This window comes from Lethenteron reissneri, chromosome 3 (genome assembly GCF_015708825.2).
Source record: "Lethenteron reissneri isolate LAM-NWPU_2019-01 chromosome 3, ASM1570882v1, whole genome shotgun sequence".
NCBI lineage: Eukaryota > Metazoa > Chordata > Hyperoartia > Petromyzontiformes > Petromyzontidae > Lethenteron > Lethenteron reissneri.
In genome coordinates, this window is record NC_083781.1 from 3919578 (window position 1) to 3991117 (window position 71540).

General features: G+C 53.1%; 3 protein-coding genes across 9 annotated transcripts in view; 1 reads left to right on the top strand and 2 right to left on the bottom strand.

Moving 5' to 3' along the window:
• Nucleotides 1-11127, top strand: part of LOC133347791 (uncharacterized protein DKFZp434B061-like) — an 11603-nt gene extending 476 nt beyond the window's left edge. The window contains exons 2-4 of the mRNA XM_061560407.1: nucleotides 1957-3559; nucleotides 8427-8552; nucleotides 11006-11127. Coding sequence (XP_061416391.1) covers nucleotides 1957-3559; nucleotides 8427-8552; nucleotides 11006-11127 — 1851 coding nt within the window. The remainder of the gene's footprint in view (nucleotides 1-1956; nucleotides 3560-8426; nucleotides 8553-11005) is intronic.
• A 9388-nt stretch (nucleotides 11128-20515) lies between these two features.
• Nucleotides 20516-55579, bottom strand: LOC133345226 (CCR4-NOT transcription complex subunit 3-like). Of its 7 annotated transcripts, none has more exons than XM_061555825.1 (20): nucleotides 55556-55579; nucleotides 54561-54635; nucleotides 53251-53318; nucleotides 52869-52961; nucleotides 49223-49312; nucleotides 47435-47563; nucleotides 45115-45141; nucleotides 43846-43914; nucleotides 42797-43016; nucleotides 41580-41701; nucleotides 40650-40715; nucleotides 39168-39355; nucleotides 38140-38705; nucleotides 36989-37091; nucleotides 35593-35791; nucleotides 29050-29143; nucleotides 26606-26786; nucleotides 25949-26081; nucleotides 25662-25787; nucleotides 20516-21126 (listed from the first exon to the last, which is right to left on the bottom strand). In XM_061555825.1, exons 2-20 carry the CDS (start codon nucleotides 54583-54585, stop codon nucleotides 21028-21030), a joined length of 2598 nt encoding a protein of 865 aa, XP_061411809.1. In that variant the 5' UTR covers nucleotides 54586-54635; nucleotides 55556-55579; the 3' UTR covers nucleotides 20516-21027. The 7 variants fall into 7 exon arrangements, with proteins under 7 accessions (XP_061411809.1, XP_061411817.1, XP_061411799.1 ...); XM_061555833.1 differs by having other exon boundaries at nucleotides 55488-55566; XM_061555815.1 differs by lacking the exon at nucleotides 55556-55579 and adding an exon at nucleotides 55128-55325.
• Nucleotides 55580-66024: 10445 nt separating this feature from the next.
• LOC133345257 (palmitoleoyl-protein carboxylesterase NOTUM-like) overlaps nucleotides 66025-71540 on the bottom strand; it is a 16972-nt gene continuing 11456 nt past the window's right edge. Inside the window, exons 10-11 of the mRNA XM_061555864.1 lie at nucleotides 70033-70080; nucleotides 66025-68947 (exon numbers count right to left, since the gene is read on the bottom strand). Of these exons, the coding sequence (XP_061411848.1) occupies nucleotides 68488-68947; nucleotides 70033-70080 (508 nt within the window). The 3' untranslated portion in view covers nucleotides 66025-68487. The remainder of the gene's footprint in view (nucleotides 68948-70032; nucleotides 70081-71540) is intronic.

Below are 71540 nucleotides of genomic sequence, written 5' to 3' on the forward strand. Positions count from 1 at the left end.
TGGAAGGAGCCGATGGCGATGAGTGACGTCGCGCGCTGGGCCCGTCCCCCGGCGGCTGTGGAAGAAGAGGGTCGGTGGTGGATCACGCTCATCGACTATGCACCTCCTCGTGGCTTTGTTATCGTCGATTGTAATCGAGATTTTTGTACTGTTTTATATTTTTTATACCGAGTAAACTCCAGGTTTTGAACGTGATTTTTGTATCGATTATACACGTGCAGGTCTGTGGGCCTATCGTTCCGTGTTGCCGGCGTTGTTGAGCGATGCGGTGTGAGTTGCTTTCTGTTGCTCGCGCCGCTTGAGAGAAGCCAGGGGCCTGACTCGAGGCCACATTTTAGTCCGGAGTCGAACCTTCACCCTAGACCCGACTCAAACCCTGGACCCGACTCAAACCCTAGACCCGACTCAAACCCTGGACCCGACTCAAACCCTGGACCCGACACAAACCCTGGACCCGACTCAAACCCTGGACCCGACTCAAACCCTGGACCCGACTCAAACCCTGGACCCGACTCAAACCCTAGACACGACTCAAACCCTGGACCCGACTCAAACCCTGGACCCGACTCACACCCCGGACCCGACTCAAACCCCGGACCCGACTCAAACCCTGGACCCGACTCAAACCCTAGACCCGACTCAAACCCTGGACCCGACTCAAACCCCGGACCCGACTCAAACCCTAGACCCGACTCAAACCCCGGACCCGACTCAAACCCTGGACCCGACTCAAACCCCAGACCCGACTCAAACCCTGGACCCGACTCAAACCCCGGACCCGACTCAAACCCTAGACCCGACTCAAACCCCGGACCCGACTCAAACCCTGGACCCGACTCAAACCCTGGACCCGACTCAAACCCCAGACCCGACTCAAACCCCGGACCCGACTCAAACCCTAGACCCGACTCAAACCCCGGACCCGACTCAAACCCCGGACCCGACTCAAACCCTGGACCCGACTCAAACCCCGGACCCGACTCAAACCCCGGACCCGACTCAAACCCCAGACCCGACTCAAACCCTAGACCCGACTCAAACCCCGGACCCGACTCAAACCCTGGACCCGACTCAAACCCTAGACCCGACTCAAACCCCGGACCCGACTCAAACCCCAGACCCGACTCAAACCCTAGACCCGACTCAAACCCCGGACCCGACTCAAACCCCGGACCCGACTCAAACCCTAGACCCGACTCAAACCCCGGACCCGACTCAAACCCTGGACCCGACTCAAACCCCAGACCCGACTCAAACCCCGGACCCGACTCAAACCCCGGACCCGACTCAAACCCTAGACCCGACTCAAACCCCGGACCCGACTCAAACCCTGGACCCGACTCAAACCCTGGACCCGACTCAAACCCCAGACCCGACTCAAACCCCGGACCCGACTCAAACCCTAGACCCGACTCAAACCCCGGACCCGACTCAAACCCTGGACCCGACTCAAACCCCGGACCCGACTCAAACCCTAGACCCGACTCAAACCCTGGACCCGACTCAAACCCTGGACCCGACTCAAACCCCGGACCCGACTCAAACCCCGGACCCGACTCAAACCCTAGACCCGACTCAAACCCTAGACCCGACTCAAACCCTGGACCCGACTCAAACCCTGGACCCGACTCACACCCTGGACTCGACTCAAACCCGAACGTTTGGCCCAAAACCAAACCCTTAGCCCTGGCACGGACTGCATCCCTAACCCGAGTCCCGACACTGGAGCCCCAGACCAGACTCAAAACCCGAGTGGGACTCCCCCATAGGTCGACTCAACCTTCATTATACGAGCACCCGGTGCAGTTTGTAAGCATCGGCACCGGGGAGACAAAGGCCGGCTGGCCGGGCGTGTTGCTGGCCACCCAGCACCTCGTGCGCCCCTTGCCGTCTCGCCAACAGCACTTGCCCCAACAGCCTGCTGAAGGCTATCCGGGGGATATTTGTCTTTGGAAGGAGGTGGCTCTGAGCTCGGCCTGGGAGCGATGCCCGGGCCACGGGGCCTCTGCTGTCAGCGGGCAGTGCCCTCACGGTGCCCACCAGCGGGCAGCGCCCTCACGGTGCCCACCAGCGGGCAGTGCCCTCACGGTGCCCACCAGCGGGCAGTGCCCTCACGGTGCCCACCAGCGGGCAGCGCCCTCACGGTGCCCACCAGCGGGCAGCGCCCTCACGGTGCCACCAGCGGGCAGCGCCCTCACGGTGCCCACCAGCGGGCAGCGCCCTCACGGTGCCCACCAGCGGGCAGTGCCCTCACGGTGCCCACCAGTGGGCAGCGCCCTCACGGTGCCCACCAGCGGGCAGCGCCCTCACGGTGCCCACCAGCGGGCAGCGCCCTCACGGTGCCCACCAGCGGGCAGTGCCCTCACGGTGCCACCAGCGGGCAGTGCCCTCACGGTGCCCACCAGCGGGCAGCGCCCTCACGGTGCCCACCAGCGGGCAGTGCCCTCACGGTGCCACCAGCGGGCAGTGCCCTCACGGTGCCCACCAGCGGGCAGCGCCCTCACGGTGCCCACCAGCGGGCAGTGCCCTCACGGTGCCCACCAGCGGGCAGTGCCCTCACGGTGCCCACCAGCGGGCAGTGCCCTCACGGTGCCACCAGCGGGCAGTGCCCTCACGGTGCCCACCAGCGGGCAGTGCCCTCACGGTGCCCACCAGCGGGCAGCGCCCTCACGGTGCCCACCAGCGGGCAGTGCCCTCACGGTGCCCACCAGCGGGCAGCGCCCTCACGGTGCCCACCAGCGGGCAGCGCCCTCACGGTGCCACCAGCGGGCAGCGCCCTCACGGTGCCCACCAGCGGGCAGCGCCCTCACGGTGCCACCAGCGGGCAGCGCCCTCACGGTGCCACCAGCGGGCAGCGCCCTCACGGTGCCCACCAGCGGGCAGTGCCCTCACGGTGCCCACCAGCGGGCAGCGCCCTCACGGTGCCACCAGCGGGCAGTGCCCTCACGGTGCCCACCAGCGGGCAGTGCCCTCACGGTGCCCACCAGCGGGCAGCGCCCTCACGGTGCCCACCAGCGGGCAGCGCCCTCACGGTGCCCACCAGCGGGCAGCGCCCTCACGGTGCCCACCAGCGGGCAGTGCCCTCACGGTGCCACCAGCGGGCAGTGCCCTCACGGTGCCACCAGCGGGCAGCGCCCTCACGGTGCCCACCAGCGGGCAGCGCCCTCACGGTGCCCACCAGCGGGCAGCGCCCTCACGGTGCCCACCAGCGGGCAGCGCCCTCACGGTGCCCACCAGCGGGCAGTGCCCTCACGGTGCCACCAGCGGGCAGTGCCCTCACGGTGCCCACCAGCGGGCAGCGCCCTCACGGTGCCCACCAGCGGGCAGTGCCCTCACGGTGCCACCAGCGGGCAGTGCCCTCACGGTGCCCACCAGCGGGCAGCGCCCTCACGGTGCCCACCAGCGGGCAGTGCCCTCACGGTGCCAGCAGCGGGCAGCGCCCTCACGGTGCCCACCAGCGGGCAGCGCCCTCACGGTGCCACCAGCGGGCAGCGCGTGCCACGTCTCCACTTTCATTCCTCGCCACCGCCGGCGTTGGCACAAGCCCAGCCGGGGGAGTGTGGGGGTGGAATCTTGGGTGGTGAAGGGGGGGGGGGCTTAAACCCCCCCCCCCCCCAGCCTTAGGACCTGAGGCTGGGAGCGACTCTCGCCTGTGATGAGAGAGTGAGAGAGTGAGTGGGTGAGCGAGTGGGTGAGTGAGTGGGTGAGTGAGTGGGTGGGTGGGTGGGTGAGTGGGTGGGCGAGTGGGTGAGTGGGCGGGCGAGTGGGTGAGCGAGTGGGTGAACGGGCGAGCGAGTGGGTGAGCGGGCGGGCGAGTGGGTGAGTGAGCGGGTGAGCGGGCAGGTGAGTGAGCGGGTGAGCGGGCGGTTGAGTGGGTGAGTGAGTGAGCGGGCAGGTGAGTGAGCAAGTGAGTGGGTGGGTGAGTGAGCGGGTGAGCGGGCGGGTGAGTGAGCGGGTGGGTGAGTGAGTGGATGAGTGAGTGAGCGAGAAGATGAATGAGTGGATGAGTGAGTGGATGAGTGGGTGAGCGAGTGGGTGAGCGAGTGGATGAGTGGGTGGGTGAGTGGGTGAGTGAGTGAGTGGGCGAGCGAGTGGATGAGTGGGTGAGTGAGTGGATGAGTGGGTGAGTGAGTGGATGAGTGAGCGTGTGGGTGAGTGGGTGAGTGAGTGGGTGAGTGAGTGAACACCGCAGTGCGTGGTGGCGCGCGCCCTGTGATCCACACGGCGCGTTGCAGGCGAGGGTTGGTGGCTCGCAAAGAGATTTGCGAAACTCCCAAATCACCCAGTGGCCTGCGAGATGGCAGCACAGCAAGGAGGTTTGGTGAACCCATCTGTGCGGACCTCCACGTGTGTAGTCATCGATCTGCAGTGTGGCGGTGGTGGTGGTGGTGGTGGTGATGGTGGTGGTGGTGATGGTGGTGGTGGTGATGGTGGTGGTGGTGATGGTGGTGGCGGTGGTGATGGTGGTGGTGGTTGAGCGCAGTGCGGACGAGATGAGCAGACCTCGACCCAAAGCTTCAGGTCAACTCTCCCAAGCGCGAGCGGCGGGACCACTCGAGACTCCCTACGAACGGTCCCCACGCTCCTCACGAGAGTTTGTGTGTCCTGTGTGTGTGTCACTGTGTGTGTGTACTGTGTGCGTGTGTACTGTGTGTGTGTACTGTGTGTGTCCTGTGTGTGTGTACTGTGTGTGTGTCCTGTGTGTACTGTGTGTGTGTCCTGTGTGTGTGTGTGTACTGTGTGTGTACTGTGTGCGTCCTGTGTGTGTGTACTGTGTGTGTGTACTGTTTGTGTGTTCTGTGTGTGTGTGTGTACTGTGTGTGTGTCCTGTGTGTGTGTACTGTGTGTGTGTACTGTGTGTGTGTCCTGTGTGTGTACTGTGTGTGTGTCCTGTGTGTGTGTGTACTGTGTGTGTCCTCTGTGTGTACTGTGTGTGTACTGTGTGTGTGTCCTGTGTGTGTACTGTGTGTGTGTACTGTGTGTGTCCTGTGTGTGTCCTGTGTGTGTGTCTCCTGTGTGTGTGTCCTGTGTGTACTGTGTGTGTGTGTCCTGTGTGTGTCCTGTGTGTGTGTACTGTGTGTGTGTGTCCTGTGTGTGTGTCCTGTGTGTGTCACTGTGTGTGTGTGTACTGTGTGTGTCCTGTGTGTGTGTCCTGTGTGTGTCTTGTGTGTGTGTGTCCTGTGTGTGTGTACTGTGTGTGTGTCCTGTGTGTGTGTGTCCTGTGTGTGTCCTGTGTGTGTGTGTCCTGTATGTATGCGTCCTGTGTGTGTGTCCTGTGTGTGTCCTGTATGTGTGTGTCCTGTATGTGTGTGTCCTGTATGTGTGTGTCCTGTGTGTGTCCTGTGTGTGTGTCCTGTGTGTGTGTACTGTGTGTCCTGTGTGTGTCCTGTGTGTGTGTCCTGTGTGTGGAGCGACAGTGCAGGGAGACAAGGCGGTCGGGCGTGGAAGTCGACCCATAACACGTTATCCAGTGACCTCTTGCCAGGGGCGAGCCTTCGCCACTTCACGTGACGGCCTCAAGGTGCACCTAGCCTGGCACAAGCGCCGTGGTGACGTTCCGCAACTTCGTGGCGAACGGCAGTTCTTGTTGTTTGTTGTTACGGGTCTCCGTGTACAGTTTATTAGCCTACGAGTCTCTACATTCATCCGCGACTGGGCTGAGATCACCAATCAGCTCGCTCCACTCGGAACGCGGCTAAATGTGAGACCCGGATTCGAACCCAGACTGTCTGCGGTGCTGGCTCAGCGGTGACCTCTGACCTGCCCAGAGCCGCCTCCTCCTCCCTCCTCCTCCTCCCTCTCTATTAAAAACCCCGCGACTGAGAAGCGAGGCGAGACCGCGGGGGCAGAACGCGTGACTCCCTCCCCCGCGCACTCGATATTGCACCCCCCCTCAATCCCCAGCCCCCCCCACTCCCCAGTCCCCCCCCACTACCCCTACTCCCCAGCCCCCCCCCCCAATCCCCCGCCTCCCCCGCTAATTGCACTGCAGGGGGTAGAGTCGCAGTGCCCAGGCGCAATTATAAGAAGAAGAAGCAGAAACTTTATAACGCGTCTAACGTTACGCACCGCTGTCTCACACTGCCCCGCCAAGTAATGTAATCGCCCGTGAGATTCTGGCTGTCTGGATGTATATGTCGAATAGGCAGGGGCTGGAACCTGGGCTGGATGGATGGCAACTGGGCTTGGATGGCTTGCATCACATGGGCTGGATGGATTGCATCACATGAGCTGGATGTCTGGCATAAAATGGGCTGGATGGATGGCATCACATGGCTGGCAAAATTGGCTGGATAATACATGACGGAAGCACATGACTGGCTAACACGTGGTTTAGCTTGCTAACATGTGACGCTTAGTCTGGCTTGCACATGAAATATAGGCTGGTTGACACGTGGACTGGCTGGCACGTGGACTGGCTGGCACATGGGCTGGATGACACATGGGTTCTGTGACTGGGACATGACACAGGGGTTGACTGCTACACGGGCTGGCCAGCTGGCAGAGTCAGCTTTGCTCCGGCTGTAGCACTGCGCCACACAGCTCCGTACAGTCAGGACAGTAAAAAGCACGTGGTTCTTGCGTGCATCCCAATCATCCAGACACTCGTCCCTCCTCCCCCGTGCGGGCGCATCACGACTCAGGATCCAAGCCTGGCACAGGGACATGGTGGTGGTGGTGGGGGGGAGAACGGGAGGGAGGGAGGGTGGCAGTGTCACATACTCCGTCAAGGAATGCATCATCTTTGCTTACAGAGTGCAGGCAACGTCGGTGGCCATTCTAGGAACATATGACCACGCGCCACATCACCGATGTACCGCCCCGTCCAGCCCTCTGCCCAGTGCCGGATTAAGCTAGTGCGGGGCCTGTAGCATATGTTATGAAGGGGCCCTAAATTTAAAACAAAATACGTAAATATTAAAACACCAATTTTTTAAACTTACATAGTAAAGTAATTGTATTTTTTCATTTGCTATACAGCCATATAACAAGACAAATCGCTCGCCTTAAACACCCAGTCGTTCATTAAAGTTGAAGGCAGTATAGTCCTATAGTAATAGAGCAAGTGCAGAATCACTGAACCGGAATTGATATCTTGAAAGCATTTAGCGCGGGGCCCTTGAAAGTGCGGGGCCCGTAGCTACTACATGTATAGCTACTTGTGCTACTAGGATCACCCGGCACTGCCTCAGCCTATCCACTGCTAGACGGATGCAGACCTCTCCCCGCGCAGTGTCAGTCCTCAGGGGGTTGTTTGTCCGTACGTGGCCACGCTCGTCTGTGCGGGGTTGGCGAAGGCGGTGTGGGGAACGGGCGTATGGGGGGGGGGGGGTTACCGGTTCGGACAATGACTCGCCGCTCTTGCTGGGCTCTGAGCGGGAATGGAACTCGGGCGGCAGGATTTAGGATCGTACAAAGTGCAGCTCGCTCCACGCTCGCTTGCAGCGTGACAACAGCAACAGCAGCAGCAATTCCCAATGTTCCTACTCTCACCTAGCGAATCCTCAGCGAGACTTTCTTCTTTCCAGGAAGGTCCTGCCACAATACGTTTGGCCACAATTGATGGCAATTTGGCTCCTTAACTGGAAATAGAGCGAGCCCCCCCCACCTCCCCTAACCCGCGGTAGCTGCCTCTGAATGGGGGGGGGGCGGTTGCTTAATAGGGGGGCATGCGTGCCCCCACTGTGTGTGCTGTATATGGTTGCCTACGCCACCGCGTGCGAATGCCACCCTCTGTCCCCCGCCTCTTGGAGGGAGCTCGTTTCTAATTCTAGATTCGCTGGCAGAGCTGTGGGTACGGCTACCCACATTTTGCCCCACATTGACGCACTACGTCAGCGATAATGCATTCACTGCGTGACCATCAGCCGGCAGACAGACAGCTCGTTAGTGCAACTATACACGACACGTGCATAGTCGCTGTGCCAGTCGAATCATCGAGCCAGTCTGCCGGTCAGGCATTTCGTGTCTATGCCAGTCTGCCGGTCAGTCAGTGTGCCAGGCAATTAGACAGTGTGCCAGGAAATTAGTCAGTGTTCCAGCCAGCCAGTCAGTGTATCAGCCAGTCAGCTAGCCAGTGTACGGGTGAGCTAGCTTATTAGTTCACTGATCAATTTACTAACCAGCACGTCAGTGTACAAGCCAACCAGTTAAGTCAGTGTGCCAGCCAGAGAGTCAGCTGTATTGGTCAGTTACATTCAGTCATTTGCTCAGCTTACGAGCTATGATGCCAGCATACAAGTCACCCGTTGCACCAGCCAGTCGCCGAGTTCGTGACCACGCCACTCAACCAGTTTGCCAGTGGACAAGTCAGTCCGGTGGCCACCAGCCAGCCAGTGGGTGAGTCAGCCATCGGGGCTGAGCTTCACACGAGCCAGTCCGGGAGTCGAACCCGGACCCCCTAAACCGGTCCGGGTTGCGCGCAGCCTCTGTACAAGGAGAGGGCACCGAGGCTATGCCGATCCCATCACTGCTGCCTACACGGCGTGTCTCGCCCGCCGACGTCGACCGTGACCTCCCAGAGGTGACTCGCGGTGCAGGGCGGACAGAAGGTCCGCGAGCCCAGGCCACAGTCCCGTCTCTCGGTTGCGTCAAACAAACAAACAAAAAATTAACCCGAAAAAACAAAGTTGTTCACTATAAATCCTTTATATGCGTGGCATCTGTTTTATTTTATTATTCATTTTCTGTTTTTCTTGAGTACGAGTTTCATTTTTATCACATTGGTATTTTAAATTAAATATGAAAAAAAAAAATCCGAAAAAGTGGAACATTTTGGAAAAAAATTTTCAGGAAAAGAAATTGTCACGCACAACGAGTCTGTGTGCAAAATGTCAGCTCGATTGGATCACGGGAAGTGGGTTAAAAAACGACCGAAAGATTTGCACGGTCGTAAGCGCGCAAGCAAGCAAGTGAACTTAATATAAAGGATTTTAAAAACCCCGCTGCTCACCGAGCTCGCGATGGCATTTCCACATTCCTATGGTTGGGAGCGACTCCACCCGCAGCGGCAGCAGCCGTTGCCTTCCCCCGCCGAGTGCAGGTCTCGATTTTATCGACCGCCGGAGGGACGGTGATGATTGGCCACAAACCGCGATTGTGACGACGGCGAGCCGCTCTATTCCGCCTGCCCGAGCCACGCGGTTGCAATCTTCGTCGAAGGGGGAGGCGTGCGTGGGGTAGTCACCCAGAATGCCTCACACACAGTGACACACACAGGACACACACACAGGACACACACACACAGTACACACACACAGTGACACACACAGGACACACACACACAGGACACACACACAGGACACACACACACACAGGACACACACACACAGTACACACACACAGTGACACACACAGTGACACACACACAGGACACACACACAGTACACGCACACAGTGACACACACAGGACACACACACACACAGGACACACACAGGACACACACACAGGACACACACACAGTGACACACACAGGACACACACACACAGAGGACACACACAGGACACACACACACACAGTGACACACACACAGGACACACACACACACAGAGGACACACACAGGACACACACACACACAGGACACACACACAGGACACACACACACAGTACACACACACAGGACACACACACAGGACACACACAGGACACACACACAGGACACACACACAGTGACACACACAGACACACACACAGGACACACACACAGGACACACACACAGGACACACACAGGACACACACACACACAGTGACACACACACAGGACACACACACACAGTGACACACACACAGGACACACACACAGGACACACACACAGGACACACACACAGGACACACACAGGACACACACACACACAGTGACACACACACAGGACACACACACACAGAGCTGGAGTGCTCTTGCCAACAACGTTTGGCCAACCCGAGCAGCGCGGCCGTGGGTCGACTGGCTGTCGCCTGATGAAGCTCGTTGTAATTACTGGCGAAACGTCGTACACTCAGATTGTGAATGCTGTGGCTTGGCTCGCCAACACACCGGTGTTGCTGTACTAGTATACTACACTATACACTACACTATACACTACACACTACACTACACAGTACACTATACAGTACACTATACACTACACTATACAGTACACTATACAATACACGACTATACACTACACTATACACTACACTATACACTACACTATACAATACACGACTATACACTACACTATACACTACACTATACACTACACTACTATACACTACACTATACAATACACGACTATACACTACACTATACAATACACGACTATACACTACACTATACACTACATTACTATACATTACTATACTATACACTAGTGCTGTACCAGTGACGAATTGGCCACGTTCTGCTTACGTGACAACCCTTACTAGTTGGCTGTGTCAGGTGGTGGCGGGTTTTAACGACACATTTCTATATTTACGCGATCTAACCCCCAGAAAAACCTCGATTATGGATGTATCATCATTATTGTTGTTATTGATTGCGCCAAGCCAGGTCGCGCAGCTTCGAGCGGCCGTCTTGCACCGCGGCCATGGCTCGGGCTGCAGTCGCCCTGTCAGCCCACCCCGCCCCCTCCACCACCTGTACACAAAGACAAAGACGCCCCCCCCCCTTTAGCCTTGACAGACTGTTGGGGCAAGTGCCGTTAGCGAGCAGCAGCGGCGATGAAGGCCGGCACCGCACACGACCGGGTGGGTGGTCAGCAACCACGCCCGGCCGCATTTATTGTCACCCGAGTGGCGATGTTTACACACCCAGACAGGTACTCGTTTTAAGGCTGAGTCGACCCAGGGGAGGCCCAGAGACCGGTTCAGATGATCGTCACCGGTGCTGGTGGCCGTGAGCGGGATTAAAACCCGGGTCTCTTGTCGTGTTCGTCGCGCAGGGCGCTAACCGCTGCGCCACCGCTCCTCCACGCACGCACACAACGAGGCCCTTCGCCGGCACGGAGCTCCGTGTGGAGCAGGGGGCCGGGGACCGGCGCTGGAGATCGAACTCAGGTCGGTGGGCTCGCGGCAGATGGAGTCCGCCCGGAACAAGCTTCTGGAGCAGGCCAGGTATTCTGATGGTATTCTGATGGTATTCTGATGGTATTTTGATATTCTATTGGTATTCTGATGGTATTCTGGTCGTATTTTTATGGTATTCTGATGGTATTTTTATGGTATTTAGATATTCTATTGGTATTTTGATGGTATTCTGATGGTATATTGATGATATTTTGATATTTTATTGGTATTTTTATGGTATTCTGATCGTATTTTTATGGTATTCTGATGGTATTTAATGGTATTCTATTGGTATTGTGATGGCCTTTTGATGGTATTCTTATGGTATTCTATTGGTATTCTGGTATTTTGATGGTATTCTGATGGTATTTTGATGGTATTCTAATGGTATTCTGATGGTATTCTAATGGTATTTTGTCTAAATAAAGACACATTGTGCGCATTCCCGCTCGCTGTATCGAAGTCTCTGGGGGGCACGGGGGAATGGGGCTGGGGGGGAGGGGGGCGGGGCGCATTAATGCGCCGCTGTTTTGAGACCAAGAATGTGGTACGCGGCGTAGCGGCGGTGCGGGTGAAGCGACCCCATGGAGACACTCAGAGCACTCTCCCCCTCGGTGGAGCACTCACTCACCCCCTCGGTGGAGCACTCACTCACCCCCTCGGTGGAGCACTCACTCACCCCCTCGGTGGAGCACTCACCCCCTCGGTGGAGCACTCTCCCCCTCGGTGGAGCACTCGCTCACCCCCTCCACGGAGCACTCACCCCTCCATGGAGCACTCACCCCCTCGGTGGAGCACTCGCTCCTCCATGGAGCACTCACCCCCTCGGTGGAGCACTCGCTCCTCCATGGAGCACTCACCCCCTCGGTGGAGCACTCGCTCCTCCATGGAGCACTCACCCCCTCGGTGGAGCACTCACTCCTCCATGGAGCACTCACCCCCTCCATGGAGCACTCACCCCTCCATGGAGCACTCACCCTCTCCATGGAGCACTCACCCCCTCCATGGAGCACTCACCCCTCCATGGAGCACTCACCCTCTCCATGGTGCACTCACCCCTCCATGGAGCACTCACCTCTTTGGGAGGCGGTAGAGGGGGGGGGGGTGCGGAATACAGGAGTCCCATGGGGGCTCTCTCTGCAATTCAGTGAATCTTCGCCCGCGCTCCACATCCCCTTGATTCTCCTCGCACAGCAGATCAGGACCCCTCTGCCCGAGTCATGTTCCCCTTCTTGTGAAGAAGAGGGGGGGGGGGCGGTTGGGGGTCCCAGATCCCTCCTACCCCCCCCCCCCTTCTTACCCACGTGGCGACTCGGGGCCACTATTTTTACCGGCATAGGCCCTCGCATAAACAGCGAAACCCGAGCCTGGGCCCTCGAGCGACGCGGGAGGTCTTGCGACCAAACCAGGCACGTGGCACCACACCCGGGACCCCCGCCCCCCAACACGAGTTCGAGTCCAGCGCCGGGCGTCTCACAAATCTGGCAAGAGACTCGGAGCGCGCGCACAAAGACAAAGATGCCCCGGATAGCCTTAACGGACTGCTGTAAGCGAGCACCCACGAAGGCCGGCACGGCACACACGAGGGCGTGGATGGCCAGCACCACGTCCGGCCGCCTTCGTTTCCCGAGTGGCGATGTCATTTACACATCGCAGCAGGAGTTGACTTAGGACCGCTTACGATCATCGCCACTGGTGTTGTTGACCGCGAGCTGGAATTGAACTCGGGTCGCATCAACAGTTGTGCTGAAGGCTACACGGGGGGGGGGGGGGGGTTGGTCTTTAATGTGTAGCCTGGAGGAGTTTGATTCTCTGTTTCAGAGGAAGGCGGCAATGACTCGGCGGACATGCCACGTTCCTCATTGACCAAGACAGTTTCCTTCCACGTCGGTCTGCGATGTTACAACGACAAAGACCCCCCAGGTAGCCTCGCACAGGTTCTTGGGGCAAGTGCGGTTCGCGAGCACCGATGAAGGCGGGCCACTTTGTCTCCCCAGCGATACGCCGCGCCAGGCATTACTCTTGAGGCTGGCGGTGTTCGATACGTGAAGGAGATATGTGGGCAGATGGGATGTGTACTGAACAGGGTTCTGTGGTTCCCCAAGCGCGCGTCTCGGAATCGGATGGCAAGGAGATGACTCGGGGCCCTGTCCGGATGTTAGTTGGGAGTTCTGGGATCGCGATTTCAGTTTCAGTTTTATTTTTCTGGTATAGCCCTGTGAGCCATTCGGCTCTTGAATCGGGTGCAACCGCAACAAACAAAACTACTAAAACATAAAACAAAAACATGAACAAGAAAACATCTTAAAGTGACTATGTGACTATGTGCAAACAGAAAATCCAGGAAAAGAGAGTAAAATATTCCACAAAAAGCACCGTACACCAACGCTGTGTGCAAAAATCCCAGTGGGATGCAAGTCAAACAACAACAACAACCACAAGACAATTCCATCCTAAAAAAGAAAAATTGAAGTCCCACAAACAACAACAACAGTTTGGTTGTTGCAATTACTGGTCGCACGCGCAACCGATCGCCGCGTTGCGGCAAGAGGCTTAATGACTTCATCCGCGCGCGCGACGGCCAAAAAAAAAACCCCGTGCCTCCAACTCACTCACTGCGGCCGCACGGCGGCTAAATTCTGCGCGTGTATCCGGGCACTGCGGTGGCGCTCCGGGAGAAATGCCAGGCAGCCCAGGAATGGGATGGCATGGCCACTATTCTCAGCATACCCCGGGGGGGCGGGGGGAGGCGGGGGGGGTTGCTCGCGGATCAGCATCGCCAAATCAGAGAGACAAAGGCGGGCGGGGGGATAGCGTCAGTCCTCCGCAATGCATCGCTGTTCCATTTGAGCCAAGATTGAGAAACGATAATCGACTTGATACAGCAAATCTGGCTGTGACGGTCCCACCTGATGACGGAGACTTGTGTTGCCTCCGAAACGTCGTGATTTTTATTTTATTTTTATAAAATTTTGTTTCATTTTTTACCTACGTGACTTTACCGAAAAAACTAAGAGTATGAATCCTTGCAGTCACGAAAGCTTCAAATCTAGAATATAATCGATTTCCTGGTGCTGCTATTGATTACTGGCGGTGACATTTTGAAAAATAATGCCCGCTCCCAGATCCTTCCGCCTGAAGGTGGGAAACCCCCCCCCCGCAACCGCCCACCCCCTTGCAAGCTACGCCCCGCCCCTTACCTCCCGTCCAGCGGCACGCGTTGTTGGTACAGAGTTTCAGACTTTCCTTTTCCCCCCCCCCCCCGCCCACAACTATTTCCGTTTTATTGTCAGATTAAGTGGAGCAATGGAACCGAGAATCGGTAAAGTGATCAATCACTGGAGTCCTCAGATGTCCCAGCTGCGGCTCACATTTAAATAATGCGTTCATAGTAATCGACCAATTATCGATGATCGATCTCACGGTTTGGCTGCCGGCTATCGGCACTCACCGCTGACGTGAGCCGTGGACGGGAATCGAACTCGGCTCACGCAAGCACGATGCGCTAACCGCTGCGCCACCGCTCCAACCCTACTTTATATAATTTAAATATAAACCCATTGCATTTAACGGGTTTGGGTGATGTCCGCAGCCACGAGTGGCCGCTATATTCATGGCAAAGATTCAACCACTGGACTCTTTAGTCGCCAGCGGTGGGTGGTGCGAATAGTTGTGCTGTACATCCAAGAACCACACCGTACAGTGAGAAGGTAAGGCGGGGGAGGGCGTGGGAGGGGGGGATGAGGCGGGGGGGGGTTGTTTCGGGGGTCGCGGGGGGCAATAGGGAACGGCCCTGGAAACCGTCCCAGGCTCCGTCTGGACTTCTCGGCGCGGCAGGCGGCGTGTGTGCTGCCAAGTCGCGTCAATCAGGGCCCCGTCCTAGCCCCCCCCCCCGCGCCCTCTAGACCCCCACCCCACTGCCCACCCCCCACTCCCTCCCTCTCTCCCATGATGCGCTTAGTCATGGGCGTGGGGCAATTCTCGCTGGGGTCTGACCACGTGGAGATGCGGGGTTGGTGGGGGGACTAAGCCAGATGTGGTAACTGCACCTGCAGTGAGTCCTGACCGCAGGTGAGTGAGCTTCGCTGATGAATTCCAGTTTTTCCTCTCACCCGAGCCATGGACGAAGGGGGTCGTCCCGTGTGTCACCCCCTCCGCTCGCTCGCTCGCTCGTAAGGGGATAGGCACGCGTGCACGGGTAACCCTCCCACCACCACTCCGGAATGAGGGAAGATGAGGTCACGCGTGTGACATGTATGGCCCGTGGTCAATCCGCTGCTGGATGAGGGACTCCCCGTGCCGTGCGGGTCGTGAGGGTTATTTGGCCATACTTCACCACGATAGGTCAGTGCGGGTTGGTGAAGGCGGCGGGAGCATACACTTGTGGGAGCATAGAATTCTAGATTTGAAGCTTTCGTGACTGCATTGATTCATATTCTTAGGTTTTTTCGGTAAAGCCACGTAGGTAAAAACATTAAAAAGTAAAATAAAATAAAAAAATAAAAATAATGTTTTTACCTACGTGACTTTACCGAAAAAACCTAAGAATATGGAGCATAGAATGTACAATACTACAATGGATTCTGCTGCACTGCAGCAGCCGAAAACAACCGAGTGTCCAAGGTTAGTGGTGGCCCATCCAGGCGCTATCCAGGCGCTTAATGAGACCGGGTGCATTTAGGGTTTCCACCTCTGAGATGTAAAAAAAACCGGGACATATCGTGGGAAGAAGAATACTGTAATCACATAAAATCTGGTTCTTTCGGTAAAGTCACGTAGGTAGAAAAAGAATAGATCACGAAGTTTCGATCGCAACATAAGCAATCGTCATCAGGTGGGACAACCACAGCAAGAAAAAACTGCTGAAGTAGTTGTTTCTGCTGAAGTCGTTTTTTATTGCTGTGGTTGTCCCACCTGATGACGATTTCTTGTGTTGCGATCGAAACGTCGTGATTTATTATTTTTCTACCTACGTGACTTTACCGAAATAACCAAAGAGTTTGGATTCCTGCAGTCACGAAAGCTTCAAATCAAGATTGTAATCACATAATATGACAATGGTGGAAGGACGACATGTGAATACATTATATCAAAAATCGTGTCCCGCATTAACTGGGACAGGTTGCAACCCGATCCACATATCGGGTGTTGTTTTTTTTAAGGGATTAATTTCTCGCTCGATATTTTCCAGAACGCTACCAGAAGCCGGCTTGCAGTAGGATTCTCAGCGTAAGGCACTACCACTAAAGTACAAGGTATAAGCCTATCCAAAATAATTGGCCGTCCATAAATGACGTCACGCACGTAGGGGGGGGTTGAGAAATGTGACGTCACGTAAACATGCGCAACTTTAAATAAATATAGAATTGTTATAACAACACTAATTCCTATAACAACATTCCTACAACATCAGAGTGCAGCGCCACATTAAATACGCACTACAATGACAATAGTTTAAAGCGATTTGAAGCATGTTTTATTTTTAAAATGGAAATATAGTTTTGGGGGGGGGGGCAGAGCTTTGTGACGTCATATTTGAGGGGGGTCTGACTTTTTGTGACGCCGTGTGACGAGGAGGGGGAGGGGGTAAAAACTCGTCCAAAATCGCGTGACGTCATTTATGGGCGGCCCCTAATTACATATTTTCACACCGGGCAGCTGAAACAATTGTGGTCAAGTCGTTCAAATTCCTCCGCCTCCCCCCCCTCGCCCTCTGTCCACTCGCCACTATAAATGAGTGGATCACGTGTGGAGGGGGTAGAGTGTGGGTAACACCACCGCCTCTCCCACAAAGGTCTGGCGAACGTGAGTAGAGGGGAGGCACAAATAACTACCATCTCGCGGTGCATGCTGGTCACTTCTGGAGGGTCATTGCCCAGAAAGCCAAATCTACTAACCACTCCTAAATCGACCGTGCCTACCCAAGAAACCCGTGGACAAAAAAAGCAGTCGGCAAGACTCTACAGTTTCGATTTTAAGCTTTCGTGACTGCAGGGATTCATCTTCTTGGTTCTTCCCCCTCCAACCCAGCTTAAATATACGCTCCAAGCCTGGGGTGCTTCATTCAGACGCTGTCTCCCCGACAGACCTGTTCTTCACCTGAGGACGGCTGCTTGCGTTGTGGCCGAAACGTCGTGAGAATTATTTTATTATGTTTTATTTTTATTATTTTATTATTTCCCTTCTACGTGACTTTACTGAAAGAACCAAGAAGAAGACTCTACCAGGTTGGACAGGAGACACGACTACGAAGAAGCTCTAGTAGAGACGAGGCCCTATCCGCCAGCGGGGACAGGAACGAGCAATTTGCTTGGGCACCTGTTACGTCGCTCTATTCCTTTCATCGTTTCAACAGGCCGATAACAATCGGACGCGTGGACTCGGTGTTGTTTTAATTGCGGGCTTCGTTAGAATTACATTGACCGCGGGTTTCGTTGGCGTTCACAGTCAAGGATGTAAATGCCAAACCAAACAAACATCCGTGGAGCGACCGATTTGGACTGTGCGCTGAGATTAACCACTGGGTTTGGAGGATTAACCACTGGGTTTGGGGGATCCAGCCCACGTGCTACCTGGGGTCTCGGGGTTCCCGAGACCCCTCCGGAGAGCCCCGTGAGAGTGCTGGTTGGAGGAAGCAAGGGGTAGGGTTATGGGGTCTCGGCGGGCACCTTGGAATGCCCGAGTCTCCGTGGAAAGCGAGAGCGGAGCTCGGGGTGCCCTTGAGGCGCGCTCGGCACGCAGAGGTCGAGAATGCGTGCCCGGCAAGACCCCCAGAGCCGTGGGACCCCGTTCGGATCCCCCTTCCCTACCTCGACACCCCCCTTCCCACCCCGCCACCACCGGTAGACGGTGGCCCGCCGGCTCCGTGACCCCAAAAGTAGCGGCGCTTTCACTTGGCGGGGGCGGAAAGTTGAGCGGCGGCGGCGGCGCCTTTTACAGAGTGCACCCAACAAGTGTCCGCCCCAGCGTCGCCGCTCGCTGTCCCGAGAGACAAAGTGTACCCAAAAACCATCAACCAGTGTCGCCGAATCCTGTACTGGCTCTGTGTGCGAGTCAATCGGTCTGTGCGATTTTATAGGTCTGAATGAGTTCATGGCTAGTAATAGATTTGTACCCTTTCAACTGGTACAAAAACTGGCACCTTTATACAAGGGATCATGTTTGCAATAACCACAACAGCCTTTTGGCGTCATCTGATCCAACACCAATGGAGACTAGGCTCTAAGAAAAGCCGTCTCGGGTGTGGACCAATCAACTTCAAGGACAAGTGCATATGCATATCATTATCAGAGTTGTTGCTTTTTTTTGCATTTTGACTGCTTGTGTTGTGGTTATTGCAAACTTGATCCCTTGTATAAGGGTGTCAGTTTTTGTACCAGTTGAACGGGTAAAAACCTATTACTATATTTTGCTACTGGTAAAGGAGGTATCATAGTGAGTCCATGGCTCTCTGTGATTCTACAACTCTATAGGTCTCCATGCGAGTCCACGGGTCTCTATGTGACTCTAAAGGCCTGTATGCGAGTCTTTGGGTCTCTGTGATTCTATAAGTCTGTGTACCGAGGCCACGGGTCTCTATGCGAGTGTCACCAACGAAAGGAGGCTACCGAGGGCCTTGTGAACGGCGTAGATCATGGCCCCGTCGAAAGTCGTGGAAGATCCGGGACAACGCGGGGAGCTACCGTCCACTACCCCTGCTGTGTGTGAGCGGCTGTCGCCTGCCTCGGCGAGACGTGAGCCATAATCCTGTGCAGTATTGCTACTTCTACTGTGCGAGTCTCTGGGTCTCCCTACGAGAAAGGGTTACTATAAATTTTTAAATAAAAATGTTGGTAAGCCACTGAGCTATATAGATGTTTTTCAGAAGCTACCTGGCCATAAATGATAGCTTAGCGAAGTTGGCTTGTGTGGAAATTTATAGCAGCCAAATACTCTAAACGTACGATTCTAAACGTGGAGGGAAAAGCCGGAGGACCTGGAGAAAATATCCACACGGCCACGGGGAAGAGAGGCACGCACACTCCAAATATACAGGGCATCAGGGTTGGGATTGAACGCACGACCTCCTGTATACCAGGCGAGGTAGTTAACATCTCTCGCCACCGTTGGCACCCCCATCCTGGACTCATTGTCAAGCACCACGACGTGAGGGCGACTGTGTCACCCCCTAGTGGACACAGCCCCCATGTGCGGCTGTTTTGTTAAGCAGATGCCCGAGCACGGTAGGGGAGCCAAAGGCCCAAAACGTCAAGCGGGCAGCAACAAAACAGCACCGTCAAAGTTGCAATGGATAAGGGTGCGTAACGGGTGTCTTGAATTGAGCAAGGTTATTATCATTGAGAGCTTTGGAAACGAGACGATGGGAAAGAATGAGTGCAGCAGTAAGAAACGAGCAGAAAGGAAAGTGTCGTATAGTGTGGCGGGTGATCGCGTGGCGAGTGGGTGGGATGAGCGTTGTATTGACCTGCAGCCTGGTGGTGGGTTGACCAACGAGACGAAACAGTCAGTCTGGTAGTACTCGACCTGGGTGCAGGAATCAAGCAGTGAAGTTCACGGAAACAATATCCATGGAGGTAGCGAGATAGTAAGAGTGACAAGGAGGCGACTGACCGCCGGACAGCGAGTGCGTGGAGAGAATCAGCGAGCGTTGGGCTGGATCAGATCACCCCGACATCTGCTTCCCTCTGAATTCTACTCCGGTGTAGCAGCAAGCTCGCAGCTTCACCCACCACAGCCACAGGTTGGCACCAGCAGTACTGGCACAGAGAACGCCCGCTGGCACACTTTCCTTTCCTTCAGATTGGCCGGCCTGCGTGCCGGCCGCAGGGCCTGGCTGCTGCTGGGGTGTGGGCCCTGCACCACCAAGTATCCCTTGTGCCCAGCCAAGGCCACTCTCTCTCACTAAGCGGTGAACCTGTCATGGTGGACCGCGCCCCCCCCACCCCACCACAACAGCTCCACGGCCCCCGCCATCCCAGAGCAGCTGGAGCTCGGCCTGGGAGGTACAGCAACAGGGTTGCGCGCCTCCCTTCGGGAAAACCCCCTGAGACGTTGAGCGCAAAATCGAGAAGAGCAGAAAAAAAACTACAAAAATGGAGGCACCGAAGCGCCGTGCGTGCACGTGTAGCCACGTGACCGACGCTAGGCTGCGCAGATTTCTATTCAGGTGTGAATTCCAGCTACCACGGGATGTTAGTTTACACTCCCACCATTCGCATCGGCGTGAGTAGGGGGCACGTGGCATCGGTGTGACGTGGGGGCCCACCCACCACCGCGTCTCACTCCACCCCAGCCTCTCGAGCAGCGGGGTGTAGCGATTACCGAGCGCGCAGGCGGTGCAACTGCACCGGGGGATTCGTGAGCCCGAGGGGGCCCGGGGTGGGGGGGGTGGGGGGCTACGACCCCACGCGAGCACCACCACCACCGCAGGGCCCCGGGCTGCGAAGAAACGACGACGTGACGCGTCGCGTTGCAAAAGGAACAAACAGTTTATTATTTCTTACAAGATCTAAATACTTGCATTCGTGTTCTCAGCAATGTACACATCACAGGAGTCACGCCTCCCATACATTATTATGTGCACAATTTTTTCTCTTTTTTAAAAAGCAAAAGAGTACATAATATACAAAACAAAGCTCGGTATCCTCGGCACGGAATCCCTGTGCTCTGCGCGTGTGGGGGGAATCCACAGCCAGAGGAATCCGATGCTGGCTTTGTCGAGTGCCGGCTCCCGTGTGTGTGTGTGTGCGCGTGAGTGCGTGTGTGTGCGTGTACGTAGGCGGGCGAGCGAGTGTTTGTGGTCCCCCTGCAAGTCCACCCGAGGGGGGGGGGGGAGGGGGGAGAGGGGGGCGAGGGGGAACCGGGTGAGAAAAGAAGTCGCCCTCCTTCTTCACCGTCCACCGCCCACCACCACCACCAACCCCCCCCACCCACGCCTTCTTTCTCCATCGCTGCCTCCTCCTCCTCTTCCTCCTCCTCCTCATTGCAGGTCCCTGTCCTCCAGGTACCGGTACTCGAATGTAAACCCTTCCTTCTTGCGCTGGCCCCACTTCTCGTAGTCAAAGTAGATATATGTTCCCTGGACGGCGACAGACAGGGGCGGGGGGTGGTGGTGGAGAGAGAGAGAGAGGGGTGAGAGAGGGGAGGTTTTACCGCCGCCGCAGCCCTCCCCCCCGAGCGGCGTCGGGGGAGCTTCTCATGCAAATCGAGGAACGAAAGCGAAACAAGGGGGGATGCGCGACACGGCAACAAACTCAACCACGACACACGACGACAATGTCCCCCGTTCGAGAAATGCAACGTGGGTTTTTAAGAGTGACCCTGATCTGGAAAGGGGGGCGGGGGGGGGCCGGCGAACCCCGTTTCACGGAGTGACCGGTACCCCGATGCGATTGTTCGCGAGAGACGCCTATTCACGGACGGCTGAATGACAACTGTTGTCAAGTCATCGTCATCGCCGTCGTGTTGCTATAAATAAATTGAGCGAACGATGTTTGTTTTCATCATCGTCGTCGTCGTCGCTCGACTGCTGCCGGCAATCAAAGATGTGTGTCCCGTCATTCTGCTCTTAACTCGAGGGCCAAAAGCAATGCCCCTGTGCACACGGCCACAGCAGCGGGACGTCAACCAAAGGGGATTTGCGCCCGAGTTTGTTATCGTCATAACGTCGCATCACGATAAATCCACCGCCGGATTAAGGCCTTCCCAAGCCGCCGCTATCTCCCACGATCCTGCAATGTAACGATCCACCCAGCGGGCCCGCACACGAGCCGATTTCATCGCTCCGTCTCCAAGGTGGACGCGCCCCTGGAGCGCCCGCTCCCTCGATTGGTCAGCCTCGACTACCGCCGCCCGTCGTCCCATCTGGCCGTGACGTGTCTCTGCCCCAGCCCGCTCACTTTCACGAGCGGTCAATGGCAACGTCACTAACTCGCACGCGTTGTCTAATCCACGCGTTCCTCTTTCTGTTTCTCTCATTAGCAATCCAATACAAATGAAACGTAGCAGACTGGCAACCCTACACTGATTACGGAGGCAGGAACGACTCCGAAAGGGCTCAAACTCAAAACGTTTCTCGAGGGGAGCTGCAACGCCTCCTGCACCCGGTTTGTCAGCCACACGAGTTTTAAAAATAAAGGTGAAGTTGGAAGTGGGGATTCATTTGTAAATAATCCTTCTTGCAGGTTCCAAAGAACACAGGATGAGATGTTACTATCCTTTGTGCAAGCACTTCCAAGAGTTCATGAACAGTGAGCCTGGTGAAATTTGGGGAGCGCATCGTCAGTAGTGACCCTTTGGTTCCTAGGGTGTTTTGGCCTTTCATACTATACACCCTCCCCAAAGGCGGCCAGCGACAGGGTGATCAATCCTACGCTTGCGTCCCATTCCCAATTAGTCATAGGAGTTGCCTTGTTGTTGGTAGCCAACATCCCATGGGACTATGCATGGCAGGGGCGTCCTCCTCCCTGAGTCAAGCATTGTTGACTGCATACCTCCTGGCCCTCTCACTTTGGGGCCCAGCTGGGGTCTTTCCTCTTCATCCAGAGCCACTGACTGCTGCCTTCTGCCGCCTCCGATACAGCTTTGATTGCCGAACGCTGGCTCTGGCCCTTAATTCCCAGGTCTCTAAGCAGTCTGGTTGTAGATGTTGTCACAAAACCTCTGCAGCCCACCTCCACTGGTCGGACTTCTGTGTTCCAGCCATGATGCCGTGCTTCGGCAGCTAGATCGGCATAGCGCAGATGTTTTCGCTCATAAGCCTCATCTACTGAGTCCTCCCAGGGTACTGTGAGCTCAATGATGAAGACCTTCTTGAGCGAACGGGACCAGAGCACCACGTCAGGTCTTAGGGTGGTGGTTGCGATCTCCGGAGGAAACACAAGTTGCCGGCCAATGTCAGCTAGCATTTTCCAGTCGCGGGCCAAGCGCAGCTGGTCTCGCTCTATTGGTGTAGAGCCGCTCTTCGGTGGTTTAGCCCCTTCGCGGACAAAGGTCGTCCGTAAGGGGTGTGATGCTGCTGGGGGTGGTAGGGAGTTGGTGGCAGATCGCTTGTCCTCCAGGGCGGACGCAAGGTTTTTAAGGACTTGGTTGTGACGCCAAGTGTAGCGTCCTTGGGTGAGGCTTGTTTACACCCTGTGAGAATGTGCCTGAGGTTGGCTGGCATGGAACAGAGGGCACAGTCCGGATCTTCACCATACCATTGGTGAAGATTAACTGGTGTTGGAAGGATGTCATATGTTGCTCTGATGGAGAAGCTCAACCGCCTCGCTTCCGTGGCCCACAGATCCTTCCAGCTGATCTTCCTCTTCTCCACACTGTCCCATCGAGTCCACTGTCCTTGTTTGGCAAGAGAGACTGCCTTGGCCCACCTTGCAGCCTCCTCCTGATGGCGTACTTCCTGCACTACCATCTTCCGCCGCTCTGGTGCAGTGGCCTTACTCCAAGCAGCACGGCTAGTTAGCCCAAGGCCTCCTCTCCCTTGCTGAACATGACCCACAATGTCAGCATGTCTGAGGGCTGCTGTTGCCTCCTGGACTGCTTTTCCTGGCCTCCATTTGCGCCCAGTTGCCAAGGTCGGCGCGTTGTTGCTCACCACTGGGTCTCGAGATTCATTCAGTGTCATCTGGAGCCTGGTTTTTGCACACTTGAATTCCTCGGTTAGACTGGTGAGGGGCAGCTTGAGGACACCATCTCCATAGAGGCCTATGTTCATCCGCTTAGTTATTTAACTTCACGTTTATCCCATGCTTTCAATTATTTACATCCCCAGGTCTCCTTTGCTATAGACTTGCTTTCCCCAATGGGCTGTCACGCTTTTAAAATAATATACCGTGTGTGTGTGTAATATACGTTTGTGTGTGTGTATGTATGCAATGTATCTGTACATGTAAGTCTTATGTATGAAACCTGCGTGTGTGCATGTATTTATATGTGGATGAATATATATGTTCCAAACTGTATAAATTACAATGATATTACAAGAAACGGCAATTAAAATTAATTATATTAACAAACGGTCATTTGGTGTTTTGGCACCAAAGTTGTGGGACAGCTGACCCGGAAAGTTTAATTTAATGGACCCACACACCATCTTAACTTATGACTAAATTACAGACGATATTTTCAGGCACTGCAAGGACAATTGAAATGGACTGGACGAACAAATGAAAGCGGTCTCGAGTCGGGTCGTTCATCGATAAAATACCGATCGTCGCTTTCGGACTCCATCGTCGATTCCACATTTGCGGAATCGACGATCGAACCCGGTGCAAGTTTAGTAACGAACCTACCGATTGGCACGCGTGAACGTTCAAACCGCACGGCTGTCATCAGTCACCGCGCGGTACGTTCCAACAGACACACAGACACACACGCACAAATACAGGCTGCACTTTTACGTTCATTGTTAAGACATTTCCATCATCATCATCGCCGCCGTCCTCATCAGCCATGATCAATCCGCTGCTGGATGAATGCCTCCGCCCCCCCCCCCCCCCCCCCCAAGTCGTCACCACCTCTCACCAGCATGCAATGTAACGCTCCGGCTAGCGCCTGCACACAAGCCCATCTCATCGCTCCATTTCCTCAGCGCACGTCCTCTTGGGAACATTCCCTCCCTTTGGCTGCCACTGCGTCGTGAGTCTCGACCAATGCCGGAAATCCATCCATTCCAGCGGTGACACCCCCTGCCCATGCCCGCCTCACTTCCATTTACTGATGGAGTAACGTCATTAGCCCAAGTGTGTTCTCTAATCTGCATATTCCTCTTTCAATCTCCGTGCAATTCCCAGCACGAATCTCTGCACGTGATTTTTTTTGCACAGCTGTCAGCTGTTTTGGCGTTTTCTTTGTTAATCCCCACGATTTTGATCGAGATTCCACGTGCAGGAGGTGCCCAAGGTGATGCAAACAAATATAATTTAAAACAACTCTGGGTCACGAGATCAACAGCTATTGGACTGGGCCGATTCTCGTTCCTTCTGCACCGCAATGTCTACACCGTCCTCGTTCTGGAGCGTCCGATTGGTTCCACCATCGTTGGCTTGCCGAGCGATCGGCATTGCAGCTGCGGTACGAATGGTGGCGATTAGGGATGAGGAGTTTTGGACTTAAACGCTGCAGGTTTTACATTTTTAAAGACAATTTCTGACCTTTTCTAAGATTTTCAGAATTGCGTTCATTCGGCACAAACTTCAATGAGTGTCGACGTGCCGGCCAGAACGACGTCACCCGATGCCGCGTGACACCGCGGGAGTGACCCCGCGGGAGTGACGCCGTGACAGTGACGCCGCAGGAGTGACGCCGTGTTACCAACGTCACTCCCGGAGGATTCCGCATCGACCCAAAGCAAACGAAAACTTCGGATCGTCTTGCGCTGCGCATCTGGGCCTGGTTATCGGATTTACCAGCAAGGTTTTATCTGGAAATCGAGAGCATGTTCTGTCTGTAGCAACTGTGTCGACCATGTTCAGGCGCGCGCATCGGTGCGTGCATCAGTGAGTACCCGTGCGTATCGAAGCTTCAGTACATTTTGGCACATGGTTGTTCGTGCGCTTATCGTCGCGTGGTTTGACGCACGTGGTGGCGGTGCTGCGTGGCGGCGGGCGGGCTCACCTGCTCGTACTCGTCCGTGATGGTCTTGGGCTCCTCGTGCCGCTGGAACCACATCATGTACTTGGTGTGGAACCTCCACGACTGCTTCTTCAGGGCCTTGGCCGCAAGGTACTGCGCCTTGGTGCCCTGCTCGCAACACGGGGGGAGTCCGAGGGTGGCGGGGTGGGGGGGCACGAGTCAGTCAGCAGGGGCCCATGCAGAAGTGTGCGCAAAGGCGTGTGCATGTGGGTGCCTGCAGGTGGGCGGGCGAGCGAGCGAGTGAGGGTGAGAGTGCGGCGGGCGCTCACCTCCAGGTAGTAGAAGATGAAGAACAGTGTCTCAGTGGAAAGTCGCTGGTAGAACTCGAGCGTGTCCGAGTGGGTGGGTGGCACGCGGTGGTGGTACGATGGGGTCGGGCACGGGTTCCGGGGAAGGTAGTGCCTGCGTGCACCACACAAAACACAAAGATCCGCCGCCGTTTAGCTTTAACAAACTTTTGAGGCAAGTGCTGTTAAGGCGATCACCTCTGAAGGTCGGCACGAGACGCGACGGGCTTGCGCGACCAGCATCATGGCCGGCCGCTTTTGTATCCCCAGTGCAAGGTTTACACACTGCACCAGGTACTTATATTTAGGTCAAGGTCCAGGTCAGACATTCGTCACTGATGATTGCCGCGAGCAGGAATCGAACTCAAGTCGCTTGGTTCGTAGTGCAGGCCGTTAACAATTACGCTACCTACTCACACACACAGCCGCATACATAAGAGACACACACACAGGTACACATGCCAACACAAAGCAGAAGCTCAATGAGACACGACCATACGCACACACACACACAACCAGACACGCGAACCTGCACAGATCACATCCAACGTCATCCTCTCCTCACCATCTCACCCCTGACCCCTCTTTCCGAGGCGAGCGCCTCGCTGGCACACAGCACCACCACTTGAGCGGCCTCACCTGAGCCTCTCGGCGTCGGACGGATGTGGCATGTGCCTCCAAGAGGCCTCCAGCATGCCCTGCTGGTACACGTTATCCTTGCCGAGCGGAGTGGCACCCAGCGGGCACACGCCCAGCAACGGCTGCACGTGGGCCTCTTTTGTGACGGGGCTGGGAGGGCGGCCCGGGCCCACAAACAGGTCTGCATGAAGTGGGGGGGGGGGGGGGGGCGACATGAGAAGGTGAGGGGTGGGTGGCGGTCACATGACAGCTTTTGGGTGGCACGGTGTGCACCGGCAGACTGTGTGGTGACGTACAGGCAAATACAAATTTACAGCAACCAAATACATACGAAATACACCCACGGAAAATGGAACGGAAGGCGACATGATTCGGTGCATCGTAGCATACCGTGGGAATGGTGACAATGGACATGTTCGTCAAGGAACTGACACGTTGTTAGTCAGGCTGCCTTGATGTCATTTTTCACGAAACGAAAACAAGTTTCACGACATGTCGACTTTCACGATTTCACCTGCCCATAACTCTGTGGGTGTATTTCACCTTTTGAAATAAAATAGCGGATCATGCAAACATTACTATCTGGGCCAGATTTAGTTTTTTTGGGATTTAACCCGAAATTCGGCAGCAAATTCCCTAGTTTTATCTTCATGCTGGGCTGCACTTCCAGTAGTTTAACATTTTGGAAATATTTTATTGGTAGAAAAAATATATATATATCACCATTGGGAACAGTATATTTTTGCCAAACAGACAATACAATTATCGCGGCTGTTATACCATTCGGTGTTGCCATATTTCAGAAACCTAAGTCATTTACACGCCCAGTAAAAAAGTAAAAATATTGAAACTAAATTAGAAAGCGATGATGCTGAAATCGCCGCAATGCAAACGGCAGTGCTTGCTACCGCTGCTGCACGGTTCACTCCATTATTAGCGGCTACAGAGAGCCAGGGATAATTCGAGAGACTCCGGGAATTACACAAAAAAATATACAAGTCGGCCCTGTAGCTCGCTGACCTCTTCCCGTGCCCAACAGGGCCCGGGACCACGGCCAAACTCTGACCCCGCTTGTATTTTAAAACTCCTGGAATATTTTCAATCCCACCGCGTTTTCGCTAATTAAGCCCTGCGGTGGTGTTTGGGCACTGGGCCCACTCCCCTCTGTGATCGTGGCCCGATCACTCAGCGCCGCAGCCTGGACGCCGACCTTTGACCCCCTCCCCAAATCCCGAGCCTGCCACGGGCCAAAGCAAAAATACACGATTCCCTGCGCTAACTCTCAAGCGACACGAAGAAGCGAACGGCAGAAAATAGTCTTATTTTACGTCTGACGACGATGGACAAGATCTTAATTGTGTATATACGATTGCAATATGTTACGTTAACACATTCGTAAAATTGCAACTGGTATCTATATTACAAACAGAAGAATAATTGATAATTTGTATCTAAATTATACGAGACAGGGTTGATTGGTCATTTGCATCAAGGTTAACACATCACTCTTGTATCTTCTTGGTTCTTTCGGTAAAGTCACGTAGAATGGAAATAATAAAATAATAAAAATAAAACATAATACAATAATTCTCACAACGTTTCGGCCACAACGCAAGCAGCCGTCCTCAGGTGGAGAACAGGTCTGTCGAGAAGACAGAGTCTAGACTTATTTTATGATGTTTTATTTTTATTACTTTATTATTTCCATTCTACGTGACTTTACTGAAAGAACCAAGAAGATGAATCCCTGCAGTCACGAAAGCTTTAAATCGAAATCACTCTTGTAGTTTGCAATTTTAATATAATGTGCCCATCTTTGCGACAGTGGCACTGGCGGCGCTACGAGGATTGGACATTTGACCAGCACCCTGGGCCTGCGGATCGCTACAGAGCGACATTCGGGGTCAGGAATGGTGCGGCCGTCGATTTATTTTAAACGCCATCGATTGGACCTGGAGATGCACGGTGCAATCCTTGGTTCCATGCAGAGGTCGCAAACGGGTTTTAATTCCTTACCCGTACCCGGCCGCACCAGAGTCGCAAATGGGTACCCGTACCCGTAGCCGGCCGGATACGGGTAGCCGTTCCCTACCCGTACCCGTACCCTACCCGAAATGAGTGACAAACGGCTACTCACCAGTAACTCACGGCCTACCGTACCCGTACCCGGCCGCACCAGGGTCGCAAACGGCTACCCGAACCCGTACCCGGCCGGGTACGGGTAGCCGGGTATCGGGTAGGGTACGGGTATCGGGTAGCCGGTTGCGACCTCTGGTTCCCTGTGGACTCTTGTCTTACAGCAGTGAAGTTGCTGTACAAGTACGGTGTGAGAGTGGAGGGCAGGGATGTGAGTACGGGGGGCCAGGTGTGAGCGTGGAACAATGGGTGTTAGTGTGGGAGAGGCGTGCATGTGTGCCAGTGTGGAACTCCGGTCGCTGTGTCACCTCTGTCCGTGAGGTGGAGCGACTGCATCTGCCCCTCGAGTCCAGCCTCCGCTGCAGCCTTCTCCGCCATGCTCTTCAGTGAGCTCAGCGAGTCCTGTGGGCGACACAAACATAAAGATCCTCCGTGGAACTATTCGTGGATTCTTTGGTCAAGTGCTGTTAACGCCCGGCGAATAAGGCCGGCTTGGTGCGAGATTGGGTGGTGTGGCCAAACCATGCCTGGCCACAATTATCGACCCGGCACTGTAATCTTACACACTGAACCAGGTACTCATTTAATGCCGAGTCGACCAAGAGAAGTACTCGGGACCGGTTTGGATATCACCCATGACTAGTGGAGGTTGCGTCTGGGAATTTAACTCAGGTTTTTGCTTGCACAGACTTCCTGTGGATGACAACACCAACTGAGTTTCCACCCACAAGCCAACGGTGCCCAATTAAATTAACGTCGCGATGAACGAGGTAGCCTCCATTTAACAGATTTGCTCATTCGAACAAGTAAAACGGTACCAAAGACACAAAACGTGAGTCAGAAAAATCACGAATATGCATGGAATATGTCGCGCTTTCAGTTATGCGTTTGCTTTGGGAAATGTTCAATTCGTGGTAGGGAATCGGACACGTAGCAGTCAGAGCAAAATGCATTTCCATATTTTCAAAGAGTTCCCCTTTCCACCCCACTTCATGGCCGAAGATTTTCGCCAAACGCTTCGTAACGATTCAGCCGGTTTTCTACAGGGCGAGTCGCAAACAGCAACAAAACCCAACACTCGCGCCGACTTCACGTCGGATCGAACTTACGAGGGTTATCGTGCCCCTCCTTCCCGGTTATGAACGGACGAAGCTAATGCATTAAAGGCTTTAAACCTCAGTTGGAAAGCATTCAAAGAACAATACAAATGAGATGACAAAAAAGTTTTCCTGGGTCAATAAAACCACAAACCAATTAATGTACGAGAGCAGCCCAGAACACGCACCACCAACCAATGAATCCATCAGATTTTTGTCATGCTGCATTGGCAGTGAAAGTGACAAACTCATTTGTCAATAACACTGTGGCCCTAAGAGGGAAATACGGCTAATGGGCGATGGTTGGGGAAATTCCGCTTCCTGATGGCAGAGATCAACTGATGGCAGAGATCAACTGGAGCTACAAAGATTGCTCGATAAAAAAGTGACGACTTGGGGAGGCCTTCTTTCCAACAGTGGATGGATGAATGCTGACTATGACAATAATAACATATCAAAATTATATGTAAAACATATAATTTGATACTATATACTAAGGTCCATTCAGTCTAATGGCGCTAACGAGGCAGAACATTCCAGCGGGACAGCACAAATGAGACAAAACACAGAATGAAAAGGTCACAACACCATCAAAATGGTGCAATTAAGATAAGATTTCTTTTAACGATTATTTTAAAAAATCGTGGCAATTCACCGAGTGGATTTGGGGGAGGAGATGAGCGATTGTTGCACGACTGTGCTTAGCGAGGTCAGGCCTGGTCAGTGCGAGGAAGCCCTCTTGGGGATTGGGGAAACTCAAGTTGGATTCCCTCTGCAGGAAGGCACAGAAGGCATCGCGCGCTTGCTCGGGCCGCGAGACACCTGATGACGCAGACCTCCCGCGGCGGCTCCAACACGGCATGGCCCGGCACGCCGATCCGGCCGACAACTCCGAACAACGCCTCTCCCCTGGCCGCTCCGCAAACAAGCGCGTGACATTTTCCATCCCCCGTCTAATGAGGCTGCGTGCGTGCCTCTGCCTGCGTCTGTGTGCGCGTCCGTAAAACGAGACGCCGCATCTCGGAGGATGCGAAGCAGCAGGAAATATCGCCAGAAAAATAGCTAAAAGCCGCTCCCCCCGCCCACCGCCCCCCCCAAACAGAGGGACGGAGCATTCCGATTGGACAGGCCCTGTCCATGCCATACTTCCCTGGCTACTCCACAAACACGAGCAAAACATTTTCCACCTCTTGTCCAACGCACTTGCGTGGACGCGTCTGTAAAATGAGACGGCGTATCTCGGAGGATGCGAAGCAGCAGGAAATATCTCCAGATAAATAAATAACGGACAGACGGACGGACAGAGCGTTCCGATTCGATATGGCACGTATGCCGTACAAGGCGTCCAAAGAAGCCGCGCGCTTCGCCCTATTCCCACGCGCGTCCAAAACGACTCGGGCAGAACCTCAGGGCAAACGCGAGATGGATCGGAGAAGCAAATGCAAGTTAGAGACATCGTACGGACTTTGTCTCCTGGTCCCGACGTTCAACGTGGCAAAATGTATTCCAACATCAGCACTGGGGAGACGAAGGGGGGGAAGGATATGCGCATTTTGTGTGCTACATATGTGGTATTGTAAACAAGAGAAAGGAATTGTTGGGGGGAACAACTGGAAAACACCCAGGGCAATGATTGAAAGCAGATTGCAATAAAAATTAATGAAACAAGGCCAAAGAGAGCTAAGATGGAGTGCTCTTTGGAAATCTGGTTTTGATCTTGTCCAGCAACAAAGCAATATCCCCCCCCCCCCTCTATCGGTGGGCGTCATCGGCTGTGACATGCACCAGAAGCACGGACATTGACAATGAAATCTAACAGATGAAGACTGCAAGGCGGAAGCATCGATAGTCGCACGCTGGGAATGTACACGGCGAGGCTGAACTAGGAACACGCGGGTGTCAGTAAGCGGACTCTGGCAGGACGCATCGCAAGAACCAACGATGACCGGAGGTCGACATTAATGAACAGTGGCGGCTCGCTACGAGTGAAGCAGCCAGGAGGGCGGCAATCACAACGGGTTTCCGCGTGAACAAACAGACGTTGCCCCGGCTCCGGCCCACCTGAGCCAGAAATTGACAATGGAGAGGAGCTACGGGGGAGAGAGGACGGGCGACCGCCACCACCGCCACGGTGGAGGAGGCAGTGACGGGCGATGTGAGGAAAATCCGTGTACTTAGCGAGCCCACGTGCCTCGAATAGCGGCTATTTTGGCGCGAATGCGCGGAATGCCGGCGTGCAGCTCACACGAGGAATACAGGGACAGCTGAGTGGCGCGGGGTCTGACAGCCCCCACCCTTCCCCGTTCCCCCCCACAAATCCAAACCCACCTCACTCCTTCACCAGCGCCGCCGCCGCCCGTGCCCCACGGGAGTGACTTAATGTGCGCACTGGCGCTCTCTGTGAAGTCGGCAGCAACGCAGCATCTCCCGCACGGTCTCCCATCGACCGGGCCGTGGATTTGTTTACATGTGAACTGCATTGCCTTGTCACCCAGGTCTCCCTCGACAACTAGACCTTTGGTCTCAATGGGATCTGATCATTAACATCAATATCAGTCATGATCAATCCACTGCTGGATGAAGGATTCCACCGAGCCATCGCCTACTACGTCGCGCCTGCTCCGTCTCCGCACCTGATGTATTTGTGGGTGTGCTCCCTCCTTTGGCTGCCACTTTGTCATGAGCCTCGATCACCGGCCCTAGCATGCAACATTATGTTCCTAAATTGCGTACGTTCTCGAATCCACGTGAAATTGGCTCGTCTGATTCTAAGAAATCCTAAATAAATATTTGATGCCGATAACGAGGTTGACGGGGACGGTTTAATTCAAATCCTCTTGAATCGGGGGACAAGGCGACGTAGCACGTACAGATTGCATGGGACCAAACCCAACTTGTCCACTGAGAATCGACGGCGGTCGGCATTCCAACACAAGCGACATTCCAACGCTCGGATGCCTCTCTCATCCCGTCTCCAGGGACTGCACCAGATAACATAGCTCGCACTCCCCGAGGCGTGCACCCATTGGCCAAATGAAATGCACTCCTACGCTCGCGACGACGGGATGATGCTCGTGCGGATCGACCGTGTACCCCGCGTACAAGTTACACGCACGTGCTTCGCCGAGGATAGCGGCCGAATTTAATGAGAAACGCAGTTCCGACAATGGCACACACTCCAGATGAGAGGGGAGGCAGCGAACATGAGCCATACTTACAGGATGAGAGAGGCAGCGGACACAAACGAGATGGCACGAGAGACGAAAAATGGTATTCTCGAATCGAATCATAATCCTTTGTCGCGGCAATGGAACAAACGAGGTGGTACAAACGAGACAGAAGACAAAGGAGGCGCAATACAAATGAGACGAAAACAATCAATGGCGAAATCAAGAAAGTGCTGCCCTCTACTGTTGTGGCCCAGAGTAGCTCTGCGTTATTCACTTCTGTGGGCTGCTCTCCACCATTGGGGTTGCCCCTGCTCCGAGAGAGATCCAAACGGACGCTTCATCTCCTAACGCGTCGCCAAGGGTTCAATTGAGTAAATATTACAGAATACATCATCAAATCGTTATTCCGAATCGTTTCTCTGGCACCCCCTCCCCGACGCTGCCCTTCAACTTCCACCACCACAACCCCCCACTGACCTCGCCACCACGAATGACCACTACCCCACCGCCACCCACAACCCCGAGCCACTTCCTCCTCCACCACCACAACCATCACCACCCCTCACAGCCCCCCGACCTCTCACCAGTGGCCCCCACAACCACCCCTGGCCCGTGCACCTCGTGCCCCAGTGCCACAGCGTGGCCCTCGCAGCCTCTGACCCTCGCTCCCTGGGGGCGTCTCCATTACCCTCCCAGCCTTCTGCCCTAATCGAGCCCTCTCGGGGTGGGGGCTAGCGAAGGGGGGGGGGGGCAGCTGTTCACCGAGGGAGGATGGTGGGGGCCGACGGACTCATCGCTTGCTCCCTGACGAGAACGATAGCAGCAAGCGGCCGCATCTGCCCGCTTCTGTTCCCCTCCCCTCCAGATCGCACCTCCCGCCCCCCACCATCCCCCCTCGCTCCCCACCTCCTCCTCCCGGAGCAATCCCCCGTCTCGTCTCACACCTCCACCACAACAGAGACGCTCCCCCTTCCCCATCGTCGCATCGATGTCGCGGCCCCTCGGACAGTGCGCTGAGTCGGCATCAAGTGGAGTGCACGGGCACCTCTACGCAGCAATGTGGTTGTACACGTATGTAGCGTGTGGTAAAAATTCAACGTAAAGTCGTATTTACTCATTCAGTTCGGTCACTCGCTAACAGATTCCTCTGGGCAGAATTACATGCATGTATCCCGAGCCTAAGCATAAATCTTAAGTCGATTATTCGATGCCGACAAAGTTAAAATCATCGGAACATACAAGATAAAATCGGTGCACATCCGTGTCTGTGTGTGTCGCAGGCCATGGAACATCTATTGGACTGTTGGCTCCTGAAGGAGTGGTGGTACACTGTGGAAGATATTGGCCAAGGCTATAGACCTAGCCGTATCATGTGCCATGGTCTATCCACTGCTAGCCATATCATATGTCCTATACTGGAATAACATCTGACTGGTGGCAAGACATGAGAAACAGAAGACTCACACACGCACACTCTCAACTCACCGAGCCATGCACTCACTCTCATTCATGGCATGCTCACGGCTACCATGATGGCTATCGGGGGGCGCTGGACAGGTACGACAGTTCATAATTCCTCCTCCTTTAAACTAATTACCAAGACACCCCAAGCTGCGAATGGTGGTGTGTGAGCACGTGTGAGCATGTATATACTGGTCACTGTGCGATTGTATAGAGGTGAATGAGTGAGCATGTGTGTATAAAGCGGAGCGTGTGTGTGTGTGCGTGCACGCGTGTGGGGAGCGGTAGTGTAGCGGTTAGCGCGCTACGCTACGAACCTGGTTCAATTCCCGCTCACGGCCAACACCAGTGATGATCATTTGAACCGGTCCTGGGCCTCCCCTAGGTCGACTCAGCCGCAAATGAGTACCTGGTGCGATGTGTAAACATCGCCACTGGGGAGATAAAGGCGGCCGGGCGTGGTGTTGGCCACCCACCCCCTCGTGTGCCGTGCCGGCCTTTATAGGTGCTCGCTAACAGCACTTTCCCCGACAGTCTGTTAAGACTATACAGGGGATCTTTGTCTTTGGATGCAGGTGAGCGCTTGTGCATGCTAGTGGGGAGTGGAACTGCATCGGTTAGCGCTCAGTGTTACGAAACTGGAGACTCAAGTGCGATTCCCACTCACGGCCATCACTGGTGACAATTACCTGAACCGGTCCTGGCCCTCCCAGCGGTCGACTAAAATGAGTACCTGGTGCAGTGTAAACATCGCCACCGAGGAGACAAAGGTAGCCGGGCATGGAGCTTATATTCTTAGGTTTTTTCGGTAAAGTCACGTAGGTAAAAAATTAAAATTAATTAAAGTTAAATAAAATAAAAATCACGACGTTTCGGAGGCAACACAAGCCTCTGTCTTCAGATGGAACTGTCACAGCACGCTTGCTGTATCAAGTAAAAAATGGGCATGGAGCTGGCCACCCACCCCCTGATGTGCCGTGTCGGCCTTTATAGGTGCTACTCGCTAACAAAACTTGCCCTAATCATTTGTTAAAGGCTATACGGGGGGCGTTTGCACGTGTGTATACAGGTGCGTGCCTGTGGTGCGCACGTGTGTGCACGTGCAGTGCCCGCCGTGGCTCACCTTGGTGATATGGTCGGGTGAGGGGCTTGCCCCGTAACTCTGGGGCCCGTTCCGCATCTCCGAGCTCGCCTTGGTTTCCGTCAGGTCGGGGCTCTCCAAGGTCGGCGGGCCGCTGGGTTGCGCCACCGACGCCACCGCCGACGACGACGGCCCGGGGCTCGCGGGAGGAGGGGCCGCGATGGCGTCCGGCGTCTCCTTTCTAGCGACGGCAAAAGCGACCACAAACCAACGAGCCGGCTCGCAGGAACACTCATAAAAAAACCTAATTAAAAAAGGAAAACCAGGCCTACGCATGGATTCCAAAATGCGCTCGCCTCGGAAAGTTTTTTATCAACGATCATAACGATGGCCGTAATCGCAGGCACGTCACAACGTCACACGGTCACACTTGCCATGCGCCCCCCACAATATACACAGCAGTCATCGCTTCCTACGTGAAAATCTTGGCAGGACCCTCCTGAATACGAGTCATAAGACTCACTGGGGCTCTCCTGGCTAAACAAGCGCAGAACGGCTATCGTTGCGAGGGGCCGCCCGCCGAGCATAGTGGCGTGAGTGGAGTGAGTAGGGCGAGCGGAGTGGGGCGAGCGGAATGGGGCGCGCCGAGTGGGGGCGAGCGTAGTGGGGCGAGCGGAGTGGGGCGAGCGGAGTGGGGCGAGCGGAGTGGGGCGAGCGTAGTGGGGCGAGCGGAGTGGGGCGAGCAGAGTGGGGGCGAGCGTAGTGGGGCGAGCGTAGTGGGGCGAGCGTAGTGGGGCGAGCGTAGTGGGGCGAGCGGAGTGGGGCGAGCGGAGTGGGGGCGAGCGTAGTGGGGCGAGCGTAGTTGGGCGAGCGGAGTGGGGCGAGCGTAGTGGGGCGAGCGTAGTTGGGCGAGCGGAGTGGGGCGAGCGGAGTGGGGCGAGCGGAGTGGGGCGCGCCGAGTGGGGCGAGCGTAGTGGGGCGAGCGTAGTTGGGCGAGCGGAGTGGGGCGAGCGGAGTGGGGCGCGCCGAGTGGGGCGAGCGGAGTGGGGCGAGCGGAGTGGGGCGAGCGGAGTGGGGCGAGCGGAGTGGGGCGCGTGGAGTGGGGCGAGCCGAGTGGGGCGAGCGGAGTGGGGCGAGCGGAGTGGGGCGAGCCGAGTGGGGCGCGCCGAGTGGGGCGAGCGGAGTGGGGCGAGCCGAGTGGGGCGCGCCGAGTGGGGCGAGCGGAGTGGGGCGAGCGGAGTGGGGCGAGCGGAGTGGGGCGAGCGGAGTGGGGCGAGCGGAGTGGGGCGAGCGGAGTGGGGCGCGCCGAGTGGGGCGAGCGAAATGGGGCGAGCGGAGTGGGGCGAGCCGAGTGGGGCGAGCGGAGTGGGGCGCGCGGAGTGGGGCGAGCCGAGTGGGGCGAGCCGAGTGGGGCGAGCCGAGTGGCTGGGCGACTCACAAGAGGGGAGGCGAGGGGGCGACGTTGGGCTGGCTGCTCGGCGAGTCCGAGTTGACGACCTGCGGAGAGTCTTCCCGGGACTCTGCCACCACGGAGCTGTAGCCTGCGGGAGGAGGGCGGGCGACACGAAACTTCCAAGTTGCTCATCCGGTCCCCGCCAAGTCGCTCTATAGCATCCTCCGTGCACACCACGACGACTCCCGTCCACAGCATGCTCGCTCACCTTGCACGCTCATTCATTCACACATATGCTGCCCACAGACACACACACTCGCTCCCCACACCGCCCTCGCACCGCTCCACTCTGTAGTTCCATCCTCCCACCGTCGTCGTTTTCCCCGAAGCTCTCACGCTAATAGCCTCATTTCTTTCTAACCGATTTTTGTGTTAAGTTTGTTGTCCTTCTCCCGCACCTCCGATGAGCACGGTTGGCTACGTACGGTGCGAAAGAAGTTCAACAGACATGCATGCAACCATCCTGCTCAATTCAAGGAAAACTTTACGCTCTTTATCTACTGCAACTTTGACAATGCTATTTGTTGCTGATCGCTTGAAGTTTTTGTCCTCTGGGCCTGTGCTCATGATGGGTATTAAAAGCAACGTGCTTACGTTCGTGGCTCTGCAAAGAAAACGCTGATGAACACCGTCAAGAGTTCGATTACAAGAACAAAGGCCGCTTGCGAATCGGCCATGGTAATAACGTGGCCGCTTAACTCGGAGGAATGAACGGGAGTCTGCTCGTTATGTACGGAGTTGACGATTCCCAAGTGAAAAGACGTCGTCTAGTTTAGGCCATGCTTATTGGGCCTTTAACAAATTCATCCACCTGGTGACACGAGATCTGCGAGGGACAATTGGAAAATACACCACAGTACGTATACCTAAAGCGTGCGTGCATCTCCATGTCTCTCTCCGACTGATGATGATGATGTGTCAAAGACACTTAAGCTAATAATGGACCCAATGAGACAGAATCATTAATAAATAAGACGAAGAAATAAATCGTGATCATTCAACAAATCGTCGTGCACCACACGACTGATTTCACATGCACCACCACAGTAAAGGCAAAAATCATCAACTCATGAGTCAAATCTTGACTTTAAATCACGACGATTCATCAAATCGAGAAGCCCGCCGCCAGCACGTACTGTTGGCACCGTTGAGCTGCCTGCTCGCCGCTGCAGCGGCCGCTGCAGTTGCTGCCGCGGACGCCGCCTGGTTCGCCGAGCCCGGCCTCGGTTGCGCCGCGTTGCCCGCTCCCGGCGCCAGCGACAACGGCGCGCTGCCCACCGCGCCGCTGCCTCCGCTGCCGCCGCCGCCGCCGCCCCCCGGACCTCCCGCTATGCTGCTGGTGCTGCTGCTGCTGCTGCCGCCGCCAGCCGAGGTCGCGCCACCCGCGACGCCGTTCAGCGCCCACACGCCGGCGCTCGAGTTCCAAACGCCGCTGCCGTGCCCCAACAAACCCCACGCGCTGCCGCTGCCGCCGCCGGCACCGCCGCCGGGGCCGTTGGTGCTGGTGATCCACACCGAGCTGGCGCCACCCGTCGTGCCGGACGTCGACGACGACAGCGCCGGCGGCGCCGCCCCTGCCGACCCCGGGGACGATCCCGCGGGCAGGCCGCCAGCACCCCCGCTCGCGCCGGTTGTCGGCGTCACGCCCGAAACGGCGGCGGAGTACGCGGGACCTGACGGCGCCTGCGATGACGCAGGATTCCTGGGGGGAGGGGGGGACACAAGCGAGCGCGTTCGGTCGTTTGTTCTCCACCTGGCCCCCACGCCAGAGGAAAAGACACGCTCGTGCGCTTTCGTAATAACGGCGCTGGCATTGCCATCATCTTGGGTCTCTATACAAGCAGCCATGTGCGATTAAACCGGGTTGACAATTGCTGCACAAAAAAAACACGTTAAATTCGGTTCTGCACTTTATTTGGCTAATTTCCAGCTCTCAAGGTTTAAATATTGGTTTGACCACCATGTGATGAATATTACTCCGAGACCAGAGGTCGCTCGAATCAATCTCAGAGGTAGCTCTGTGAGCATCCATTTCGGTGGGCCGTTCTCTAACACCAACGGTCACGCACCGCTCTGCGAGACACCTGAAAGGAGTTCTCTCACAGGGCAATAAAATTGTGGGAAAATGGTAGAATTTTTTTGTTTATAGCAAATACACACTCACGTCGTGGATGATTTGCTGGCGCCTATTTTGCTGTTACTGCCACTACCACCGCCACTTCCGCCACTGCCACCCGCGCTGCTCTCCGATTTGCTTAGAGTCCGCCCAGATGTATTCTGGATGATGGGCGACACTGGCGTCCCCCCGACGGTCGCGTGGTGCGCTTTCGTTAACAGCGCCTTCGCAGGAGACTTGGGGGCGGGGAGGTGGGGAACACAACACAAGCGACCAGAGTCAGATTCAGCAAAACCAAACACACCGCATGCATCCGTGAAAATCAACTGCATTTACAAAACGCGTACAGTCGGCATGCCAGCCAGGTGGGTTTGGCGGCAGAGCTAGCAGCTCACAAGCTGAAGGCTGCAAATTAAAATCCTGGTTGGGGGTTGACTCACCATCCTGCCCCCGGGTTCGATAAAATGAGTATCACTTTCTGGGGAAGTCAACAGTGGTTGTGCCGAGGATAGAATCGCCCCCACCAAAGGAATGTGGAATTTCCGCCGCTGGCTTTTCAGGGCAGTAAAGAGGAGACAAGCAGACGCTGTCTTCCCGACAGACCTGTTCTTCACCTGAGGACGGCTGCTTGCGTTGTGGCCGAAACGTCGTGAGAATTATTTTATGATGTTTTATTTGTATTATTTTATTATTTCCCTTCTACGTGACTTTACCGAAAGAACCAAGAAGAGGAGACAAGCAGCCAATTCCTCAATGCTCACGTGAGCAGGAACCTACTCGGAGTTTTGACAATTGACATACACGTTCTATTTTGCAATGTCGCACCCATTGTGGGGGTGGAGCAGTGGCTATACTCTACTGATGATTCCTAACACCGATGAAAACCGGGACACAGTTGTCTCATCGCCGTCTAAATAATATGGCCACAATTTTGACACTTTCGAAATAGTGGTGTGAAGCAAGGCTGTGTGCGTTATGTACACGACAGGATGGCGATGTGGCGGGACATGCAGAGCATGATAGCACCGATATTATCGTCAGGTTCATGCCTTTTGCACTCATCCAATTTAAGAATATTAGTGAGCAGCTGTAATTATCGGGGCGATGATGCAGCTCAGGGGGAGGGCATTCGATGTTTGTTGCAGAGGTTCGTGGTTCAAATCCAGCAGGCTGCCCTGGTTAACACTGTGGGTGTATTAACCGTAAAATGACCAAGCGCCATCTGCTTCACAGCGGACGTCAACGATTCCGCAACGTTATTCGAAAAGAGTCGCCCGTCGTGTGCCGCCGTCACGCTCCAAATGTGAAAGGAAAAAACGACTCGAATGGGATCACACGCACAGCAACGTCACACCTACTGTGAATCTACTGCTGGCTGTGCCTGCGAAACGTAGCAGCGCCTTCCTTCGTGATGATCGCCTTGCGCTATAAGAACGATAGCCCGACGGAAAAAATGCACTCAAGTCTCGCGATAGTTGATCAAAATTATCGAGGTGGCTTCCATCTCCGTGACGTGGGGCAGTCGGGTACCTGCATTGACTCGCTGTCCGTCGACTTGCTCCTCCTCTTGTCCTGGTGGTGGTTTTCGTGGTTCTCCTGCGCACACAGGTCGCTACTATTAGACCGCCGCCATCTCTCTCTCTCCCCGACTCTGTCAAGGTCACAAACACCTGGACACACGACAATCCGCCCTCCTCGCGAATCTGTCGTCACGGTTTGGAGTCGCGAATTGAACGAGGTCTCATTTCAAAACATCACAATAATCAAACGCAGCTGCCGAGCACAGGCCCCGAGGCCCAAAGTGTCTAGCGGCCAGCAGCAAATGGCAAGACGACGATGAGAGGAGCGAATTCCAAAGCTGGGCAGTACAGAGTTGTGACCTGCAGTGTGGTAACTGAACCCAGTATGGAGGGGACACGAAACAGTTGTGCCTCAATGCTTTGGCGATCATTGGGACTGTAGCATCCCGAGTGTTTACATAAAACACATCACACACATCGCACGTAAACAGAAAACGAGCGGTTCGCACGCGCGCGATTCAACGCGTGTCTCAAGATTGTGAGCATCGACAAATAAACCGTCGTTCCACGCGCGACGGTTTAACTCTCGGCCGCCCCCTCAGCCGTCGAGGGCGAGCGACTCGCCGCCCACGTGACCACAGGCGCGTCGGAGAGCGAAGCGGCGACTCCGGAAGCAACCACCACAACACAACAGGCGCCGCGCGCGTTCTACATCTTCACCCCACCCCCCACCACAACCAAGGTGCCACCCTGGCCACGGAAGACCGTTGATGTCACTGGTCACACATTAACACAGGCGAACAACAATTCATGATGCTTACGCAGTTTGCATCGTGAATTGTGGTTTTGTTTTATCCTGGCCACCCCATGAAAGGTGACCCCCTCAGCGATGACGAGCCAGCGCGGGGTGGATAGGGGAGGTGTGTGCCGATGGACTCACGTTCGGGATGGGCACGGGCGAACATGACGTGGTGGAGGTCGGAGTGCTGCTTGATTGGTTAAAAACTTCGTCGTCATTGAGGCTGTTGCTGACTGGAGAAGTAGCCAGAACCGCAGCCAGGCCTGCACACACGTACACACGCACACGCACGTGCGTACGTACGCACATGCGTACATACGCACATGCACGTACGTACACACATGTGCGCATATGCACGGACACACACACGCGTGCACGCATACAGACACACGCGGCCAGACGCACACACACGCATACAACACACACATACAAACACACACAAATGCAAACACGTGAATTTGACGCGGGAAGACCTTCACCGGCTCCACAGCGCACAACGTATAAATTCTGCCCAACTGCACACAGGTGCCAATACGGTACAGCACCGCGCTAGCGTGGCTATTGCCAAGGCGCCGAGATGGCGGCACTTTAGACGCGCCATTCGCGGTGGCCGCCGTGTTCTCACCGGACTGCACCGTTTGTCGCGGTTGTACAGCAACGGCTCTCCCATGTGCACGACCTCGTGCTTCTGAAATTGCCGTTTGCGATTCTTAATTTGAGTTTAAAATTGGGCCACGTAAAGGTCCGTCCAGATTTTTGTTGTGCAATCCTCTCACCACCCAACGCAGCCAAACAAATTCCATTGCTACAGGTTGCACGAGCGCTTAATGATGCGCCGATTATTTTCCACGACATTTTTAGCAATCGGAGACGACAGTTTGGCTTGGCACTGCATCAAGCATCTTCAGGTAAGAAACCTGGAAGTCAGCATCTGGATCTGACCGCCTGCGCTTACGCACGCATACACGACGACCTACGGACTCAGTCAGAGGTGAGAGCGCAAAGGCAGAGGAGAGCGAGCGTGAGGGAAATAGGATGACGGGTGGCGACGGGGAGTCGTGGCAGAGGTCGCAAACGGGTTTTGATTCCTTACCCGTACCCGGCCGCACCAGGGTCGCAAATGGGTACCCGTACCCAGCCGGGTACGGGTAGCCGTTCCCTACCCGTACCCTACCCGAAATGAGTGACAAACGGCTACTCACCAGTGACTCACGGCCTACCCGTACCCGTACCCGGCCGCACCAGGGTCACAAACGGCTACCCGTACCCGGTTGGGTACGGGTAGCCAGGTATCGGGTAGGGTACGGGTATCGGGTACCCAGTTGCGACCTCTGAGTCGCGGACAGAGGGGAGCGCACCGATTTCGTCCATGTTGATGTCGTCGTAGATGAACTCGTTCTCCTCGAAGTCCGGGTCCTGCGACGAGTCCGCGTAGTACTCGACGTCATCGCGGATCTTGCGGATGGCGTCCACCTCCACCGTCTGGTTGTCCAGCATGCGGAGCAGCGTCTCTAGCTTGCCCACGTGCCAGCGGTGCCGCTCCAGCTGCCGCTTGAGAACCTCTACGCGGTCGGCCTTCTGCGGCGCGAGGGGACAACGGGCGACGGGGTACCGCCCGGCACGGCATCAGCGCTATCGTCGCGTCGTGCACGCAGAACTGCGGATTTTTTTTTTTTACACTTTCCAACGAAGGACTATAGTTTACACGTTAGCTCTGCCCGACTGTCTGTCTGTAATGAGGTTTTATTTTTATAACACGTCATTCGTGCGAATTGCCGATGAAGACGCTGTAGAATATGAAACGCACCACGCAGTTTTCACATGGAAGCCTACGTGGGAAACCAAAGACAAACAAGGCGACAGCCAGAAACAGTGATTGCTCTGCCAGTCCTATGTTTGGATGTTTGACCAACTCAATTAACAAATGTTTATACATGTGGGAGGAATCCAGAGTACCTGGAGAAAACCCACACGCGTGAGGGAAGTTACAAAAAATCCCTGACACGTTTGGAATACTCTTAGATGTTTAATGCTTGCTTGTCGTGGTCGAAAGCATCAACGCATCAGCTCCGTCCATCGGTCTCGAACATGGGGGTCACGATAACTCCCATCGAGATGATCTCGACTACAATTTAGTATAAAGTCGTGTTGGTATTCGTGACTTTCCCCAGAGGAACAATGGTCAAATTGATCAAAGGGTTTCCCAAAACTGAGGGCTAAAGAAAACAGCACTAAAACATTAATTATTGTACTCATTTTTATTCCATCGATTTTATGTTCTTCCCATTGTGCTGACCCGGGTCGCTTTTGCAACGAGCCTGGTTATCCCGGTCTCTCGTGTCATCGCCTGGTTACACAAATAAACTCATCAACTGTTAACCGCGTCGGCTCTCCCCACTGCTCTCACCTCCTTTTCGCTTTTCTTCTTCTTGGAAACTATCGACAACGACTCCACCTCGCTCTCAAATTGGTCCACCTGGCGACGGTAGATGGCAGGAACGAGGTGAGACAAAAATCGGGGGGCAATGCATTTGTAACGAGAGAGCCACGATAACTCTTATAAATCTTCTTGGTTCTTTCGGTAAAGTCACGTAGAATGATTCATTCAGACGCTGTCTTTCCGACAGACCTGTTCTTCACCTGAGGACGGCTGCTTGCGTTGTGGCAGAAACGTCGTGAGAATTGTATTTTATTATGTTTTATTTTTATTATTTTATTATTTCCCTTCTACGTGACTTTAACGAAAGAACCAAGAAGATGAATCCCTGCAACCACGAAAGCTTTAAATCGAAATTTAACTCTCATAAAGAAGATCCAAAATTTGCAAACTTTTCGTATAAAGTGGTATTGCCTGGAGAAAAATGGCCAAATTTATCAAATGTTTTCCCAACACCCAGGGATAAAATAAATAAACCAGCGCTAAAAGCATGAGGAGTGTAGGTGAGGATGTCACATCGATTAAATTGTCACAACTCAACATGACGATTTGAATATGTTTTAGGGCTAAAATGAATGAACCAATGACACTGTACATTAATGTCGGGAGGTAGAGGTCTAGGACAATTTCAGAGATCACTCGTCACTATTGTTCGCCGTGGCCGGGAATCGAATTCAGAGTGCCGGCTTCATAGTCCAGTGCGAGAACTGCCCAAGACACAAGGCAAAGCATGTCTCGTGGGTGTAGGAATGTATTACAATCAATCCATTCAAATCTCTCGTACAGCAGTAGGATCCGATGTGTCAGGAGAACAGCCCAGAGAAGCGGATACCACAGAACTACCTCTGACATCCCTTCAAGTGACCTCTGGTCCACACAGTAGAGAGCAGCATAGACCCATCTGCCCAGCCACATGACAGTAATGTTCAGCACGTGGCAATCAAACCAAGATTTGTCATTCTCGAAGATAACATTTTGCCAAGTAAAGTACATAACCAAATGTAACGTGATGGGTTGTTAAGTGCAGTGATTGGGCTGAGACCATCAACTCGCTGCACTTGAAACCCAGTCATAATCAGAGGAAGGCAAAACCTGGATTCAAACCCAAGCTTCTCAGCGGTGCCAGCTTGGCGCTGTGACCCGAGGAGCGCGGCCTCCACCTTGTTAGCAAGGGAATGTTAACGGGCGAGCATTTTTGTACGTGAAGGCATCCGACAAAGTAACCCAGCATGCGTTTACCTGCATGTTTAGGTTGTCGATGGTGTTCTGAAAAAGAAAATCGGGCAAAGAGCCAGCGTTACACAAATGGCATTTTTCACATTATTCACTCGCTCACGGCACCGCGCCACGCGTCAAGAATAAAAAGACAAGACAGCAGAACCCCAAACGCAGCGACGGGGGGCACGCCACATGGGGAACGTGGGGGGAGCGGCGTGAGTGCCCCGAGGGCCACATTTAGGGGGTGCGCCATCGCATTCGGCGCCGGTGCCCCAACTTGCTTGGCAAGCGACGGTCACTGCCGTGGCTCTCTCGGTAAGAGAATTGAGGGCGGCGACGTGCGGCTAAGTGCTCCGCTTCCGCCAGAACGCCCCCTCCCCCCCCGACCCGGCACTCGCACCCGACACGCCAGGCCTCTCGCGGTGGATTGAACTCGATGACCCCCGACGTCTCATTGTGTGACAAAGTAAGCTTTTGTTAAATAAGTTGGATTGTAAAGCATTTCGATAAAGCTAGCATGGGTTATCTGCATAATGAGGGTTATCAAGTGTGTTCAGGACATCTCCATGGTGTCACGATTTGAGGGTTGTGATGCTATCCAAAAATCGATTCCTCTTGCCATGCCTCGACTTCTCTTTCAGCCTCCTGTAAAATCGCCTTCAACGTGCCGCAACTCTCTCGATCTCAGAAGCCAAGCGGAATTGAGCCCAGGTTAGGAATTGGATGGGTGATCAAGAGAGCTGGCTCGTTGTTGTAGACATGGGATAGCCAGGATAAGAGTATTTGGCTGCTATACATTTCCGCATGGTAAGCCACTTCGTTGAGCTATCATTTGGGGCCAGGATGCTGCTTCTAAATGAGAGCTATATAGCTCAGTGGGACTGACCTGGTCAAATTTAAATAGTTAGATAGTTAGTTTGGATATGGCTGTACAGTGATGGATTATTGAGTCCATCTGTCTAGAGATTTCAGCATCAATCTTCCCCCTCCTATGCATGGTGGGTTTCCCATAGATTCTCAGAGTTCCTCCCACACAAAGTGAGGACGACTCCTGAAAAGGAGTCCTGAGACTCAGTGGGGTACTCCTGGGTAAATAATTGTACTAATTGGCAATTACCATGTCTTCTTGGTTCTTTCGGTAAAGTCACGTAGAATGGAAATAATAAAATAATAAAAATAAAACATAATAAAATAATTCTCACGACGTTTCGGCCACAACGCAAGCAACCGTCCTCAGGTGAAGAACATGTTTGTCGAGAAGAATAGGTCTGTCGAAAAGACAGAGTCATTCAGACTCTGTCTTCTCGATAGACCTGCTCTCCACCCGAGGACGGCTGCTTGCGTTGTGGCCGAAACGTCGTGAGAATTATTTTATTATGTTTAATTTTTATTATTTTATTATTTCCATTCTACGTGACTTTACCGAAAGAACCAAGAAGATGAATCCCTGCAGTCACGAAAGCTTTAAATCGAAATAAAAATTACCATGTCGTTTCTATTCTCTATTTTGTGTTTTGTTGATTGGCTCAACGAGAAGCACACATTAGTAACCCACCTCACATTCGATTTGCATAAATTGTACTTATTTAATTCCCGTATGCACGATCTGACATGCATTGCGACGGTAAGGTTCTCATTTTACCGTGGAATCCATTTATCGTCGCAAGCTCCATATTTGACGCCTGGCGCATTAACTATTTCCTGTAGCGCCGTGCATCGGAGGTCTTGTAAACCACACAATGCAGGCCTGCGTCGATCGACCACATTCGCCAAGAATCCATCTGTGTGCAACTACCCAGCACATGGCACAATCGCCGCATTGTGCACGTCGCAACACCGCGAACCAAAGACAGTCACAATGTCGTACGGCTGCACGTCACAATACCCAGTACAAGCTGCACATCATACAACATGTAACAACACCCAAAACCAGACCAACCTGGCGTCATACCACAACACTCAATACCCAGGACTCAATCACTGTCGTACAACGTGCAACACTGCACCATGCAACGCATCACAACAACCCAGAACCACAAACAGCACGTCAGACAACAACACTTTACAACAGCGCGTCGTACGGCAGGAGCCAGCATGGGGGGATGCGTGCGAAAGCAGAGGTCGCAACCGGGTACCCGATACCCGTACCCTACCCGATAACCGGAGTCACTGGTGAGTAACCGTTTGTCACTCATTTCGGGTAGAGTACGGGTACGGGTAGGGAACGGGTACCCGTACCCGGCCGGGTACGGGCACCCATTTGCGACCCTGGTGCGGCCGGGTACGGGTAAGGAATCAAAACCCGTTTGCGACCTCTGTGCGAAAGTACGTGCGTGCGTACCGTGAGCCACTGGCTGATCTCCTCGCGCTCCTTTTGCGCCGGGTCGACCTTGACAGCGGAGCCCAGCCCCTCCTTGGAGTAGGCCTTGGTTTTCGTCTCACGCTCCACCACCTTGAATCTCTCCATTTGCTGCCCCCCCCCCACCCGATGGGACACAAGGTGTGGGACAATCGACGAGTTTTTGGAGAATTGACGGGAAGACGAATTCTAACGTGTAGGTTATCGCAGCCAATATCAATGAGTCATACGTGCTCTATGGTTCAGGCCATTTAACGATCTGGTACAGTCCAGTAAAACCTTAATATGAGTGGGTTTCATAATGCGTATTTCCGACACTTATTGGGGTGCTCTTTGAATTTTGCGGGGGGTTGGGTTTTAAATAGTTACGGCCGTAGCGTGCGACCACCTGACAAGTAATACCACCGTACGTACTTGGAGCGAGGCATGGAAGTGGCGTAGAACGTAAGAGCACAAAAGTTGCCGCCTCCCCCCACGCAACGTCGCTCACCCTCTACTTACATGCCAGTGCTTTCCTTTACAATGTTTTGGAATTAGCGTTCCTGTGTTAATGTTAACCGTCGTCCCCAAGCAAAAAAAGGAAGTGACATCATTAAAGATAAGTTTCAATAATACTACATTATATTGATTCATCTTCTTGGTTCTTTCGGTAAAGTCACGTAGAAGGGAAATAATAAAATAATAAAACATAATAAAATAATTCTCACGACGTTTCGGCCACAACGCAAGCAGCCGTCCTCAGGTGACGAACAGGTCTGTCGGAAAGACAGCGTCTGACAGACCTGTTCTTCACCTGAGGATGGCTGCTTGGGTTGTGGCCGAAACGTCGTGAGAATTATTTTATGTTTTATTTTTATTATTTCCCTTCTATGTGACTTTACCGAAAGAACCAAGAAGATGAATCCCTGCAGTCACGAAAGCTTTAAATCGAAATATATTGATTCATTCAAATATATTTGCACTTTTAAATGTTTATGCTCATTAATAAAGGTAACATAACACAATAACTGTACAATATATGTGGTCATTAATATACACAGTTTATATGTTTAAAACTGATATATTTTTATGCCCCCTAACTATTTTCCTCATAAGCTTTGAGTGTTAATAGTCGCGGATTTAATATTCTTGCCATTCTCCAATAACATATCTCCCACGAATATTAAAGGGTTTTTTTCAGCTAATTGCGCTAAACTTTATTGCGAGATGTTTTCTTCAACCGACTTATTTGCCAGCGTAAAAATATTGCCACGTGACAATTTAATTTGTTTGGCTGGGCCGGGTAGTGGAGAGTGCTATGACAAGACGTTTGGTCAGATCTTTACGTCGTGGCCTCACCCAAAACTCAGTTCTGAAATCACGTTGGCCGAGACAAAACCTCCACGTTCACTTGGAAACGTTTGCAGCGCAAACCGGGTGCAAGCGATTCAAATAGCACAACCATGAGCTCGCGTCTCTCGTACTAGACACGACCAATAACGACGACGTCTCGCACCTCTACGGAGTTATTGATTTCTTTGTTTGAAGCAGATGCATGCTGGTATGCGGCCAGAACAAAAGGAGCAGTGACCACAACAGAGCCACGGCAGCCGATGGCGCGTCACGTACATACGTACGTATGTTGACTTCTTTCGCACCGTACGTAGCCAGCTGTGCTAATCACAGGGTGCCACACGGAAGAGGCTCGAGGCAGGAAGGTTGAGGCGCATTGAACGCGTCGTGCTCACCCTGCCGCAAATCGGCCGCCCCACGCGCGACCCGCCAACTCACCAGCTCTATCAGCTTGCGGTTTTCTATTAGCTGCCTTTTGTCCTTGATGTCGTTGGAGGTGAGCCATGTTTTGATCTGGTCTCGAAGCCTCTGCAAGGGGTAGAGAATCACAATTTAAGCACCCATTTACAATACAGGTAGAATACAATGTACATTGCGATGTAGAATACGATGCGGATTTACCTAGCGCGTAAATTCGACCGCCTTTTCAAGGCGCTGCGCATGTGTTTTTATTGAGAAAAACAGTTGAGTCATAGGCAGAGGAGAAGAGGAAGGTATTGAACCCTGACTTGAAAAGGGGCAGGCAGTCAACAACACGAATGGCTGTGGGGAGTTCCAGACTACGAGGACAGCAGAGGAGAACGATCTCCCACCGAGGGAAGGTTGCTCGACGGCTGTGATAGAAAGCATTGGTTTCTGGAGCAGAGAGTGCACAGAGGAGAATAAAGTGAGATGAGAGGGGAGAGAGGCGGGCAGGGTGCGAGTCCATCTTGAAGACGGTGCGGGTGCGATCTTATACAATTTATCCGGGATTGTATTGGCAGCCACTTGGGGGTGAGATTTCAGTATTGGGGGCGATGTGATCTCATTTACGGATGTAGGTGAGATGTGTCGCGGCGGCATTTTGTCATGAAGGGCGAGCTCAGCTCCAGCGAGGATCACAGACGCGCGCGCGTCGCGAGCTGGGATTTTATTCTCGATTTGCACATCAAGCAAGGCCGACGCAGTACGTCGGATGGGCGTTCCACGCGACCAGTGTGCCAAGCGTGATAATGTTGGTATTTGCTGGGGCAAATATCCCCGGGTAAAATGTTTAAACAGGGTATTTTTTTTTGCATGTAACAATGGTTTAGGAACTGCGGCAACTGTGCTATAAACCAGGCGAGGGGACTTCAGGTCAAATGTGGGCGACAACTGACATCAGTGGTAAGTGATATCTGAAGCGGTTCTGGACACCCACCACCCCACTTCACAGCAAGCAGCACAGACCAGTGTGGCGGGAGATGGTAAAAAAAAAAAAACCCATTGAATAACACATATCGTAGGGAGGCCTACATCCAGAAGTGCATTGACAAAGGGTTGATATTGTTATCCACCCTCGCATAGATTCAATTAATTGTACAATTTAGGATTTTGATTCAATACAAGAATCATTTCTTTAATACATTTTACCATCTCGTTTGCAATGTTTTCTTGTTTCTCCGTCTCATTTGTACACATTAGTTTTGCTTCAATACCCAAAAGTAAATCGTGTTATTTGTATAATCCACAAAATAATAACATATTCTCAGACAAGATTCAGGCGTGCACCGCGTGCAGAGGAGCACGTCCCAGTCAGTGAATTGTTGCATCCGTTACATGCACACGAGGATGGAATGAGTTTCAGGTATAATTTTTACGGATATAACATTTTATTTTATTTCACATATTTGGATTAAAATGTATTAAAGCTTGACACGTTCCATTCTTTACGTGAAAAATGTGACAACCTAAATGACTTGAAATACGAATAAATAATTCAAACATCTCTTAAAAAAGTTCCAACAAAAACACAACATTTTTGATAAGAACGTGTGTATATGTTATTATCCATTCCGTTGCTTGGGTCTCTATTAACGCACAATGAAGAAGGTGCCATTGCCCAAAACGTCACCTACTATACTCTCTAACCTTTAAGACCACGGTGTCAATGTGGCCTTAAAGTTTTTGTTGTTGTTTACCTTTTAATAATGAGCAAAAGTCACATAACATGATGGCAGTTTTGGCAAGAAAAGTATGTGTATGACACCATTGAAGCCATGTCACTTCCTGCGAGGTCACATTTTCAGATCAAATTCTAAAGCACATTTCCCCCCCTTGTTTGTTTCATATCCAGGACCGATTCCGCATATTTTCCGGTTCATCCAAAAACATCCATAGTGCACAGCATATTTATGGCTGGCTTCTCATTGTTGAATGAAGAGACTGGCAGAGAAAATGAGGCTTCGGGAGTATTATTATTATTGTGCTGGGTCTCTCTCACATACACCTGGCCCTGCGCTCATGCCTACAGCTCATATGACGGACAGCCCAAGAGCCACTCAAAGAGCCTGCAGCTGCTTAATCAGTGCAGAATTCACACGCTGCTCTGCACACCTACTGGGCTCTTCACGGCAACCTAAGCTAGGTTCACACTGGATCACTCACGGCAGAAAAAAGGGAGCGGAACCAAGGCCTTTGAAGATGTTAAAGGAGCAATGACGTGACGATTAAGTAATCGTCAAACACAGGGTTGTTAATTTAGTTGTGTTGCATCATGGGTAATTAAATGCTAGAAATTCTACAAAATCAATTATCGGTTTGCCACACACATCAAAATTTCTAACAATAAATGCCCAGCCGTACGTCTGCATCTGTCGGAACGCACCGCTTGGTGGCTGATGAGCCCCGTCGTTGCTGCCTTAAAATCTACAATCACTTCACAAGCCTAGTCACACACCGCGTGACTCGAACGTTAAGTTCCTGCGTGATGATGTGACTGCGTTTTAAACCGTGTATTGCACACGATGTTCACTTAAGTCCAAAATCCTTTGTGAATCAAACCCCTTAATCAACATCCGCCACAAGACATCCCATTCTATACGCAGTGTCATTACGCAAGCAATCGGCAGTATCCCTGCATTGCAAACTAATGACAGCCCAAAAGGCTGCCGTGCGCTAAATGAGCAACTCATATCCTAAACTATAACAAGTGGACATGTAACAATTCAGCCCCCCAATGATTTAATTGGTATGGAATACAGTTTAGATGTCTTGTTTATTGTAATGCATCTCATTTGTGCCGTTTCGTTACCAAAGCTGTAACAGAAGCACATTGTGTGCTTAAAATAATAAAATAATGCTTTAGTCGTTTGTCATTCTACTGCTAGATGCCAGCCTCTTCATGATGTGTCAGTCTTGGGGGGGTGTTTCACTCAAATTAACCACGCAAATCAGTGCGGGTTAGAGAAAATGGGAGGCCACTCGCCAATGTTAGCCATATCCGGGAATCTAACTCAAGTCACCATGTTAACGATGTGGTGCGCGAACCATATGCACCAACCACTCCCCCTATAAAATGTGCATGAAAGATAAATAATCAAAATGCATGCAAAAGAGTCAACTTTGATGAATTAATCGATTGTTACATGCCTAACACAGCGTGTCCGCGAAATTCATTGCTAATTCATATCCGTTTTACTTTAACAAAACAGAATTATTGCCACGAACATTTCAAATTAACACAAGTACAAGATGCTGTAATATATGCTTTCCATATTATAAAAATATAAAATGAAAAAATCAAGGCCAAATCTGGAAGGTAAAATGCAATGCATCCATAACTACTGTTTAGCACTAAATTGGGACGGCCTGCCTCATTTCTACGCAGCGTGGAGATACAGCTAGCAACAAGTATTACTTTGTGCGCCATTACATTTTTGTGTTCTGGGATTGTGATTTAAAAAATTTCCCCCAATACTTTGCATGCGGACACGGTATATTTGGCAACGTTGTTACTTCAAAGACCCACTCTAGCAAGCATCGCTTAAAGGCAAAAAGCGGAATATGACGCCTGTGCATTCGAGGCAAAGCTTAAGATGTGACGCATTCCTAACACAACTCCCACCTGAAGCTTCTTGATTTCCTTTTTAAGATCAGCCTCATACTTTTCCTTCTGGTTGATGTTGGCTGCATTATGCACCTGGAAAAGGCGATCGTGCTGGAATCAACAAAACTCCATCACAAGACGTAGTTACACACATATACATCAAACTTTACAAACATAGGGCATCGTTAAAATATATTGCATACATATCAACAATTGTAAATGGATGAAATAAATGTGTTCACGTTTTGTTTGCATAAGGAGTGTTGGCGTAGCAGAAAGCTTCGGCAAGTGCAAATAATTGTGCTTTGTAGCAATCACTGATGCTGTGATAGGCAGTTCTTTCGTTCTGCCGTGTTTGTGCAAAGCCGAAATGAGTAACGCGTCGGTGCGATAGCCGTACCTTTTGCCAGATGTCCTCAAAAATCTCGACGCCTTCGCTCACTTTCTTGAGGCAGCGATCAATCTCCGCTTCACGGGGGAGCACAAAAAAACACGCGAGAGTTGGTGTGTGATCGTGACATCCACCACCGCTCAGCCGCGCCGGTCGCATGGGTCGGGCCAAGACACCACCAGGCACTGGGACCGAAGACGACGACTTGGCCTGGCCACCTGAGCACATGGTCACCCCTGCCACTCGGCTACCTGGCAAATTATAATAATAATAAAATTATGTATCTACTGCATAAACATAACCACATGTTAAGACACTGTAAAAAAAGGGGAGGGGGGAACATGAATAACGTGCCCAGTGGTGAAGATAATGGGTGTATTTTTGTTATCCTGTTTCCGTGTGTGTTCGTGTCACAAAACTTACACACAAACACCCATGCAGCCACAAGTCACCTGGCCATTCGGTCATCCAGTCACCCCCACACCACGACTAGTAACATTCGGCCACTTTATCACCCAACCAACCAGCCCACCTGGCTACCTGTTCAACTAGTAAACCTGGTCGTCACACCACCACTGGGTCATCCTACAACCAAACTGTTCGGTCACCCGTCAACCAAATCACTCGACCTAGCCTGCCGCTGCCACCCGAGCCACCACGCCAACCGATCACCCCGCTAGCACGCAGTCAGTCTATCACGCAGTCAGTCTATCATGCAACTCGACCGCATGGTCATCCCATCACCGTGCCCAGGTAGACATATCCGTCCCTCGATCTGCCAGTCAACCCGGCACAAGGCGCTCTACCCCGGAGGAGATCGGGCCCCCTCCGTTCCTCCGACCGACAACGGAGCTCCAGTGCAAGCCCGGGATTCCAGCGAAGCCGAGCGTAGAGACAATCGCGGCTCAGGGGACCGCGTTCAGTGACACTGAACAGCGGCGCCACACGCAGCGCGGACATCCCGGGCCGGCGCGCTCGGCCATCATCAACCAACACAGCGCGCCCGCCACAAAACAATACAGGCGCGCATACTCCATCTCTACCCACCACCCCCACGCACGTCGCTCGCCACAACTCAATAAAGCAAATGAACGTCCACTATCAACAACGTTGACAACATCGACAGCATCCCCCTGTCGCGAACAGATGCGAATCTGTTCGCGGTATTGTAACGCGGACAGCCCGACAGGGCCCCGTAAGGCCTCGGTCTCGACTAGAATGCATCCCGGAGATTCCCCCGGGGGGGAGCAGCTAGTCTAGCCCGAGGCCTCGCGGGGGGCCTTTACGTTGGATTATGCTTCCCGCACAAGATAACTCACCTTGTAGCTTTCGCTTATCTGCCATATCCTACCGTCAGCGGCGTTCATGTATTACCATACTCTTCTTGCGGCGCGCTGTCCAGACACAACGATAAACAACAACAACAATAACAACAACGGCGTTAGAGACGAGGTCAGGCCCAGGCTTTTAGGCCCAACGCCGCCGCCACCGCCACCAAACGTCAACGACGCGCGCACAATTGCATCGACAAAATGGCAATGAACGTAAACATTTACTCGGTAGACTCGGCGATTCCAGGCAAGAGCGGCAAAGGGGAGAAGGTAGATGATGAGAAGGGGGGGAGGAGGGGGGTGGCAGGCGAGGAGGGAGGGAGACGACGAAGACGAGCAGGAGGAGGGAGACGCGGGGCTGTGAAAATGGCACCCCCCCTACTGACATCACCGCTCACAGCGGCGCCGCGATCTCCTCTCGCCTCACAGCGACGCGGGGACCGACAACACCGACACAAAACAACACAAAGCGACGAAGGCAGAGGCACAAACAGTGGCGAGTTGTCGGGGCGAAGGGACAGGGGTACCCTGGCTCGCGGATGAAGTGCCCCGTACCTGAGCAGTCGCTGCTGCTGCTCATGAGATGGGATGAGTCTGTGGGATAGCTTCACAAGCGCCGCTCTATATAGGCTCCTGTAAAGCGTGAACGTGGATAAAGGAAGGCTTCCTCGCACCCTCCACACACAGGAGGTGAACTAGATGTCGCTAGATGGACCTTCTCGAGACGTCAAAGGGGTTAAGTTGCCGGTTATTAAACAGAAGCGCGCGCTGTCAACTGATACGGGGAGTGAGGAGGAGGAGGAGGTCGCGGTGCTGGTGGCTTAACAAGCCTTGAGAAGAGTCAAAAGTGATGGTGGGGATTGAAATGTGCCTCTACGAAGCGCACCTGTCAGTCGTGCCACTCCGGCAACTTACACAAATACGACACGAAGCGGATGAACGACAAAGAAGCCGGAGAGAGGACCCTGATGAACGCCGCTTACCTGCAATCAGTGGCTGTTCCTAGGGGGGGGGTGTGAATGGGAGGGGGTAATTCCCCCCCCCCCCCCCATTCACACCCCTTGTCATACCGAAAAGGTTTATTTTAATCATATTTGGCTAAGAAAATGCATTGAATTTGTTTTAACTAAAATTATTATTAATGTGAGACTATTTTTTTTCTTTTAAATTTAGCACCACCCTCCAGCCCTCCCACAGGATGATTTAAATCAGGTGACATGGACACGAGTCACACATGCTCCAACAGGTTTGGCTCCGGTAAAAAAAAACATCTCTAGATTAATTATTGTTCTGCTAAAACATTGTTGTCGCTTAGACATTGTTGTTCACGTGTCCTAAATCGAGAAACAAAATCGCTTCACCTGTTCTATCGTTTGTTGTCGTAACTTTCTTACCTGCCCCCTGCTGGGCATCTGTTTAAAAAAGAGCTTCATAGCTCATCGGATTTATTCCCCAGGTTTCTGAAACACGCGTGCGCCGTGTGTGTGTGTGCGCGTCATGCCGTGGGGAGCGGTGGTGTAGTGGTTAGCGCTACGAACCCGGCCACCCGAATTCGATTCCAGCTCACGGCCAACACCAGAGACGATTATCTGATCATGGTCCTGGGCCTCCTCCCCTAGGTCGACTGAGCCTAAAATGAGTACCTGGTGCGGTGTGTAAACATCGCCACAAGGGAGACAAAGGTGGTGTTTGCCGTGTCAGCCTTCATAGGTGCTCGCTAACAGCACTTGCACTCCAACAGTCTGTTACAGGCTACACGTAAGGGGGATTTTAATCTTTGTCATACAATAGGCGCGGAATTGAATGGTCAACCGCAAATGTGGTTGCATTGTGCGAGACGTTATGGTAATCCCCGTAATGTCCTCGTTTAGCGGCGTATTTGTTTGTTCCCTCCAAACAGCGCCGGGAGGGTTCCTAATACATTGAGATGTACGACCAATTCCAAACGTGTTTTCTTTAATTTTAATCGGTGATTTTCTTTAGAGGAGGAGAATGAACTTAGCCACGCTACAGGACTGCGTCTGGAGGAAACCCAACACGCATCGGTGTGGGATTGGCCCACTTGCTGTACTGCCATCTGATGACCGCATGGCACCTCTCCGTGGATATCGGTCCACACATCTTCGTGTGATCCACCAACCATGGACTCCAAAGCGCTGGATCACAAAACACTTAATTAAGAAACACTACCAATCCTGAAATATCGAATTGCAGCGCGCTGCGCTATGAATACTGTTACCTGAAGTGTTTCCTGGCCACGGCTAACATCAGTGGCAAGGGTGGTTCACCACCCCGCACTGACCAGCGTGGTGAAGTATGGCCAAACAACCATCGTGAACGACAAGGCGTGGGAAGGCCTTCATCCAGCAGTGGATTAACAAAGGGTTGTAATGTGTTTCAATTATGACTTTCTTTTTTATTCATGCGAAAGCCGCCAACTTTGATGGGCGAGAACGAGCGAGTGCGGGGCAAGCGGTCAAGGGATGGAACGTGCCCGAGAGAGGACATCCACCGGGGAGATGGAGCGATGAACTCAGCTCCTCGTGTGCTGCCAGACGCTGGGGAGGGTTACATTACATCCCAGGATCGTGAGAGATGGCGACGGCTGGGGCCTTCATCCAGCAGTGTATAGATCATTGCTGATTAATAACGAACACCACCACGACTGTAAATGAATATCACCATCCTGTGCTATTGGTTGGATGGTCCCCGCCATGGTAACGTGGAATGCCCACAAACAGATCCGAGGAGACGAGTCTGAGCTGAGTGCAGCCTCATCCCCCCGTCTGAACTGGGAGGCTCTTTGAGTTTTAATCAAGATAATGGAATCGGTCGTAGTGGTCAGTTATAGATGTCAGCCCAGGGGGAGGGCCGGTGGGGGGGGTCATCCTCAGGGGTCAGCCTCAGTGCCGGATTAAGCTAGTGCAGGATCTGTAGCATATGTTATAGAGGGGCCCTACATTAAAAAAAACACGTAAATATTAAAACACGTAAATGTTTTACTTGCATAGTAAAGTAATTTTAATTTGCTATACACGTAGGCTTTCGCGACCAATTTTATTCATAATATAGGTTTTTGGGTCAGATCGCGTTATTTATAAATGTGTCGTAACCCTCCACCACCCGACACGGCCAAACAGTAAAATATGTCACGTTTTTCAAAGGCTAAAGAAGTGAATAATTTTGTCCTTTGAAAAACGTGACACATTTTTTACTGTTTGGCCGTGTCGGGTGGTGGAGGGTTACGACACATTTATAAATAACGCGATCTGACCCAAAAAACCTATATTATGAATTTGCTATACAGGCGGATAATACAACAAATCGCAAACCTTAAACACCCAGTCGTTCATAAAAGTTGAAGGCAGTATAGTACTATAGTAATAGAGCAAGTGCAGAATACTCTTTGGTTCTTTCGGTAAAGTCACGTAGGTAGAAAATTATAGATCACGATGTTACGATCGCAACACAAGTTTTTTTCTTGCTGTGGTTGTCCCACCTGATGACGATTGCTTGTGTTGCGATCGAAACGTCGTGATCTATTCTTTTTCTACCTACGTGACTTTACCGAAAGAACCAAAGAGTATGGATTCCTGCAGTCACGAACGCTTCAAATCAAGATTCAAGTGCAGAATCACTGAACCGGAATTGATAGCTTGAAAGCATTTAGCGTGACCCGTAGCATATGTTACTTTTGCTACTAGGATAATCCGGCACTGGTCAGCCTACACTTGCACCGTATTATAGGAATATAAATATGTACCAGGACAAATTTTCGATTTTAAGCTTTCGTGACTGTAGGGATTCATAGTCTTGGTTCTTTCGGTAAGGTCAACATTTATTGCTGTGGTTTTCGCACCTGATGATAATTGCTTGTGTTGCTATCGAAACGTCGTGAGAATGTTATCGTTTTATTTTTATTATTTTATTATTTCCCTTCTACGTGACTTTACCGAAAGAACCAAGAATATGTACCAGCTTCTTGTTTTTTTCGGTAAAGTCACGTAGAAGGGGAAGTAATAAAATAATAAAAATAAAACGTAATAATATTATATGATAGTATTTTATTTTATTATGTTTTATTTTTATTATTTTATTACTTCCCCTTCTACGTGACTTTACCGAAATTACCAAGAAGATGAATCCCTGCAGTCACGAAAGCTTTAAATCGAAATTTAATATGTACCAGGATTCTCAAAGCATCGATCCGTGCGTGGTGTGTGCGTTGAGCATCGTGACAACCACGTTGCGCAATCGTCTTGCGTCACGAGAATTTTGTTGGACCTCTTCCTTCCCTCGACCCTTAACCTCTGAAGCGCCTCTCGCGAACCGAGCGATTCCATTCGCCGAGATTCCGATGTCAATTCGATTCGAGCATCGATTTCTACGTCTCATCTCGTTCGATCAACGGAGCCTTCGATCTTTTCGATTTAAAGCTTTCGCGACTGCAGGGATTCAACTTCTTGGTTCTTTCGGTAAAGTCACGCAGAAGGGAAATAATACAATAATAAAAATAAATCATAATAAAATAATTATCACGACGTTTCGGCTACAACGCAAGCAGCCGTCCTCAGGTGAAGAATGAAACACCACCAAGCTTGGAGCGTATATTTAAGCTGGGTTGGAGGGGGAAGAAGAGCGCCTTGACAAAATAATTTGCATATCAAGAGGAATTTAGCATGTTTATGGGAAATGCGTAGGAGGTGGGCGGGTTTTTTTTATTATTATGTTTTATTTTTATTATTTTATTATTTCCCTTCTACGTGACTTTACCGAAAGAACCAAAAAGATGAGCCTTCGATCATGGTCACGCTTGATCCAAGTAGCGACTCGGGCTCGTCGGATCTGGAAAGCTAAGCCGAGCCTGGCTAGCGCTTGTGCGGACGACCGCCGTACGTACAACGACGCAACTTGCTGCTGTTGCTGTGAAGAAGGACCGTTGCCCGAAACGTCACTTATTATACGAGTGTATTACAGTAAATCTGAAACTTGCAAGCGAAAATCAAACCGCGACGTGATATATTCATTGCATCCATTCGTGTGCAATTTGTAAGGGCGCGGTGACACAGACTTAATTCATGTAGAGGTTATAATCCAGCGGTCGGGAACCTGTGGCTCGTGAGCCATATATGGCTCTTCCAGTGACGGCATATGGCTCCCAGACAATTTAGAGTTGAAAAAAAAATCAGTTTGGAACTGATTTTAAAATACTTGTGATATTACTTAATAATACTGTGTCATTTTAAAGTAAACAGAAATTAGTTTTGAAGATAAATTTCACGGGTCACGCCTGCATGAAGCTCAACCTCACCACGTATGAACCAGACTACAAGGCCATCAGCAAAAGCATGCAGCACCAGAAGTCGCATTAAAAGTAAGACATATTTAATTTATTATACGTTAAAAATACTATATGGCTCTCAATGAAATATATTTAGAAATATTTGGCTTTTATGGCTCTCCCAGTCAAAAAGGTTCCCGACCCCTGTTATAATCCCTTGTTCATCAAGACGTCCTTTTTACTTTGATGTCTCAACAGCGTGACGGAGACCACGTGACGTGAGGGTTCTGCCTTTGTAGTGAGGGTTGTGAGTTGACGCCGAGGAGGGGGGAGGAGGCGCCTCGCCCCCCCCCCCCATGTGGAGTGACGTCACCCGCTAATTAATATAAATGAGGGGGGAGGGTGTCCGTTTGGAGGACGTCACCTGCTCATGAGTATTAATGAGGGGGGGGGGGGGGTCCATGTTGAGGACGTAACCTGTTCATGATTATTAATGAGGGGGAGGGATCCATGTGGAGTGACGTCATCTGTTCATGATTATTAATGAGTGGGGTTGTTCGATGTGGAGTGACGTCACGAGCGTTGCACACAGACATTCTTGACTCAAAGTAGGTAATAATAAGGGGGGGGGTGTCCATTTGGAGGACGTCACCTGTTCATGATTATTAATGAGGGGGAGGGGTCCATGTGGAGTGACGTCATCTGTTCATGATTACTAATGAGGGGGGCTGTTCGATGTGGAGTGACGTCACGAGCGTTGCACACAGACAATATTAGCTCATCATAGTAGGTAATAATAATGGTGGGGGTCCATAGGGAGGACGTCACCTGCTCATGATTATTAATTAGGGGGGCTGTTCCATGTGGAGTGACGTCACTTGCGCATGCTTATTAGTGAGGGGGGGGGTGTCCATTTGGAGGCCGTCACCTGCTCATGAATATTAATGAGGGGGGCTGGTCGATGTGGAGTGACGTCACGAGCGTTAATGACAGACATTCCTGGGTGATTATAGTAGGTATGTCATCCTTTTTAAATGGGCACGGTGCTTTTTACGAATGTGTTGAGTTTGTGTTTTGTTATTTATGCACAAAGCAGGATGCTATAGGCTGCTGCGGGCCTACATTGCCAACAGATGGCAGTGCAGACAAATCCATTGTTGTGCTGTACTATGCTCCGGCATCTATGCACCCCACCTTCACCAAGCCGGACTGGCCAGCGAGGTGATTTTGTTATCGTCTCCGTCAGGACGCGAATGATGATTATTGTGTTGTGTATTACACGCATATAGGACCCATGCGTAACAGAGAGAGGTTCTCGCCTGTCAACATTTGGCCGTTCACCAGCATGGCTCTGCTATTGATGAGACACTGAATGTGAAAACCGGGCCCAGAATGTACAGTATTCATGATGAACCAATGCTGCTGAAGCTATACGCTCCCAGAAGGCCGTGTGGCTGATGGAATGTTTAAAAAATAATACTCATTATTACATACTCTTTCTTTCGGTAAAGTGACAGGAAGCCCAGGTTATTTCGGTAAAGTCACGTAGGAATAAAATATTTTATTTTATTTTATACCTACGTGACTTTACCGAAAGAACCAACGAGTATGGATTCGTGCAGTCACGAAAGCTTCACATCAAGATACTCATATTATTATTTGACCATACTTGACCACGCTGTTCAGTGCGAGTTGCTGAATGTGGCAGGAAGCCCAGGTCCTGGGTCAGATATCGCTCACCGCCGATGACCGCCGTGGCTGGGAATGGAACTGAGATGGCCTATTTTCATTGTGCAGTGTGCTAACCACTGCGCCACCGCTCCGTCTGGACGGTTTGAAGGGAAGATGAAGGTTGATGCATCCGTTGCTCGCCCTCTTCAGTCTTCCCCATTCACCCCGTTACCCCAACCACGCTGCCACTCACTCCTCCTCACCCCCACCAAAGGCAGAGAACCCCCGTGTAGCCTTAACAGACTGTTGGGGCAAGTGCTGTTAGCGAGCATCTATGAAAGGCCAGCACGGCACACGAGGGGGTGGGTGGTGAGCACCACGCCTAGCCGCCTTTGTCTCCCCAGTGGCGATATTTACACACCGCAGAAGGTACTCAATTGAGGCTGAGTCGACCTAGAGGAGGCCCAGAACCCGTTCACAGAATTGTTATTGGTGTTGGCCGTGAGCGGGAATCGAACTCGGGTTCCCGGGTTCGTAGTGCAGCGCGCTACTGCGCCCTCCCCCCCTCGTCACCCCACCTACCACCACCCAGACCCCCACTAGTCATCCTACCATTCACCCCTCCAATCCCGAACCCCCACAACACTCACCGTAAACACTCACCCCACATGCTCCACCACTCAGCACTACCACTCAACCACTCACCAGTCACACCAAATACTCACCCCCACCACTCACCACCCTGCCCCTCCTCACCACTGCCTAGGGCTGCCACCTTCCGCACCACGGACCAACCCCGGACACCTTTCGTAGTCGGCCCAGGGCTATGGAGACTGTGCAGCAAACTGAAATAAAGTCCAACGCAACGCCGCCACATATCGGCGCAATTCAATTCCTACGACCCGAACACAAATTCCGAACAACCGGACTGTCCGATCAAACCTGGACAGGTGGCAACTGCATCACTCAACCTCCCCGCGCCCCTACCCGATCCCCCCTATAACCCCCCCCCCCCCCCGCCAACACCAAGCCCCACCACAGACAGCAGCTGGCCTGGCTGTGTGTGTGTGGTTGTGAATATCGGGATGGATTCCTGGGAGGTTTTGGAATCCACAAAATCCTGCACTTGGCCGGAATGCGCTTCTCTCTCACCGAACATGCCCATTCATGGCCGCCGCGGCACGAAGGTTCATAATTGCCGGCGCGTGCCAGACTGTGCTCATTTGAATGGGCGTGGGAACGGCCCCCCTGCACAATCTACTTTGAAATTATATCCTTTCTGGGGGGCCCCCATGCCACGCTATGCCTTATTGCCCCCCACCCCTACCCCGAACTTCACCACCATTCCCGCGCCCCATGCACCAGCAACTTCAAAACAGAGATGAGTGGAATCGAAATCGCTTGCCATTTAGATTTGCGATTTCACTGCATTGCATCCCAATAACACGAGACGCGGTCAATTCACGTTGGGCACATATTATAAACGTTACATCGCTCAAGTAATTCGCATGCATTTTGCCCCCTTCTCTGCTTTTGGCCCGAGATCTTCTGTCGCTGCCCTGGCTGCCATTCATTCTGTCATCAACCCAAACTTGGACTTAAACCTGCGTGTGTTCTCTTACCCACCTGGCGCTGCTGCTGTGCACAAGGCGGTGTGCAAGTGCCGTTAGCGAGCAGCAGCGGCACCTACGACGGCCGAACACGAACACGGGGACGTGGGTGGCCACAACACCACGCCCAGTCATCTTTCTACACCCATCGGGTACTCATTTGAGGCCGAGTCGACCTAGTGGAGGCCCAGAATCGGTTCAGATATTCGCCACCGTTACTGGTCGTGAAGGGGTAGCACAGAGCGCGAACCGCTATACGATACGCAGTCACAGGTAACACTCCACCTGTACAGACTCACAATCATGTGTAACAACACACCTGTATGGGAGACAGGCACACCTGTCGTGCAGGTAAACACCCCTTGGTTGTGGGTTTGGAGGTGTTGGTCTAAAGCGTTGGTTCGTAATCTTTACTGTAGCCGTGCACCCCTTTGGTTTTCAATCGTTGAAATAAGGGGCCGTCCATAAATGACGTCACGCGATTTTGGACGATTTTTGACCCCCCCTCCCTCGTCACACGGCGTCACAAAAAGTCAGACCCCCTCCTCAAATATGACGTCACAAAGCTCTGCCCCCCCCCCCCAAAAAAATATAAAACATGCTTCAAATCGCTTGAAACTATTGCCATTGTAGTGCGTATTTAATGTGGCGCTGCACTCTGCTGTTGTAGGATAAAACATTAATTAAAAAGTATATTTAATTAAGTAGAACGTGTTGTCTATATTTATTTAAAGTTGCGCATTTTAATGTGATGTCACATTTCTCAACCCCCCCCCCCCCCGCAGGTGCGTGACGTCATTTATGGACGGCCCCTAGTGTATGATGTTAACACAAACACATCGGCTTTATGGGACAAATTAGTTGTACTTACCTGCGCGTGCTTAATTTGTGTTTCGATTTTATTACCTTCAATCTGGCCACGTCTCGCACCCCCAGGTTTAAGAGCCACTGGTTGGGGGACGGGGCAGAACCACAGCGCCCTCTAGCGGTCAGCTGGGCAACGGCATCGTCCACTCTTCACACTTGGCCCATCCACCCCTCATCATTGCACATCGCTGGTTGTGTGTGTGGAGGGGTGTTACGGAGGGGCTGTATACAATGGGATCAGATGGGAAAGAAACACAGTGGGCGTGGCTATGTCGGTGCACGGGCAGGTGCTCCCAGCGACGTCCGCATCGGGCAGCCTGGGGGGCTGACTCGGAGCTGGGATCCCCCGGGGCCCCACCCCTCAGCGGGGGTTTTGGTATAAAAGGGGATGAGCCGGAGGGCTCAGGAAGAGATGTTGAAGCTAACCAGTGAAGATCGAAGATCGTCATAGATAGAGCCCTGGACTCCCCTGGATCGCCGCCCTTGTCAGGGCCGGACAGGATCGAGCCAGCGGCGTGGTCCCGAAAGCCAGAGCCGGTGCTCTTGTAAGAGCTGGTCTGGGACTCCGGGTACCGTGAGCCCGACTTACCAGTGTCGGGCTAGCTAGCCTTCCCTAGCCCGTTAGTGGAGAACCCAGGGGTAGGCTAGGCGTAGCTAGAAGTGTATCCCCAGTTAGACGGGTGAGGGGGCCGATACCCCCTCCAGTGTTGTATGTCAGTGCTGTACTGTACCGACACGGAATAAATACGTGTGCCTCCAACCCCGGTGTCAAAGTCTCCTGGAACACTATTACATGTGTATAGGCGCTTTGTGTGTTGGGTTGGGTGGGAGCGGTGGCATAGCGCCTCGCGCGCTGCGCTCCTAAACCCGCGACCCGAGTTAGCGTCCCACTCACGGCTCAACATCGGTGGACGGATATAGAGGGAAACTACCCGCTGTCGATCGGCTTCAGTCTCGGTGGCGAATTTCTCGGTTCAACGACGATTCCGGGGCTCGTAGGGTTGGTGACGGGGCCGAGCGGTGGCGCGGCGCTCGCCGCTTGCTCTTGCAGGGCTTTCGCGGTTCGATTCCGGCTGTCGCTCTGGTTAATACCGCCGTGTGCATTCACAGCGAAGAATGCATCGTGCCAGATGCGATCTCTCTCACCCTTCCGGATCACCATCGTCATTATCATCATCGGCCTTTGCGTCCATCACGCTGCCTCTCACGAGCGGCAAGGGCGTTGAGCACGTGGTGATGCCAGCACTCAGGGTGTGAGCACGTGGGTGGCGGCGTGAGCACGTGGGTGGGGTGTGAGAGCACGTGGGGGTGTGAGCACGTGGGTGGGGTGTGAGAGCACGTGGGGGTGTGAGCACGTGGGTGGGGTGTGAGGGTACGTGGGGGTGTGAGAGCACATGGGGGTGTGAGCACGTGGGTTGAGGTGTGAGCACGTGGGGGTATGAGCACGTAGTGATGCCAGCACACAGGGTGTGAACACGTGGGTGGTGGGGTGTGAGCACGCGGGGGTCTGAGCACGTGGGTGGGGGTGAGCACGTGGGTGGGAGTGTGAGGGCACGCGGGGGTGTGAACACGTGGGTGGAGGTGTGAGAGCACGCGGGGGTGCGAGCACGTGGGTGGTGGTGTGTGAGCACGTGGGGGTCTGAGCACGTGGGTGGGGGTGAGCACGTGGGTGGAGGTGTGAGAGCACGCGGGGGTGTGAACACGTGGGTGGTGGTGTGTGAGCACGTGGGGGTCTGAGCACGTGGGTGGGGGTGAGCACGTGGGTGGAGGTGTGAGGGCACGCGGGGGTGTGAGCACGCGGGGGTGCGAGCACGTGGGTGGTGGTGTGAGCACGTGGGGCTGTGACCACGTGGGTGTGGTGAGCACGCGGTTTATTGCAGCAATGATAGAGTATTGCAAACCACAGACGCGTCTTGAATGGTTACCAACGGAATATAAAACACAAAAACTGTTTAAAACACGTGCTGCACCATTTGATTTAAGCCTCTCAACAACGCCACGGTGTGGTTGGAGAGCTGGCGCAGTGGTGAGCGCTCCGCACCTTGAACCCAGGCGAGCGAGCCGGGTTCAACTCCCGGCTGCAGCCGACGTCGATGGCGAGTGACATCCGAAGCGAGTCCTTGGACCCGACCCCATTCACCAACCGCCCGCTGACTGGCGTGGTGAAGTTACAGTTTGGGAGAATTGCAATAATCAGCAGTGGATTGAGAACGGATGTACATTATGAATTTATTATACAACACCACGTGAAATGTACAGCGATCAAAGTCTCGTTCAGACGCGGTCGACAAGAGCGATCGTCATCACGGTCGTGGCGGAGGCTCCGCGTAGAGCCCAACGCCGCAGAGGGGCCTTCACAGCCAACGGTGGAGTCCAGGGTTGGGGGGTTTTGGGTCGGGCCACGTAAACTATCCGGCCCCGAATTTGTGTCGTCAAGTCCCCGCACCGCCCGACACGGCCAAACGAATTCAATTGTCGCGCGGCGTACACAGGCGTCTCGCGGCGCGCCGACCAGCGACGTTCAAGAACCAAACCTCCTCGCGGCCGAGTCGCCCTTCGTGTTCGAGATGCGGCCGTTCGGCTTGCGGCCGCGCCGACGCAGCAATCGGGGCCGATGCTGCGGGAAGTCGGAGCAAAATCCACAACGTTCGGGAGGGAAAAGCCATCCGGGGGGTGCCACGATTCCATTCAAGAATCGATTTTTTTGCACCACCGCGTTTGCGTTGGTTTCCCGTTTGTACCACCTCGTCTGCTCCATCCACCTAAATGCAACATCAGCACTCGTTCGCATATCGTTTACGTAAAAATTGATTATATCGATGCATGGCGAACCTCAAGTCATCAGCAGTGATGAACCTCTGCGTCTGTAGACCCCCATTTGTTGTCCACGCTTCTCGCCCAGCATGTCACCGAGCAGAAAAAAAGTATAACCCGTAAAAACAAAGTTTTTCACTATTAATCCTTTATATGCGTGGCGGCTAGAGTCCTCTCGTCCTCTGGCTTGAGATGGCTGCCACCTATGGGTCAGATGATTGCATTGCACCATTAAGCAATTGGTAATTAAATATTATATTTTTGTCCTAAAAAGTGTAAAAAAAATTTTAAAAAATGTTCACGAACATTAATTGTCACGCACAACGAGTCTGTGTGGAAAATGTCAGCTCGATTGGATCACGGGAAGTGGATTAAAAAACGACCGAAAGATTTGCACGGTCCTAAGCAAGCAAGCGAACTTAATATAAAGGATTTAAAAAGACAAATAACCATCGTGCGTTGGATGGCTTTGCATCGAACCAAGAAGAGAGAGAGAGTCGTTGTCAATAAACACGTGGCAATTCACCAGCACTGGTTCAAGCAAGCCCGGCTCTGCTGGTGAGACACCGAATGTCGAAACCGGTGCTTTCTGCTCGCGTTGAACCAATGCTGCTGATGAGATGCACTCACAGAAGGCCGTGTGGCTCACGGGATGTGTCAAATATTTTTTTACGCGGAGGGGACGGACACGGTAAGGTGGCGAATTGTCAGTTTATTGATTCTGTTACTTAATCGAATCGCCATGGTTACCACCATGGTTACTGCTATAACCATGGCGACTGCTAGCTATTACCAAGGTTACCGTTCCTTCGAACTACGCTCCTTGATTCCTCCGCCCGTGTCGAGGACTCGGTCTCTAGTAGACACGGACCGTGTCGTCTCAACCGCCACCACCACCACCACACTGCAGGTCACCAACAACCCACTCACCAACGCACTCACCAACCCACCCACTCACCCACCCACTCACTCACCCACTCACTCACCCACGCTTCTCTTTCCGCTTCTTCCCCGGCACTCCGATGGATCCCAAGGAGGGCGGTCCTAGAACTCCAAGCTGCCTCCACTGGGCGCTACATTAATAAAACAACATTCAATATACTTACCTCTGGTAAATATCAATATCAATTTGGTGGGTCTCGCGGGGGAGGGGGGGGTGGGGCAGTGCACCCAGCAGCAGCGTGAGAGTCAACCAGCAGCTATAGTCACCCTTTTTCCCGCACCTCCGATTAGCACGGTTGGCTACGACGTGCGGCGCGAAATAAGTTCAACGTGCCCAACGTGCGTGTCCCTCTTACGATGCCACCCGGGGGTCGGATTATCTGGAGGCGCACGATTCGTCCCGTTATCCGTGATTTTTCGTGAGTGATGAACACACAGACGTCTGGAACGATTTTTCAGATAGCAGGATAAAGGGGGGGGGGGGGCAGGGGGGTGATTCGCACGCCGATGTGGTTTTCTGGTTGTACCGCTCTGTGCTGCTCAACACGATGTCCGACGTTTCGCTCCACCCAGCGGCTCGCGTCCTCCCAACGCCGCGTTCCAAACCCACCGAGTCCTCCGCAAGGCTCCCTCCGCGTCTCCGTGCTGGTCGACGGCCGCAGCCCCCTCCCCCCGGCCCCTCGGCCCCCCCTCCCCGCAACTCCCCCCCACCCCACCCCCACCCCCGCCCCTATGTGCCGTCGCTGAGCACGTTGAGCAGCGTGTCGGGGTCCATGCCGAGCTGCGAGGCCATGCTGCGCACGTCGAAGCCCAGCTGGGTGAGGAAGGCGATGGCGCTCACCTCCTGGCCCGTGAGCGCGTCGCGCAGTGCCGGGCAACTCGGGTTGCAGTGCGGCCACGGGCAGCTGTCGACAGCGCGGAAGGCGCAAGGCGCCGGGGCCGCCGGGGCCGCCGCCGCCCACCGCTCCGCCGGGGTGGAGGACGAGGCGCTGGTGCTGCTGCTGCCACCGCTGCTGCTGCTGCCCCCCTCGCCAGCGACGCCGCTGCCAACGGCGGGCGGTGACCGTTCCGCAGCAGGCTGCTGCTGCTGCTGGGTGCCGTTTCGGGACGCTGCGTGCTGGAGGTTCTGCTCCCAGCACTGCAGGGCGCGAGGCAGCGTCAGCCCCTTCACCTGGACGTCAGCCCAGCCACTAGGGAGCGGGGGAGGGGGTGGACAGGGGGGGTAGAGGGAGGGGGAAGTGTGAGAGGGGTGGGGAGAGGGGGGGGTGCAGCAGAAAGCTATCAGCCAACTGCACCGAGCTGGAGGAGGAGATGGAGGTGGAGATGCGGTGGAGTGACGTGAGAGGAGGTGGCGAATGGACGTTCGTTGAGAGAGAGAGAGACAGAGAGACAGGGAGAGAGAGACAGAGAGAGAGAGAGACAGAGAGAGAGAGACAGAGAGAGAGACAGAGAGAGAGACAGAGAGAGAGACAGGGAGAGAGACAGGGAGAGAGAGACAGAGAGAGAGAGACAGAGAGAGTGCGAGAGTGGCCCAGGCGACGGGGACGGGCGATGAGCATCAGCTGCGAGCCGCGAGCAATATCTACAGCGCAGCATTGACAGCAGCAGCAGCAGCTGCTGTACCACGCCAACAGTGAGGATTTGAATTTGTCATCCACAATTTTATCTGTGATTGTGCAATCGGCGTCGCGTCGTCACGAGACGAAGAACCCGTTGGGAAATGTCGCACAACAGCGACGCGACCCTTTTCCGCGTTAGAGATCGGAAGTGGATGTCGCAGAGCTAGCTCCGAGGCCCCCACGAGTGACCTCTGGTCCACGCAGGAGGGAGTGGCACTTGCCACCCACACTGCCACCGAGAATAAAAGCGACTACGTTGACAGTCAAACCGTTATTTGTAATTATTAGTGTTGACTTTGAGCCAAAATTAAACCAAAAACTAAATGCATTGCGATGGTTTGTTTTGCGCAGTCATTGATACACGGGTCGACACCGTCAACCCAACTCAATGCACTTTGAGAACCCGGTTCTAATCACGGGCAGCGGCTGAAACCCGTATACGAACCCAGGGTCCCAGCGGTGCCGGCTGAGCACGCTGACCTCTGACCTTTTTCTAAAAAGGAACCCAATGAAGATGATGGTGTTAGTGATGATGATGATAGTGATGATGATGATTGTGATGATGGTGATGATGATTGCGATGATGATGATGATTGTGACGAAGGTGATGAGGATTGTGATGATGATGATGTTGCTGCATCGCAGACGAGTCTTACCTGCTCGTGATAAGCGTGTGAGCGAGGCACGCGGGAGAGAAGACTGCCCTGTTTAAACAAATACACGGCCACACAGAGATACACGACAAATATCAACGGGCAGCTAAACAAATGAACGCACGTTACAAATGCTACGGGCCCCGCACTTTCAAGGGCCCCGCGCTAAATGCTTTCAAGCTATCGATTCCGGTTCAGTGATTCTGCACTTGCTCTATTACTACAGTACTATACCGCCTTCAACTTTTATGAACGACTGGGTGTTTCAGGTTAGCGATTTGTCGTATTTTCTGTGGCTGTATAGCAAATTAAAAAACACAATTACTTTACTATGCAAGTAAAACAATTGTGTTTCAATATTTACGTGTTTTTTGTAATATAGGGCATCTTTATAACATGTGCTGCAGGGCCCGCACTCGCTTCATCCGGCACTGGGTGGGATGGAAGCACAGCGGAGTGGGTTCTGGGTCTCTCCCTCGCACACAGCACGCTGGCGCTGACTTCTCTCTGGGCACTCCGGTTCCCTCTACAACGTTTCAATCGGTCACCTTTTCCTGATGACGAACGCTTGTGTTGAGATCGAAACGTTGTCGTTTTTTGTTATTTTCTTTGAACCTATCCACGTGATTTTCTTGGTTCTTTCGGTAAAGTCACGTAGAAGGGAAATAATAAAATAATAAATATTAAACATAATACATTTTTTTCCCTTCTACGTGACTTTACCGAAAGAACCAAGAAGATGAATCCCTGCAGTCACGAAAGCTTGAAATCGAAATCTATCCACGTGACTTCACCGAAAGACCCAAAGAATACGAAATTGATAGCTTGAAAGCATTTTGCGCGGGTGGACCTTGAAAGTGCGTGGCCCGTAGCTACTACATATGTAGCTACTTTTGCTACGAGGATAATCCGGCACCGCACACGACGCATGACATAGGCATGTTCACGCGCGAGCCGCTGCCTGTCTCTGCAGTGCCTCGCGTGTATCCTTGCCGCCCGGGGCCTCGCTCCCCGGCCCGGCCGCCAGGGGGCAGCGGTGCCACTCGCAGCCCTCGCCTCAACAACTCCGTTGCGCCTTCGCGGATGACAGAAGCAGTGCCCCCCCTCCCCCCTCTATAACGTTTCGGGAAACGGTCCTTCCTCAGAGCAGAGCGTCCATCCAAATCAGCCAGCACTGGCCCTCCCTCTACCCCTATAACCACGCCCTGCGAGGCCACGCTCCCCGACCTGTCGGTGAACGACCTCTATTCGGTGGTGGACTACGCAGTGGTGGAATATTCAGGGGTGGACTACTCAGTGGTGGACTTTTCGGTGGTAGACTACTCAGTGGTGGACTATTCGGTGGTGAATAATTTGTTGGTGGACTATTCGGTGGTGGAATATTCAATGGTGGAATATTCAGTGGTGTACTACTCAGCGGTGGAATAATCTGTGGTTGACTATTCGGTGGTCGACTATTTGCCAGTGAACTATTCAGTGGTGGAATAATCTGTGGTGACCTATTCGCTGGT

Excerpts from the sequence above, each read along its gene's own strand:
- LOC133345226 (XM_061555825.1), bottom strand. The coding sequence starts at position 54,585 with ATGGCAGATAAGCGAAAGCTACAAG. Across the intron at positions 41,702-42,796 it reads CATCAACATGGACGAAATCG|GCCTGGCTGCGGTTCTGGCT; the intron begins GTGCGCTCCCCT and ends ACGTGTGTGCAG. Across the intron at positions 29,144-35,592 it reads CACCCGACCATATCACCAAG|GACTCGCTGAGCTCACTGAA; the intron begins GTGAGCCACGGC and ends TGTCGCCCACAG.